The sequence below is a fragment of the Myxine glutinosa genome, chromosome 1 (assembly GCF_964187855.1).
Source record: "Myxine glutinosa chromosome 1, kmMyxGlut1.1, whole genome shotgun sequence".
In the NCBI taxonomy this organism is placed as follows: Eukaryota; Metazoa; Chordata; class Myxini; order Myxiniformes; family Myxinidae; genus Myxine; species Myxine glutinosa.
The window spans coordinates 251,499,418-251,571,506 of NC_136261.1; the positions used below are offsets into that span (position 1 = coordinate 251,499,418).

Here is a 72,089-nt window from a genome sequence, read left to right on the forward strand (position 1 = left end):
CAAAGTATTGACATGGGCATTGAGGAAGTTAGGAGTGGAGGAATGGTTGATCAGAGTAGTGATGGCAATGTACAAAAGACCGTGCACAGCTGTAAGGACGAAGGACGGGAACAGTGGTGAGTTTGAGGTGAAGGTGGGAGTGCATCAGGGGTCGGTACTAAGTCCACTACTATTTGTAGCTGTGATGCAGGTGCTGGCTCAGAACGTAAAGGAGGGTTTACCGTGGCAGTTGTTGTATGCAGATGATCTGGTGTTGATTGCGGAAAGTATGGATGGACTGAAGGAAAAGATGAACAAGTGGAAGGAATGTATGGAGACAAAAGGTCTGAAGGTGAATATCGGAAAGACGAAAGTGATGGCAAGTGGTAAAGCATGTGGTGAGGTGGAAAGAACTGGGAAGTGGCCCTGTGCTGTGTGTAGGAAGGGTGTCGGAGTGAACTCCATTCAATGTACAATGTGCGCTGAGTGGGTTCATCAAAAATGTAGTTGTCTGAGAGGGTCATTAACCAGTGTGCCAGCCACATTCAAATGTAAGGTGTGCACAGAGGGAGCTGCAGATGGAGGAAATGTTGAGTTGGATCTTGGAGACGGCGTGAATCTGGAAGGTGTGAAAACATTTTGCTACCTTGGAGACATGCTGAATGGAGAAGGTGGATCAGACTCGGCAACGGTTGTTGGAGTGAGATGTGCCTGGAAGACGTTTCGGGAAATGAGTGGCGTGCTGATGAGGAGGGGAGTGTCGTTGAAGCTGAAGGGAAAGGTGTATGTTGCATGTGTGAGAAGTGTTATGATTTATGGGAGCGAGACATGGGTAATGAACGTAGAGCAGCAACGAAGGCTGGAAAGGGTGGAAATGCGAATGGTTCGATGGATGTGTGGAGTATCGTTGAGAGAGAGGAAGACAAATGATGAATTGCGAAAGATGATGGGAATAGAGCCTGTGATGGATGCTGTGAAGAGGAACAGGTTGAGATGGTTTGGTCATGTGTTGAGGAAGGATGAAAGTGAGTAGAAGACGGGGAAGACCGAGAAAGACTTGGCTGAAGATGGTGGAAGAAAAAATGCGGGCAAGGGGGTTAACAAGGAGAGATGCAGAAAATAGGGCAAAATGGAGAAGATTGTCATGGGGACCGCAAGGCTAACCCCCGCTCTAGCAGGGAAAATGGCCTTTAAAATGCATGTTGTTGTTGTGTTGTCATGCACCACTATCTCTTGTCAACAAGCAAGCAGTGCACCACCATCTCTTGTCAACAAGCAAGCAGTGCACCACCATCTCTTGTCAACAAGCAAGCAGAGCACCACCATCTCTTGTGTTCAAGCAAGTAGTGCACCACCATCTCTTGTGTTCAAGCAAGCAGTGCACCACCATCTCTTGTCAACAAACAAGCAGTGCACCACCATCTCTTGTCATCAAGCAAGCAGTGCACCACCATCTCTTGTCATCAAGCAAGCAGTGCACCACCATCTCTTCTGTTCAACCAAGCAGTGCACCACCATCTCTTGTGTTCAAGCAAGTAGTGCACCACCATCTCTTGTCAACAAACAAGCAGTGCACCACCATCTCTTGTCATCAAGCAAGCAGTGCACCACCATCTCTTGTCTTGAAGCAAGAAGTGCCCCACCATCTCTTGTCTTGAAGCAAGCAGTGCACCACCATCTCTTGTCTTGAAGCAAGCAGTGCACCACCATCTCTTGAATTCAAGCAAGCAGTGCACCACCATCTCTTGTCATCAAGCAAGCAGTGCACCACCATCTCTTGTCATCAAGCAGGCAGTGCACCACCATCTCTTGTCATCAAGCAAGCAGTGCACCACCATCTCTTGTCATCAAGCAAGCAGTGCACCACCATCTCTTGTCATCAAGCAAGCAGTGCACCACCATCTCTTGTCTTGAAGCAAGCAGTGCACCACCATCTCTTGAATTCAAGCAGGCAGTGCACCACCATCTCTTGTCATCAAGCAAGCAGTGCACCACCATCTCTTGTCATCAAGCAAGCAGTGCACCACCATTTCTTGTCATCAAGCAAGCAGTGCACCACCATCTCTTGTCATCAAGCAGGCAGTGCCCACCATCTCTTGTCATCAAGCAGGCAGTGCAACACCATCTCTTGTCATCAAGCAAGCAGTGCACCACCATTTCTTGTCATCAAGCAAGCAGTGCACCACCATCTCTTGTCATCAAGCAGGCAGTGCCCACCATCTCTTGTCATCAAGCAGGCAGTGCAACACCATCTCTTGTCATCAAGCAGGCAGTGCCCACCATCTCTTGTCATCAAGCAGGCAGTGCAACACCATCTCTTGTCATCAAGCAAGCAGTGCACCACCATCTCTTGTCATCAAGCAGGCAGTGCCCACCATCTCTTGTCATCAAGCAGGCAGTGCAACACCATCTCTTGTCATCAAGCAGGCAGTGCCCACCATCTCTTGTCATCAAGCAGGCAGTGCAACACCATCTCTTGTCATCAAGCAAGCAGTGCACCACCATCTCTTGTCTTGAAGCAAGAAGTGCCCCACCATCTCTTGTCTTGAAGCAAGCAGTGCACCACCATCTCTTGTCTTGAAGCAAGCAGTGCACCACCATCTCTTGAATTCAAGCAAGCAGTGCACCACCATCTCTTGTCATCAAGCAAGCAGTGCACCACCATCTCTTGTCATCAAGCAGGCAGTGCACCACCATCTCTTGTCATCAAGCAAGCAGTGCACCACCATCTCTTGTCATCAAGCAAGCAGTGCACCACCATCTCTTGTCATCAAGCAAGCAGTGCACCACCATCTCTTGTCTTGAAGCAAGCAGTGCACCACCATCTCTTGAATTCAAGCAGGCAGTGCACCACCATCTCTTGTCATCAAGCAAGCAGTGCACCACCATCTCTTGTCATCAAGCAAGCAGTGCACCACCATTTCTTGTCATCAAGCAAGCAGTGCACCACCATCTCTTGTCATCAAGCAGGCAGTGCCCACCATCTCTTGTCATCAGGCAGGCAGTGCAACACCATCTCTTGTCATCAAGCAGGCAGTGCCCACCATCTCTTGTCATCAAGCAGGCAGTGCAACACCATCTCTTGTCATCAAGCAAGCAGTGCACCACCATCTCTTGTCATCAAGCAGGCAGTGCAACACCATCTCTTGTCATCAAGCAGGCAGTGCCCACCATCTCTTGTCATCAAGCAGGCAGTGCAACACCATCTCTTGTCATCAAGCAGGCAGTGCAACACCATCTCTTGTCATCAAGCAGGCAGTGCACCACCATCTCTTGTCATCAAGCAAGCAGTGCACCACCATCTCTTGTCATCAAGCAAGCAGTGCACCACCATTTCTTGTCTTGAAGCAAGCAGTGCACCACCATCTTTTGAATTCAAGCAGGCAGTGCACCACCATTTCTTGTCATCAAGCAGGCAGTGCAACACCATCTCTTGTCATCAAGCAAGCAGTGCACCACCATCTCTTGTCAATCCCAATTCTGACCCATGATCATGATTTCCCCCATTACCCTTTACTAACCCAAACGTCCTCCTTGCAGGTCACTGTGTTTCCTCCCCTTGTCTCTCTCTTTTCCTATTCCCATCACCTAGTTCTTCCATGAGCCGCGATCTTGCAAAGAAGTACAAAACACATTTGTCGCTTAATATTATTAACAACACAATTGCACTTCATAGCAGCATCGGCCAAGAATAGCTTTCTCAAGGGGATGTCCCAATGAACCCGTTTCCCCAATATCTTTTCCGTTTCGTGGAAATTTGTTGTTGGATAAAGTACAAGTACGTCATGATCTCACTGGACATTAACCAGCGGATTCCTATCGCCATTTCACTTTCAAAGGAACGTGACGGAGCCCCGCCCACAGCATCAATTTCCAACCGAATGCTCCTCGAGGGATGGAAAAAGTAGCGACTCCTACGTCCACGGTCCATGTGTGACGTCACGATAATATTTTATTATACTCGCGTTCTTTATATCTCTAGGTGATGGCAATTGAGAAGTTCATTTGCACGACTGAGTTCACGAGGTGCCGTGGCCGGAGATTACTCCGAAGCAAATACGTATGTTTTGTCTCATTCTCCTTTTCATATTTGACCGTTAGATTTGCGCAGATGACTTGCGCACATATATATATATATATATATAAATATGTCAAGATGATTTCCTTTCAAATATGTTAGGATGATTTTTTGCTACAACCGCATCGAATTTCAATTGTTCGTTTATCGATACACTGAACTTTTTTGGCTTTGTGAGCTGTGAAACGTCCTCTCCTCACTCTCTCTCTTTTTCTCTGTTCCCTCACTCTCCCTCTCCCTTCCTCCCTACCTCTCCCTCCTACTCTCCTTCCCTCTCCCTCTCCTTCCCTTTCCCTCACTCTCCTACTCTCCATCCATCCCACTCTCCTTCCCTTTCCCTCTCTCCCCTCTCCTTCCCTCTCCATCTCCCTTTCCTTCCCTTATCCTCACTCCCCACTCTCCATCCCTCCCTACCTCTCCATCTCACTCTCCTTCCCTCTCCTTCCCTTTCCCTCACTCCTCACTCTCCATCCCTCCCTACCTCTCCCTCCCACTCTCCTTCCTTTTCCCTTTCTTTCCCTCCTTCTCCTTCTCTCTCCCTCTCACTCCATCCCTTTCCCTCACTCTCCCTATCCCTTCCTCCTTACCTCTCCCTACTACTCTCCTTCCCTCTCCCTCTCCTTCCCTTTCCCTCACTCTCCCACTCCCCATTCCTCCCACTCTCCTTCCCTTTCCCTCTCTCCCCTCTCCCCTATCTCCCCTTCTCCCACTTTCGTCCTCTCTCTTCCTCCCACTTCCTCTTCCCCTCATTTCCTCCTTCTCCTTCCCATTTATTGTCTCCCGTCCCTCTCCCTACCTCTCCACTCTCTCCCTCCCTTCCCCCCCATCGCTCCCCCTCCTCTCTCCCCCATCTCTCCCTACCTCTTCCCCTCTTTCGCTACCTCTCCTTCCCTCTTCCTCTCTCCCCCCACTCTCCCTCTGCCCCTGCCTCTCCTTCCCTCCCCCACCCTCTCCTTTCCTCGCTTTCCCTCTCTCTTCGTTCTCTCTCTACCTCTCCTTCCCTCTTCCTCTCTCCCCCCACTCTCCCTCTGCCCCTGCCTCTCCTTCCCTCCCCCACCCTCTCCTTTCCTCGCTTTCCCTCTCTCTTCGTTCTCTCTCTACCTCTCCTTACCTCTCCCTCCCTCATCCTCCCACTTCCCCCTTCCTCCCTTTCCCTCTCTCTCCCTCCTTTCCTCTCTCTCCCTCCTTCGCTCTCTCTCTCTCCAAACGTTTGATAGTTATTGTGCACGTGGTACAGCAGAACTTAGTTTCCTTCTGGAGGTTTATAAGTCTACTACAAGCAGGCAGTGCAGAATGCGGCTTGCCTCGGGTGGCGTTGGTTTCTGAAGCGGAAATCGTGGTGTGATGCGGGAAGTTTTAACGAGAGATACGCATTATTAGAGTGTGACATTTTGGCTGAAAAACAAAATTGCACGAACTAAAGATCTGCAGGACAAAGTCCGGTGAGATTTTAAGGACATTGCAATTGACATAACGAGCAGCAGTCGAGGATGCAAAAAGTATTTGCTGTTATTTGATTTCCTAATCTGTCTCGTTGGGTGTTTTGACGTCACAGTTCAACCGCATGGAGCAGCGGGAGCCCATCGTTTCCACTCCAGTCTCTCCGGGAAACATCCGTCGGTTCGACAAGACGCCTGTAAGTTCAATGGGAAAATACTCCATTTGGAAAGCCCTGCAGAATGGACGATTACGTTTATTTTTATTTTTACCACAACACCTTTGGAAACTTTGTGCTTTGACTTTAACTCGTGACATTATAATTTTAAAAATCATTTAACCAGCATTCATCCTGCAAACCCACACATTGTAGGAACAATTGGGGAAGCGTGGGAGGCAGAGGTTGATTCCCAAAACTTTTGAAGGACCACCTTCTTTGTGACGTCAAATTTGAAAATTATACAACTTGTCAATCAATTTATATATAACTGATATGACATTTTAAGTGAAAGGTCGATTATGTTTGTATGATGAATGCACCTGCGGAGGTGTGATTAACTTAAAAAATGCTGCCCTATTATATTATATGAACCATATGTGAGGCTTGATATGCATTTTTATAATATCATTGATTTAAATTATATGGTAAATAAAACCACTGGGGACGTGGGATTTCGATATTATGCCCTATTACCGGTACCTGGGGTTTGCAGCTCAATAAAGGATGCACGATTAGTCATATTTTTACACGAACCAGTTAGATATTCATGAAGATAGCTCATACATGCACTACTCACAATACAACAACAACAACATGCATTTTGAGGCCATTTCCCCTGCTAGAGCGGGGGTTAGCCTTGCGGTCCCCATGACAATCTTCTCCATTTTGCCCTATTTTCTGCATCTCTCCTTGTTAACCCCCTTGCCCGCATTTCTTCTTCCACCATCTTTAGCAAAGTCTTTCTCGGTCTTCCCCGTCCTCCACTTCCTTCTACATTCATTTCCATCACTCCTCTCAACCAGTCACTTTCATCCTTCCTCAACACATGACCAAACCATCTCAACCTGTTCCTCTTCACAGCATCAATCACAGGCTCTATTCCCATCATCTTTCGCAATTCATCATTTGTCTTCCTCTCTCTCAACGATACTCCGCACATCCACCGAACCATTCGCATTTCCACTCTTTCCAGCCTTCGTTGCTGCTCTACGTTCATTACCCATGTCTCGCTCCCATAAATCATAACACTTCTCACACATGCAGCACACACCTTTCCCTTCAGCTTCAACGACACTCCCCTCCTCATCAGCACGCCACTCAGTCCTCGAAGTTTCCGAAGAAACATGGAAGAAGTTTCGGGAACACTACTCACAATAAGTTAGGGATATTGTGGGAGTGAGTTTATTTTTTTTATAGGGGTTAGGGTTACGGTATTGAAATCAAGAATGCTGTTTTGTCACACTCATTAATAACCATAGAATTAGGACCAACAATTTTTTTCAACATAATTAATACACAAAATCAACCACACCGAAGAACCTGCCAATATCCCTAACTTATTGTGGGTCGTGTAAGTTTTATTGGAGATTATTTTATTCTACTTCTTGATTCTTCTTAGTTGATTTTTTTAAAGAGAATTATTTTTAGAATCATTTACAAAGATAATTTTAAAGGTATTATTTGTTAACTAGCCGAAACCCGTGGAACATCCACGGAAGGGAGGATGTGGTGTATGGATAGAGTGTACCATTATGGATGGCATAGGGGATTTGCTTGTCCGAGTAAGAGTTAGGAAGAAAGATGAGAATGAAGAGTGCGTATATGAACAACGTATTTATTGCAATCTACTTAAATGACAACGCTATGATATACTTTTGAAAAATGAATGGATTCGTAAAAGGAATCGGCATAGCACCACTCTGGCCACACTGGCGCAGTGGTATGTGTCAATGGAAAGGAACAGCAGTAGAACCATAGACTTAAAAAAATGAACGGTTTAGTAAATCGAGTGGAATTAGCCCCATACTGGCGCATTGGGTAAGCGTCAATGTGAAGGCAGAGCAGTAGGAATCTATCTATAATTCCAGTAATCTCTGTCTGTACGTTTGTACGTTTGTCTGTGACCGCTGTTTCTCGACAACCACGGGTCCGATATACTTTTAACTTGCCAGGTATATTGCTGGGGACCCGAGGATGTGCCTTTTCAAGGTTTCATATTAATCGGACAATTACTTACCGAGCTATGTCCAAAAAACGATTCAACCAATCAGAGAGCTTGCAGAGGGCTTTGCGAATGGACCAAACCATTCATGTAAATAGAGGGGGGGGGGGGTTCTGTGGTCGTTGCGAATGGACCAAACCATTCACATCGAATCATCGAATCACATCGAATGGACCAAACCGTTCGCTTTGGACCAAACCATTGCATGTAAATAGAGGGGGGGGGGGTTCTGTGGTCGTTGCGAATGGACCAAACCATTCATGTAAATAGAGGGGGGGGGGGGGGGTTCTGTGGTCGTTACTGCCACGTGGTTTCAAAGTTTTTTTTTGTTGTTGTTGTTTGCACGCATGTTTTTTTGCACCCACGTACGGGCACGCCCTAGGATGTTTACACACACACACCCCTACACAAATTTTTTTTTTTTTTTTTTTTTTGGCAAGGAACGGGCACCCACGTACGGGCACGTCCTAGCTTATATATAGTACGGGCATGCCCTAGTATAATACAATGAACGCAGTATCAGAGGTTGAAATTATTTTAAAACTTCTGGATAAACAATGTTTGGGGTAATAGTCAAGCCTCTGACGACTCCTTCCGTACTCGTATTATCAACCTTGATATACACATCTTTGAACGACCGTGGTCTTGAACATGCCACATATAACTGGCCGTGGGGAGAAGACAGGAGCAGGCAAATAGATACCCAGTTTACGGAATGTTTGGCCGTCACTCGGCGAAGTACACTTTGTTTTAAGCTTTCAGAAGCTGAAGCCTTGGTATTTATTGCTTTATATGATACTGATGGGCTGCTGATCGGTTTCACTTCGTCGTAATCACAGTATATGGAAGAAATTATGGTAAACCCACCTGATGAGGTTAGCGTACACCGCGATCGACGACACCGGCACAAATGCATGCTCTGGATTGTCCACTCAGTGGACGGCTTGCTGTCGCCTTCGACTGTCCAATCAGCGGACGGCTTGCTTCGCCTTCACACAGCAGACGCCAATAACATGGTGTCGTATCGGCAGTTAATCGGATGCTTTTGGGCCCCAACGTCGGCTAATTCAGATTTTTCGAGTATGTCTGTACGTGATAAACAAAGAGCGCGGTTTGTAGATCGTAAATCCATTAGTGCTGTGGGCATCGGGTCACTGGGTGCGGCGTAAAAGGGATAACAAAGTCGAGTCCTTACGCTATTATTATATAGATTGTCTGTTCGTTTTTTCTTGAATGATGGATGATTCCAATGTCCCAAATGTAATGCCACACATGAGATACATGCATATTGTTACGTTTATAGGGGGGTAGGCAATACCTTATTCCAGGTAGGGTGTATAGATTAGTGTGCTCCGACTGTCGTGAAGAAGAAGAAACCTCGATGTATCATAAGTAGGAAATTTGTGCAGACCGTATTTCGTCGAAGAGCTTGTATCATCGTCCCCATGAGAGGGGTGGGGTTTGTTAATTAGCGAGGGATTATGGGTAAATTTATCCCCTGTATGTAATTGCCTCTGTAAACTTTTCATGTGTTCCTGATGACACCGCACTACACACCATAGCCAAACCAAGCAATCAACACCATAATTAATAACACGAAATAAAACCAACCGGAAACCAGGCATAGAACACGACCGCTGGTGCCGGCGCCACTACATCACCACCTCAATCAGGCAGGGCCGTGGAGCCACGCTTAGAAGAGCAGTGATTGGTCCGGGATTCGATTGGCACAGGACTGGTAAGATGGGACTCGCTGATAGGAGCGGACACGGAAACGTCATAGGATGACGTCAGAGCCTCAAGTACAAAATAATTGAAACGTTGGACATTTTTGGCTTCTCGATCTGGATCCCATAGTGAACGGTCGCTATTGCTCTTGCACAAGGAATATTCATCACGAACGGTCGTGTTCTGACATCTTCATAGTGATCGTGAGGAGGAGGAACTGCGGACCGAGATCTGCGGGTTTCCCAAGCCCAAGCCCGGTTTTCCCAAGCAAGAACGACGAGTGGACAGGCGCTGACTGCTCGCTGAGATCTCGACGAAGCCAGGAGTGAGCGGATGTGCAGCGAGGCCTAGTTTGAGGCCTAGTTCATGCCAATGAGTGCATTTTCCCACCAAAGACGCGAGGGGGTTTTGACAATTCCTGACGAGATTCAAGAGCCGATTCGAGCTAAGTGCCACAAACTACACAAATTTGTTTTTCAGTTATATTTTCCTTTGTCTGTATTCGGGTCTGTGTTGGAGCGCTCCAGTGAGGAATATAGTTTTATTGTGCATTTCTTTGTTACCGGCATTTTGGTTAATAAAGCTGGCATTTTCTTGTACATTGTAAATCCTGTGTCGGTTGAATTAATTATTAACCATGAACGGGGGTTATGTTAATGAAGACTGTCGGTGGGATCCGTGAAGGTAAGCGCTTATGGCTTCTCCCCACTTGCTTCCCTCGCGTGTAACGAAGGCCCCCATTGAATTCAATGCCTCGGAGTTGAAGCTCGCTTGGTCCTCCGTGTCACCCTGCAGTGTTCACCAGAGGTAGTCACACGACAATATATGTATGTATGTATATATATATATATATATATATATATATATATATATATATATATATATATATATATATATATATATATAGTCACGTGAAAAAGTAAGTACACCCCGTGTAAAGTTTTGACTTTTTCAACATATTTCAACATGCAGCTATTTGATCTTCATTTCAACAATATTGATATATAAAGGTGATATAATAAAACAAATATCATGAAACATTTACATTTTGTAGTCCATTGTATAATTTAAATAAACATAAATGCAAATTTCGCATGTGGAAAAAGTAAGTACACCCTTGGCTCTAATAGGTGGTATTGCCCCCTTTGGCAGAAACAACCTCAAGTAGGCGTTTCTTATAACTGTCTACCAGTCTCTGACATCGACTGGGAAAAATTTTGCCCACTCCTCCATGCAGAATTCTTTCAGCTGTGCGATGTTTGAGGGGTTTCTTGCATGCACAGCTCGTTTCAAATCCCCCCACAACATCTCGATGGGATTTAGATCCGGGCTTTGACTTGGCCATTCCTGAACCCTCCATTTCTTTCTTTTCAGCCATTCCTTGGTGGATTTACTGGTATGTTTAGGGTTATTGTCATGTTGCAAGGTCCACCTTCTGTTGAGCTTCAACTTGCCGACAGATGGCCTCACATTATCCTCAAGCACCCTCTTGTACAATGAATAATTCATAGTGGATTCTATGATGGTGAGCTGCCTGGGCCCTGATGCAGCAAAGCTGCCCCAAACCATAATATTTTCACCAGCATGCTTTACAGTTGGTATCACGTTCTTGTGGTCAAATGCTGTCTCTGGTTTTCGCCAAACATGTCTTCTGGTACTGTGGCCAAATAGCTCTACCTTTGACTCATCTGTCCAGAGCACATTGTTCCAGAAGTGCTGGTCTTTGCTGAGGTGTTCATTGGCAAACTTTAGTCTTGCCCTGATGTTCTTTCTGGACGGCAAAGGTTTCCTCCTGGCACACCTCCCATGTAGATCAAATTTGTCAGCCTCTTTCTAATGGTAGACTCATGCACTTTGACATCAACAGTGGCAAGAGCTACCTGTTGGTCCCGTGATGACATTCTGGGGTTCTTGGAGACTTCTTTCAGCATCTTGCTGTCTGCTCTCGGGCTGAACTTGCTGGGGCGGACTGGCCTGAACAAGTTGGCAGTTGTTTGGAATCTTCTCCACTTGTAGATGATCTTCCGCACAGTCGAATGATTGATTTCAATTTGTTTGGATATCTTTTTAAAATCCCTTCCCAGACTCGTGGGCACCCATAACTTTCGTTTTGAAGGCCTCAGAGAGCTCTTTTGATCTAGGCATGGTGATGCCGCACACTTCAACAACAAAGAGCAAACCAAACGAAATGTCTGAGGTTTAAATAAGACAGGTTCCTCCAAGATCCTCTCTAACGATGTTCTAACCATTTGCACCTGAGCTGATGCACCTGATTCTAATTTTAGGTATTTGAAGTCGTGATAAATGTAGGGGTGTCCTTACTTTTTCCACATGCGAAATTTGCACTTATGTTTATTTAAATTACTAGGGCATGCCCGTACTATATATATATCTAAAATTATATCCCCCCCCTCTATTTACATGAAATGGTTTGGTCCATTCGCAAAGCCAAAGCGAACGGCTTGCGAGTACGGTGACAATCCCCCCCCTCTATGTACATGAAATGGTTTGGTCCATTCACAAAGCCAAAGCGAACGGCTTGCGAGTACGGTGACAATCCCCCCCTCTATTTACATGAAATGGTTTGGTCCAAAGCGAACGGCTTGCGAGTACGGTGACAATCCCCCCCCCCCCCCCCTCTATTTACATGAAATGGTTTGGTCCAAAGCGAACGGCTTGCGGAGTTTGGTAAAGAAATCGCCATAGCTCGGTAACTACTTCTCCGATTAATATGAAACCTTGAAAAGGCACATCCTCGGGTCCCCAGCAATATACCTGGCAAGTTTCAAGTATATCGGACCCGTGGTTGTCGAGAAACAGCGGTCACAGACAAACGACAAACACACAGACAAACACACAGACATACAGAGATTACTGGAATTATAGATAGATACAATGAACTACAAAATGTAAATGTTTCATGATATTTGTTATATTATATCACCTTTATCTATCAATATTGTTGAAATGAAGATCAAAGAGCTGTATGTTGAAAATATGTTGAAAAAGTCATTTCACGTGACTGTATATATATATATATATATATATATATATATATATATATATATATATATATATATATATATATATATATATATATATATATATATATATATATACATATATATATATACATATATATATATATATATATATACATATATATATATATATATATACATATATATATATATATATATATATATATATATATATATATATATATATATATATATATATATATATATATATATATATATATATATTGTTACAGACCGCGGATAAGATGTCAATTTGCCGAGCGGATGGCGCCGTGGCCCGAACCGTTAACAATGACTGAGACCCGATTCCTCAAACGTGGGCCAAATCGTGCCACAGATATTCAATGGGGAAAAGACAAAGGCGACACGGATGTGAAGAAGAGGAAGACAGAAGTAGGGAATACGAATATAATTTATTTGCTATTTACAACCAAAAGTAACCAAGGAGAAGGAAGGATAATAAAATAATTTACAGAAGAAATCAAGGAGACACAGTGAAATGCTAGCTTAACCATGCTAGCTCTATTACAGTCTTAATTAACCCAGGGACAGAACAAACAAAACAAACTCACGTACACAAAAGGATGGAAGGACTGGAATCGTTTGGAGGGATGAGCAGGTGGAATCACAGGGCACAGCGAGCAGGTCCACTCCAGGCGGGAAGCGAGGAGACGGCAGCTCCTTGTATTCGGCTTTAGCCTTTACACCGCACACCGGCAGGGTCACTCGCTGCCCCGTCAGGGCTTCACGCGGCTGGTTGAAGCGGCTCTCTGCAGAACTCTTTCTTTGCACTTCTGGACTTGGACTCCTCTGCCGTCTCTGGCGCACTTCTGGTTTCGCACTTCTCACAACCCTTTCTTTGCCCTTCTCAATTGGCCTCCTTCTCATCACTTCTATCAAAGGCTTCCGCGCGCGCTTTTTATAACGCCCGCGGGCGATCAAGCCGCCGGCCTCTAGAACACACCCATCGGTGAGCTCACCTTGGCCCTGATTGGTCGGCACGGGCCCTCTGGCTCCACCCTTGATGACGATGGGCGGCACGCCCAGGATTCGGCAGCTCCTCCCCCTTCTTCTCCAAGCCTACCTCGTGGCTAATGGAGTCGCGGTGAATGCAGTTGGCAATTGAGGCTTTGTGAAATGAAAATGAAAGTTGAATTCGGTGCAATGGAGTGTCAATTAATGGAAGACAAATCCTTAGCCTAATACACAGAATAAGGAAATAACTCCCAACAAGCAGGAAATCTATTATTGGCTAACCGTGATTGTATATGACCTAACTACGGGACGCCCTTTGACCTTTATACACAACTGGAGGCAGGAGGGTCCACAATAAAGCAATAAAAAAACACAATAAAAAAAACACAATCCTTATATCCACAACACTGCACCCTCCTCCTCTTAGGCACGTCCCGGGCCTCTTACCTTTACTTTTAGTGTGGCACGTAGGTGTAGTTCCCTCTACATTTAACCTGACCCTGAGTGTGACAGTTTTAAAACATAAATAAATATGTCCCGCTGCTCCATTGCACCCTACCTAACAGACTTACGTCCACAGCTAACCGAATTGCGGAATTGTCTTCAAACTATACATTTACGATGGGGGAGTATTATTTAGTTGACGCTACTTTTATTTACAATACGCAACCCAGGACCTGTGATCGTTCTTTTGTGGGGGGGGAAGACAGTCTGCCCTGCATCGATGCACCATGAAAGCACCCACACCGCACCAATACACCCTCGAGCACCAATCGGTGCGCAGTTATCACTGTTCAATAAAAACAAAAACAACAAACCCTTGGTGGTGTCTTGCTCTTCGGCTCCCTCTGCTGGCTATTGCTATCTTCCAGGTGTTGTCATCTTCTTTGCTGGCAGCCTATTTGCACATAAAATAAAATGCACCCAACGTGTCCATTTTTACTTATTTATGGCCCACAGGGCCGACTAGTGTGGTTCACCTGTGGGGCATAGGTGCCCTGTGACCAAGGTCCGCCAGCAAGATCTCGGGCCTTCATGGCCGGTCCCAGCAGAGGGGCCATGCCCCAACCCATGGGGTCCATCAGTGGTGCTCAGCCACAGACATGTGGTCCATAAGGTGGTGCATCGATGCAGACAGCTGTGGTTGCGAGAGTTTCAGGCGCACAATGGCGGACTCATGCACGCTCCCCTCGGTGCCCAGTGGCGCACAGTCCTCATGTGGGAGACAAAGGGGGGAAAAGACAGATGAGCGAGGGGTAAGGTCACAAGGGTACACATCAATAAAGGTAATGCAAGGCGAGGTGCGTATGGAGACGGAGCGGAGAAAAGCTCGTCCCTACCGTACGTCACCCCCCCTGTCACCTACTCTACCCTTGCCCTTACCCCATATTTACAACAATCTACACATTTCCAAATTCGTCACTAATGTCACGTCTTCCCCACATTTCCCCTATACCAAATTCGTCTTTACTCCCACTACTTCAAAATTTGCCATCACCAATTTATCATCAATCCTCATAAGGAGGGAGAGATGGAACATCAGCACAATGTCACACCCACGTCATGATGCGTCTCACATTCCAAACATTTGCATCAAAATAATAAAAACCAACAAACCACGGCATGGTGTGGAGCTTTGTCACCTCAGGTGAGTGGATGCAGATGGTGCGAGGAGATCTCCATCCTAACTATCCTCTAAATGACATTAACACACTTTACACTACCCGGGGTCTTTCCCTGCCAAACCATTGGCCATCTTACTCGATGCGGTTTTAAGAACCAAATTCCCATTGACCAAACTGTGGTGCTTCATCAATTTGGGGTCTCACTCCCCCGATGCAACTCCCTGTGCCCTTGCACAATTTCAGGGCTGAGTCGTGTAGCTCTCCCAGCAGGTCTACCCACCTGCACACCTCCACCACTGTAGTTGCCACCCGAGCTTACCTAGCTCCTTACCTTACCTATCTAATTGGGGAAGGCCCCTCCTGGCTCTGTCACCCCTTGGTGCCCTCTGGCACTGGGCTACCCGGGTCCATCCTCCGGATCCTCGGGCCCCATCCACAACAACTCTACCGGCTCCCAGATCCCACCTGCGGCCTCACCTGGCCGACATCCTCACAGTGGTGGAGTGCCCAACCAACTACACACACTAACAGGCTACACGCCCAGCCATTTCCACAACACTAATGCACCCATTCAATGACCATTCTTCCACCACGCACCACAGATGCTAATATCCAACCACAATTTACCTGTACCCTCTACCTAACACTTACACTACCCTCCCCGGGTATTCGTGATGGGGTCCATCCACCTTTCCCCCATCCACACCTTCGCACCATCCACTCCACTCCACAGTTTCCACCATACTCACTCCACGACCATCCATTCCATACTCCATATACTCCAGACCATTTATTCCATACAACCATTCTCCATTCACCTGTAGTTGCACACCTGTGCAATCACTCCTCCTGGTGCTTCCTGCACCCTCCTTCCTCCCTGGACCATTTGGTCAACACAGCACACATCACCATCACTCCCTCATACACTGCTCCATCCACCTGTTCAGTTGCACACCTGTGCAATCTCAATACAACTCACAATCACAATCATTTACTCATACCCTGCTCATACACCTGTCCAGTTGCACACCTGTGCAATCACACCTTTTAACCATACACACGGCATCATCTGAACTACCTGTTGCCCTGCTAACTTAGTGCTCCCCGTCTTCCCTTTAAACTAAGCACATACCACGTCATTATAATCCAAACTAATCTACCTCCGTCCCCACTACAGGTATCATTGTCACTACCTAAACCTTACCGTTACCTATTGTCAATCTCTAGGTCCCTACACACTATATCCTAACCCTCCCGGGCTAGTTTTCACTGCCATAAACCCCATAACTAGTGCTCCTTTGCCCCCGCTGTGAGAGATGGCAGAGTTGCCATCCCACCACATCGGGTATCTCTCACTACCAATTTTGCACACCAAATTCCAGCTAATTAAAAATTTGCCAATCACTACCAATCATCTGCCAATCATCACTCTGCCAATCCTTGCCAATCATCAAAAAAAAAAATCTTTTCAATTTCGGGTCCAAAACACTATCCTCATCACACGTCTACGCATTTGAGCCTCTCGGTGCGCCAAGTCATCTCTAAAGCTCGGCTTCGTAAAGCCGAGCAATGAATGCGGGTTGCTTGGTGCCGGCGGCTGGATCCGTCCGGCCTTCGGTGCTGGGAAGGAGGTTTACCCGGGCCGAGATCCCACGCACCATCTCGGCACAGAGCCGTCCAATGGCCCGATCTCGCCCTGCCGGAACGCCTCAACAAAAAGGGGTCGCCATGACGACCCTTCCTACCGGGCCGCCCGCTCCGCATAGCGGAGCACGGACGCGGCCGGTCAGAGCACGGCCCGGCGTGGATCCCGCACGGCGGTTCTTTCGAAACCGCTGCGGCTCTCCGCGGCACGCAAAGCTGCCCGGCACGCCCCGAGGGCCCGCTTCGGCTATAAGTCGGTCTAACCGCTAATCCGGTTAGCGTCGATGCTCCACTCGCATGCTTACACCCCGCAGCCCGTTCCTTGCTCACACATCCAGCTGTCTCCATGCCTCTCGTCATTGCACCTTCTCTTACACACCCAGGAACACTCATTCCGCTCCCAGACTTGGTCACACACCTGACCACCACACACCTTTGCACACACTCGTCGTTCGCACACCTCACCAACACACCTCTTCGCGCTCCCTCCTCGGTCACCTCCTCTGTGACAACCACAGGTGTGCACTCGCTTGCACACCCAACCACGTGCCTCACTACCAACGCCAGCGTGCATTCCCATACGCGCTCTACCATTCCAGGTGTACATCCTTCCATTCCAGGTGTACATCCTCTCTCACCTGCCACAACCAACTCACACTCCATGTCACTCTCACTACTCTCACCTCCACACTCGGTCGCGCACTCACCCTTACTCTCGCCAGCGCACTCTTTCCTCATGCACCCGTCCGTTACACACCTTTCTCGCGCATCCTCTTGCGCACACTCTCCCGTTACACCCTCCGTAACACTCACCACAGGTGTGCATTCTCTCGTTACATCCTCTGTAACACTCCCCACTCCGCGCTTCCATGTGCCCCCCCCGCACACGCGCTACGACCAACTCACTCTCAACAGCACACTCACTCCTTGGCGCGCACTTTTTCCTCACACACCCCAGAGTCGGACGTTCTCGCACACCTCCTCTCTTGTACGCCGTACCTGTCGCACACTTCACCAACGGCCTCTCACGAACACCCGGGTCCAAACCAACCACCAAGCCGACTGAATCTCCTCACACCATATACATTTCCGCGTATATCGCCACTCCCCTTGGCACCTCGTCTCCGCACCTCCTTCGCCACCTGCAACTCTTTATTTGGTTAGCAAGCACACCATCACGATTTGAGCACCGACCTTGCACATATTCCATCACCTCCTCCTGTATTTCTTTCTTAGTTTCCCTCCGTCTCTTCTTAATTTCACTCACCCCCTCTTCCACTTCCTCTAACTTTTGCTTCACCTCTTTTATTTCCCGGTGCGTCTCCTCAATCTCTTCCTCTAACGCCACCTTAACCGTTTCACGTTTCTATGTGCGTCCTCACCTCCGGGTCCTTCGTCTCCATTACTTCTGTCACCTCGTCCAACCTCGTTGTCAGTCCCTCACGTACCATCTGACATTCCCTGTTCGTCGCTATCAAGTCGTTTTTTAGTTATTTTTGTGTCGCCTTTAACCCTCCTAGTACCGCAGTGTTCCTTTGTACCTGCTCCACTAACTCCGTCTGTCCCACCGTCAGCTGTTCCACCTCCTGCGTCAGGTCCTCTATGCCCCCTTGTAACTTTGCCGTCCCATTTCTCACCTGTTTCTCCATACGCTTCTCACCTCGCTTTACCTCCTCGCGTACCCCCGAGACCTCCTCGCTTACACCTCGTCTTATTTCCTCCTTCATTTCTCCCATCTCTTTGGTAGATGCCACCCTCATCTGTTCCAACTCATCCCTCTGGGCATCCAATTTGGTTTCTAACCCGATTTTCACCTCCTTTATCTGGTTCCCCATCCGTTTGATTTCCCGGGCGGATTGCTCCCCTATCTCCCGCAATTTACCTTCCATCCTATCTTCTAGCCCCGTTAACTCATTCTTTACCTCTTTTATCCCGTTGTCTAACTCCTCAAATTTATTTCCCATATTGTTTAACCCGTCTCTTAATTGCTCACTAGTACCCCTTGCTTCGTCCCTCATTGCCCCCATTTGGCCCTCCAATCGCTCACTCATTTTGTCCATAACGGCCCCCATTTGTAGCAAAAAAAGGTTCGAATCCACCAGTGCTGCGGGCGCGGCTGCCGCAACCTCGTGTGAGGTGCCATTTTGCGCCTCTCCAGCCACATGTGCGAGGGCGCCATTTTGCGCACCTGATACCCCCTCAACCACCTCCTCATTGTTCTCCTCCCTCTGATCCTGGGTTACCCCTAACCCCTCTTCTAGTTCCCCCACTGGCATCCCGCCGCCTTGACTAGCCATGGCACGATTTCCAAATTTAAGTTTTTAAATAAAACAAAATTTTGGGCCACCCGTAATTTTGTGCGCGCTATTCGCACTTCAGGTCCGAATCTCACTCCCAGGCACCAATTGTTACGGACCGCGGGTAAGATGTCAATTTGCCGAGCGGATGGCGCCGCGGCCTGAACCGTTAACGATGACTAAAACCCGATTCCTTAAACGTGGGCCAAATCGTGCCACAGATATTCAATGGGGAAAAGACAAAGGCGACACGGATGTGAAGAAGAGGAAGACAGGAGTAGGAAATACGAATATAATTTGTTATTTACAACCAAAAGTAACCAAGGAGAAGGAAGGATAATAAAATAATTTACAGAAGAAATCAAGGAGACACAGTGAAATGCTAGCTTATCTACACAGGCTTAACTTTTACCCTGGACAGAACAAACAAAACAAACTCACGTACACAAAAGGATGGAAGGACGAATCGTTTGGAGGGATGAGCAGGTGGAATCACAGGGCACAGCGAGCAGGTCCACTCGGGCGGGAAGCGAGGAGCCGGCAGCTCCTTGTATTCGGCTTTACACCGCACACTGGCAGGGTCACTCGCTGCCCCGTCAGGGCTTCACGCGGCTGGTTGAAGCATCTCTCTGCAGAACTCTTTCTTTGCACTTCTTGACTTGGACTCCTCTGCCATCTCTGGCGCACTTCTCCTTTCGCACTTGTGGACTTGGACTCCTCTGGCGTCTCTGGCGCACTTTCTGGCAACCCTTTCTTTGCGCTTCTCACTTGGCCTCCTTCTCATCACTTCTATCAAAGGCTTCCGCGCGCGCTTTTTATAACGCCCGCGGGCGATCAAGCCGCCGGCCTCTAGAACACACCCATCGGTGAGCTCGCCTCGGCCCTGATTGGTCGGCACGGGCCCTCTGGCTCCACCCTTGATGACGATGGGCGGCACGCCCAGGATTCGGCAGCTCCTCCCCCTTCTTCTCCAAGCCTACCTCGTGGCTAATGGAGTCGCGGTGAATGCAGTTGGCAATTGAGGCTTTGTGAAATGAAAATGAAAGGGGATCTATCTATTTGAATTCGGTGCAATGGAGTGTCAATTAATGGAAGACAAATCCTAAGCCTAATACACAGAATAAGGAAATAACTACCAACAAGCAGGAAATCTATTATTGGCTAACCGTGATTGTATATGACCTAACTACGGGACGCCCTTTGACCTTTATACACAACTGGAGGCAGGAGGGTCCACAATAAAGCAATAAAAAAAAAACACCATCCTCATATCCACAACAATATATATATATATATATATATATATATATATATATATATATATATATATATATATATATATATATATATATATATATATATATAATAGCCGGCGAAGCCGGTGTTGTGAATGAACGCGTACGTATTATGTTGAAAAGCCAGATTTTGCTGGATCCCTTGAGAATTTTGAAGCTTTGACGCACCAAATCGCTCAATGGAGGCCGCCATCTTACGGATGCGGAAGTATGCATGACAAATTGAACAAAGTTCAATAGGAGTTTGTTTCACCCGTCTTTGTTTGATTCACAATCTCATGCACCTCTAATTTGTAATTAAAATACTTTAAGACCAACCTCGTTCCCCGGGCCCATACGGGCCCTGGTTATCTTCAACGAAAATCGTCACCAATTACCGGAACCAATGAGATTCGAGCATTTGAAAAAATATTTCAAAAAAGCTTTTTACCACATTTCGGACGCTGAAAACGGCGTCAAATATTCTAAAATTGACGAAGAATTATTTTTTAGAAATCTTGCGGCCGGAGGGGATAGTTTTTCACGGCCGGAAATATCCGAAGTTGAGACGGAATTCACCGAATGAATCAAGAAGGAAATTTTATAAATTTTAATCTCATCGGGAATGCAAATGGTGTCATTTTGAACTCGGTACGGCATCTACTACACCTACCTACTACCAACTACCTAACCTACTGATGCCATAGTGATGGGTAAAATACTGGCAAGAGGCTTTGGCTTTGCCGGCTCATTGCGGCTTTGCAGTCGGGTACTAGTATATATATAATAATAATAAAAGGCAGTGTCCATCCGTCCAGTCTGTCCATCTGTCTTCTCCATAACTCCAAAACAATGAAACCTTTCAGCCACAAAATTTGCATGCATACACCTGGACCTCCAACAGATTGCAATGATGAAAACTGGGAGTTTGGGTGTGTTATAAGTTATAACACCCTTTTTGAAGATGATTAACGAGGTACTCATAAGAAAAAAAACTCGAAAAGGGTTAACCAATATGGCGTCCCGCCATCTTGGTCAGACAACTGCACCTCGTTGGGTTCTGCACCTCCTTGAGCACCTCGTTAAGCCGCCATTTTGTTTCGGCCTACTCGAACGTGCCTTGCCTTGGAAAGACGGTCGATTATTATCATTACATAATTGAAGCATACTAGTACCCTACTGCAAAGCCGCAATGAGCCGGCGAAGCCAAAGCCTCTTGCCACTATTTTACCCATCACTATGGCATCAGTAGGTTAGGTAGTTGGTAGTAGGTAGGTGTAGTAGGTACCGTACCCAGTTCAAAATGACACCATTTGCATTCTGGATGAGATTAAAATTTATAAAATTTCCTTCTTGATTAATTCCGTCTCAACTACGGATATTTCCAGCCGTGAAAAACGATCCCCTAAGGCCGCGAGATTTCTAAAAAATAGTTCTTCGTCAATTTTACAATATTTGACGCCGTTTTCAGCCTCTGAAACGTATAAGCTTTTTGAAATATTTTTTCAAATGCTCGAATCTCATTGGTTCCGGTGTTTGGTGACGATTTTCGTTGAAGATAACCAGGGCCCTTGTGGGCCCGGGGAAGGAGGTTGGTCTTAAAGTATTTTAATTACAAATTAGAGGTGCATAAGATTGTGAATCAATCAAAGACGGGTGAAACAACTCCTATTGAACTTTTTCGCAATTGTTTATGCATACTTCCGCATCCGCAAGATGGCGGCCTCCATTGAGCGATTTGGTGCGTCAAAGCTTGGAATTCTCAAAGGATCCAGCAACATCTGGCTTTTCAACATAATACGTAGTTGTACGCGTTCATTCACAACACCGGCTTCACCGGCTATCATTAAAATCTTGATTCTGATATGAGGATTGGATGCTGAAGAGTGTAAACTAAATAAATGTCCAAATCTGGAGTGAAATCTGAAAATTTACCATCTCAAGCGATTGGTGAAAGCTATTCAGGCTGCTTTTGCAAGCCATGGCGTTAAAGTAGACAGAGCTGCCTTTTTGTTTTTATTCAGGTTGCTTTTGCAAGCCATAGTGTTATAGTAGACAACACTCACATTTTTGTGCGATATACTTTCATTGTATTAATAGAAGTTATATTGATGTACCCCCAAAAATATACTTATTAAAAAACAAACAAATCAAACATCGTGTTTGGAACTCAAATCAAACTTTCGCCATGTCGAACTATTTCATTGCATATGTAAAGTCGATATTTTGTCTGCTCTCACTGGTTTCCACATTTCGTTGATTTTCTGCTTGATTTTTACATTAATAGAAGACTATTTAAAGGTAAATATTTGTGTTGCCGTTTTTGTGTACTTCATCTGTGCTGTCCACAAATTAATTGACCCAATATGCAAATTTTTTAAATTTCAGGTCTATCGCATGAAAATTGATGATTTTATGTGACGCTGACCTTTGACCTTTTTGAAAAAATTATTAATTTGCCTTCTCCATATTCTCATAATAAAGCTTTTGTGAAAATTTGATGACAAAACCCAAATGATAAAAAGGTTACAGCCGTGACATGGACACTGCACACACACACGGACACACACACACACACACACACACACACACACACACACACACACACACACACACACACACAGACACACACACACACATAGACACACACACACACACACACACACAGACACACACACACACACATCTCGTTTTTTCATTTCTGTTCCTCACAATTATATCTCTCTTTTATTCACAGACACACACAAACACACACACACACACACGGACACACACACACGGACACACACACACACACACACACACACACACGGACACACACGGGCACACAAACACACACACACACACACACACATACATACAGACACACACACACACACACACAGACACACACACACACACACACGGACACACACAGAGAGAGACACACACACACACACACACACACCCCTTATGGGAAGTTACGAGGGTGCGGCAATTTGACATCTCGCCACGAGCGTTATTTTTATCTCACCTGGAACGAAGTTCAGGGGAGCTTGCTATTTCGATGAAACTTGACCACAACTTTCATCACCCATGATGTCATGGTATTACAGTAGACAGAGCTCCCTTTTTGTTTTTACGTTCCCATTTTTTTATTGACTAACATTTTTGTGCGATATACTAACCCTCCCCTTAATCGCCCCTCGCTAGTATATATATTTAATTTACAGTCACGTGAAAAAGTAAGTACACCCCATGTAAAGTTTTGAATTTTTCAACATATTTCAACATACAGCTATTTGATCTTCATTTCAACAATATTGATAGATGAAGGTGATATAATATAACAAATATCATGAAACATTTACATTTTGTAGTCCATTGTATAATTTAAATAAACATAAATGAAAATTTCGCATGTGGAAAAAGTAAGTACACCCTTGGTTCTAATAGGTGGTATTGCCCCCTTTGGCAGAAACAACCTCAAGTAGGTGTTTCTTATAACTGTCTACCAGTCTATGACATCGACTGGGAGAAATTTTTGCCCACTCCTCCATGCAGAATTCTTTCAGCTGTGCGATGTTTGAGGGGTTTCTTGCATGCACAGCTCGTTTCAAATCCCCCCACAACATCTCGATGGGATTCAGATCCGGGCTTTGACTTGGCCATTCCAGATCCCTCCATTTCTTTCTTTTCAGCCATTCCTTGGTGGATTTACTGGTATGTTGCGGTCTGGAGCAGACCGCAACAGCTACTTGCGGTCTGGAGCAAACGTTGGCGAGCAAGAGTCGCTAGCGAACTTTCAGGTTTCCGGGAAAGGGATTCCTGCGACAGAGTTGTCATCGCTGTGACCGATCAACCTGCGTGTCACGTTTTTGGCGGTGGATTCCGAGGGGAATTATCGCCGGGCCGTTACGTCTCAAGAACAGGTCGTCAGCCATTTTGACCCACGCACTTCGCGCGTCGAGCAAGGTCTTTGCTTCGTCAGCCGTTTTCACCACTTTCAGACGTATCTGGCGTGTGTGTGTGCACCGTGGCTTGAAGATTAATTTGCGGTTCGCCGACTGTGAGCCGTGAAAGTCCATACCCGAGGGTGTGATTTCCCAGTCGCCTGGAGGGCCTTTGGATTTCCCAGTCACCTTGAGGGCACCTTTGTGCAGCTGGGGCTGTGTGACTGTACTTGCCATCCAAATGGGATTTTCTGGTCTCGATCGGACATTGTTCTGTCGATCGCTGGAGCGAATCAACTTTGGCTTGAAGCCGGGAATAAGAGACATTGGGGATGTTCTTGTTTCACTCACTTGGAGCACAGTGAGTTATATATTACAAAACTGATGGTACCATCATAGGACATATTGATTGTACTATTGAATACTATTATTGTTGTGCTGTTATTCTTGTGTGATCTTAATACAATATTTGTTTGTGAGTATCAATTGGGGTGGCTTCTCAATTGATCTTTGACATACAGAATAACACATTTTCCTGCCGTGACTCCTCTCGGGGCTCCGAGGTACACCGTGTCCAGGGGGTCTGGGAGGAGCATGTAACAACATTGTCATAGAGTACAAGGAGAGGATGAGGGACAGGTATGAAGAACTTAGCGAAGAAGCTGAAGATTTGGAGGAGTTGAAGAAGTACTGAGAGGCATTTAGTGGAAATGCACAATTTTTGTACGAATGGACATCAGGAAAGGGTACATCATCGAGGGACAGAAACCAAGTATGGTGGACGGAGGAAGTAGCGAAGTTGGTGAAAATAAGGAGGTGTGGAAGAGAACAAAGAAGATCAAGGACAGAGAGGGTTGACAACCGGATGCAAAGTTGTAGCACCTGTATGCAGGGGTGGTCTTAGCTATGGGGCAATCTGGGCAATTGGCCACGGCCCAGGATGAAGGGGGGCACGGGGGACGGTGGGGCGACGGCTGGTGGGATCTATATATTTTATGATTTGCTGAATAAAATCCATCAATTACATAATCTAGTGTACAGAATTAAAAATCTGGTAATGTTTTCATCTGCTGTATTTCAATATGCTCTGATAGCAAAACAATTCCAACAACAACTACTTCCAGATATCTACTGTTCCTTCACAAATATGAGCTATTCCACTTGCGTTAATAGATAGAATTTTTTTTAAAAATCATTCCCACACCTTGACACGTGATCGATCTAGCTTGCGCTATTCATCGGTTGTAATTCTTTTTCAAAAATGATGCACACGTCATCAATTTAGTTGACGTTATTTTACGGCTCAATTATTATTTTATTATTATTAATGATTTTTAGGTAAAGTTAGCCAGAAGCAATGAAACTAAATAATACAAGTGGGGCAGAAAATTGAAAAAAACAAACAGAGAATTACATGAAAGTTTACAAAAAGTTACTAATTTCTTCAAAAGTAAAACGGAGAATGAAGCAGCAGCGCAGGCAGCAGCGTTAATGGTAGGGCATCCAGGTAAAAACATTTCTACTTTTCTAACCTAATTTTTCCTAGTTATCGCTAGAGTATGTTGTTTTTCGAGCCCAACACAATACACGCTCACTGAGATGTCAACTTAATCTCGAGTCATTACATTCCTATTACAATATTAAATGTATTTTTAATAGTAATAGCTCTACATTTTCTGTATTATTTTGATGAATGTTGGAGAATAAAGTAAAGTCAAATCGCAAACTGTGGTGCATTAATGAAGGGACATGCATTGTGAAAATTGGGCCCTTTATTTGGGTTCAGAGTGGATTGTGGGAGAATAAATGGAGTGTCGTTCCCCCCATCCTTGATTTTAACCCAGCGCCCCTGAATCACTTAGACCTCCCCTGCCCGTAAGGGTAAAAGAAGAAAGGAGCAAGGAAAGAGGTGGATAAGGTGAGGTGTCCAACAAGTTGGAAGAGGATGATGGGAAGAAGATGATCTATAAATTGGATCGTGACAGGGATGGGGGTAGTAAGGACATGAAGGAAGGGATTGGGGGTGGGGATGGTGGTTTCTGGTGGTGGTGCAAGACTATAGTGACAAATAGGGTCAGTATTGAATGAGAGAGATGGCTATTTAAAAATTTCAATAATGAGCTGAGTGTTTTCGCTCTTGCAATCCAAATGGCTATTTTACTTTTGTGGTATTACCCACTGACTACCTCTGGGAGCTAGAGGATTTGTTTTCAGAAATGGCATTTCATCCTCACCCTCAATACTTCCTCTCTCCAGCAGGGGTCAGTAAACCACTTGCACAATTCCTTGTTTACAAGTAAAAATCGCAAGTTATCCCCCCACACTCGCATGGAGAGTGGGGGAGAAAGTTATTTAATGACCATGACCTGGCCCTGCATACCCCGAGCACTTTTACAAAGTTTTTTTGGCGATTAGCCACGCCTTTTTCGATACACCACTCCCAATGGGAATGGGTATGGCCCTTAGGTAGGGTGCGGATGTGGGGCAAAAAGTGCCACTTGCACAATCCCATGTGTACAGGCAAAAATTGTCAGTCGTCTCCCCACCCTCGTGTCTCCCCACCCTCGTGGTGATAGGGGTATTGTTTTGTGCCCCTGCCCTGACCCTGGGTACCCCAAGCACATATGCAAAATTTGGTGAAGATTGACGAAGTCGTTTTTTATTCTATAATTATCAAATGTACATATACACAAGTAATTGCCTAATTTTATATAGTAGGATGAAATTCAACCTCACACCTTCGGGTTGCAGAGAAGAAAGATTGAGCTCAGGATGATGAGAACAAACCAAAGCTTTTTGCTACTGGACATTTATTTACCAATTAGTCATTCCCATGTAATAACATTCAATTATATTCACCTAAACTTTAAACAGTCGAGTCGAATCTAATACATGCAAACTAACACTGATTATTTGTTTACACAGGTGTGGATATCTAATATATAAAGCTCATTCTAACCACTGATTGACTCACTCACTTACTGATATTAATGTTTTTTACCTTCCGGGTGACGTAGAATGCTAAAATATGGCATGCCGACGGACATAGAAACCGGTACATTGGGAAAATCACAGAACTTTTGGAAAGCATCCGTACATGAAAATTTGTGTAAAAAACTGTTAAAGCGTCCATTAAAAAAAACCTTTATCGATATCTAGAATTTTAAAATTGTTATTTCTATAGCTTTAAACTGTGAAATAAGTAGAGCAATGCGACGGTCGCCAATATGCCCCCGCATTGTCTCACAATGGGTAGATGCCCTCGTTCACTGTCCTAAAATTAAACAAGTTTGATTTAAATTCCTTCAGCAGTTTTCAAGTATCACATTTTCTCCAGCCATGACAGGTTTCACATCGATCGGTGAAGCAGTATCAGAGCATTGATTTTTTTTTAATCATCAGCTTTCAAGCTAATATGGCTGCCACACCACGTGACATATGACCTTAAAAATGTACACTCTGCATATGTATGGGTAGGGGATCATGTTTGTGAAGTTTCGTGTTGATTGGGTAAGGTTCGTTTTTCTATCCAATATGGCTGCCAAATCACGTGACATATGACATCATCATTTTCATACCATATGCAACAATGGTGTTAGATACAACAACAACCACATGCATTTTAAGGCCATTTTCCCTGCTAGAGCGGGGGTTAGCTTTGCGGTCCCCATGACAATTTTCTCCATCTTGCCCTATTTTCTGCATCTCTCCTTGTTAACCCCCTTGCCCGCATTTCTTCTTCCACCATCTTTGGCCAAGTCTTTCTCGGTCTTCCCCGTCCTCTACTTCCTTCTACATTCATTTCCATCACTCTTCTCAACCAGTCACTTTCATCCTTCCTCAACACATGACCAAACCATCTCAACCTGTTCCTCTTCACAACATCAATCACAGGCTCTATTCCCATCATTTTTCGCAATTCATCATTTGTCTTCCTCTCTCTCAACGATACTCTGCACATCCATCGAACCATTCACATTTCCACCCTTTCCAACCTTCGTTGCTGCTCTACGTTCATTACCAATGTCTCGCTCCCATAAATCATAACACTTCTCACACATGCAGCATACACCTTTCCCTTCAGCTTCAACGACACTCCCCTCCTCATCAGCACGCCACTCAGTTCCCGAAACTTCTTCCATGCACATCTCACTCTTGCAACCATTGCCGAGTCTGATCCATCTTCTCCATTCAGCATGTCTCCGAGGTAGCAAAATGTTTTCACACCTTCCAGCTTCACGCCGTCTCCAAGATCCAACTCAACATTTCCATCCATCTGCAGCTCCCTCTGTGCACACCTTACATTTGAATGTAGCTGCCACACTGGTTAATGACCCTCTCAGACCACTACATTTTTGATGAACCCACTCAGCGCACATTGTAGATTGAATGGAGTTCACTCCGACACCCTTCCTGCACACAGCACAGGGCCACTTCCCAGTTCTTTCCACCTCACCACATGCTTTACCACTTGCCATCACCTTCGTCTTTCCGATATTCACCTTCAGACCTTTTGTCTCCATACATTCCTTCCACTTGTTCATCTTTTCCTTCAGTCCATCCATACTTTCCGCAATCAACACCAGATCATCTGCATACAACAACTCCCATGGTAAACCCTCCTTTACGTTTTGAGCCAGCACCTCCATCACAGCTACAAATAGTAGCGGACTTAGTACCGACCTCTGATGCACTCCCACCTTCACCTCAAACTCACCACTGTTCCCGTCCTTCGTCCTTACAGCTGTGCGTGCTCTTTTGTACATTGCCATCACTATTCTGATCAACCATTCCTCCACTCCTAACTTCCTCATTGCCCATGTCAATACTTTGCGTGGAACCCCATCGAATGCTTTCTCCAGATCAACAAACCCAAGAAACAACTTCTTCCTCTTCTCCATGTACTTCTCCTGCAACTGCCTCACAATAAAAAGCGCGTCTGTCGTTTCTCTTCCTGGCATAAATCCAAACTGCATTTCATCGATCTTCACTTTCTTCCTTATCCTCCTCTCCAACACCCTTTCCAATACCTTCATTCCATGCTCCAATAATTTTATCGCTCGGTACGAGCCACACTCCAGAGGGTCACCTTTCCCCTTGTATAGAGGGACGAGGGTACTCAGTTCCCAAACCACTGGAATGCGGCCTTCTTTCACCACCAGATTACAGATCTCTGTCATTCTCTTCACACCCCAACTTCCTGCTGCCTTCAACATATCTCCCACAACTCCCGTCGGCCCTCCCGCTTTTCTACTCTTCATTGCTTTTATGTCTTCCTCAACTTCCTTCTCAGTTATCTTCTCTGCCGGTCCTAAAACTGGGTTACTCTCTATGTTGCATCCCATTCATTCTCTGTATTCAACAGCATTTCCATATATATTTTCCATCTTCCTTTAATTCCATCTGGGTCCACAACGATTTGTCCCACTTCATCCTTCAAGCAACTCACCCCCATCACATCACACCTCTCTTTCGCTATCTGCTTTGCAATCCTGAATACTGCTCTCTGACCCTCTTCCGAATCCAAGCGTTCTCCGATCATTTTCCTACATGCCTCCTGCGCCTTTGCTACCTCTTTCTTTGCAGCCTTCTTGCCTGACTTATAACTTTCATGCTCTGCTGTTTCTGCTCCCGTACCCTTCGCCTTCTGCCACTCCTTGAACCTCTTACTCTTCTCGTCAATCCTCTTTCCAACTTCATCATCCCACCACCATGTTTCCGAGTTCCTCGGTGGTCCTTTTGTCCATCCACATACCTCACCAACGGCTCCCAACAGACTAGCTTTCATTGACATCCAACCACTTTCAAGCTCAACCACATCATCCTCTACCCTACTCACCCTCTCTTTTAATGCCTCCCTTACTGTCACCTCTTTCAACCTCCACACCTTCATTCTCGGTTGGTACTTCACCCGCCGAGCTCTCCTCGCAACTTTCACCCTTATGCCGCAGACAACCAAGTGGTGCTGTAAAACAGCCTCCTCCCCCGGGATCACCTTTGTGTCCCGGAGGTGCCCCCTATCTCGCCTATGCACCATCAGGTAGTCAACGGTTGTCGTCGACCTACCTGACGTGTATGTAACAAGCTTATTATCCTCTTTCTGGAACTGAGTATTACAAATCAACAAATCAGCTCAATCAGCAAACTCCAAAATCCTTTCACCTTCTCCATTTCTCACACCATATCCGTAACCCCCATGAACTTCCTCAAAACCATCCATACTCCTTCCCACATGTCCATTTAGGTCTCCTCCTACCACAATAACTTCCTCATCTTTCACGTTTTCCATCAGCTTCTCCATCGCACACCAGAACTTGTCCTTCTCTTCATCGCTCCGACCAACCTGCGGAGCATATCCCGAGATGACGTTCACCAAGAGCTTTCCAATCATCATTTTCACCATCATCAACCTATCACTCACTCTCGTCACACTCACCACACCGTCTACAAACTCCTCAGAAAACAGGACACCAACACCATTCACGCCCTCCAGGCACCCTTGCCACACAAACTTGTATTTCTGTCCCTGCCTACCCTTCACCATTCTCACACCACTTCCCTTCCATCTCGTCTCTTGCACACAACATATGTCCACTCTTCTTCTGACCAATACTTCCACCACTTCTCCTGATCTCCCTGTCATTGTCCCTACATTCCATGTCCCAAACCTCAGAAACCGATCTCCACTTCGGGCTGTACCCTGCGCATATGTAGTTGTAATTGTCATGGTTCTCTTTTTGAGGCAATGTTTTTATGGCCAGATGCCCTTCCTGACGCCAACCCTCTTAGTCGTCTCTTATGACACGCAGGGATACGGTGTACCTATTCTAATCCAGGGTACACACTGGGAAACGTTTAAAACATGGAAATTGTGGGGGGGGGGGGGGAGGGGTGGGGGGGGTTGGGGGGTTGGGAGGAGTGGCATCACGGCTGCGGGAGCCCCGTCAGCACCACGCCACGTTTGCCCGGTCAGCACCACGGCGGTTCGGTCAGCACCACACCCTTGGAAAGGACTTCGATGCACGTCGGCCCGGTCGGCCCAGAGCCTGGCGCCTCTGTGCTCTAGGTGGCCCCCTCCCGGTCTCCCTTTGTGCTCTAGGTGGCCCCCTCGGTGTCTCAACGACCCATTCTGGGTGACCAGGAATCAGCGGTTTGGCACGTTCAGGAGCAGGGAATGAAACAGGGTTCATGATCGGCCCCGTGAGCAGGGGAATATTTGGGGAAAAAATGAGCGGGGGGAAAAAAATGTAATATTTCGCATCGATAGGGTAAGCGGTTTCAGAGATATAATTATTTAATATTTTCTTTCAATCCAATATGGCTGCCACATCATGTGACCAATGAGGTTTTCGTGATCAACTTTTAATCGCCATGCCTAGTCAATGACACACGTAAAGTTTTGAGTCAACCTATTTGGTGGTTTGGGAGGTTGTTTTTTTTAGGGTTTAGGTTAAATCCAAAATGGCTGCCAAACCTTGTGACATATGATGTCATAAATGTAATATTTCAATCCAAATGGGTCATAGATCATGTGCATGCAATTTCAGACTTTTAGGATAAGGAATTCGATGAAAACATTTTTGGCTGGTATACCACTTCACATATGATGTCATCATTATAATGCTTTTGTTCCCCATTGGGAGTACTTGACAATGTGCCAAGTTAAAAAAATTATATTCAGCGGTTTCCGAGAAATAATTTTTTTAATTATTTGCTTTTAATCCAAGATGGCTGCCATACCACGTGACCTATGATGTCAAAATTATCATAAAGACATTCTGCATGGGTGGCACCCCTACCCTGAATGTTTCGTCTCAATCGGACATATGGCTGCTGAGAATAACGAGTTTTAGCCCGTACGGATGGACGGACAACCCGAGAACATAATGTGTCCGGCCACCTTCGGGGGCGGAGGCATAAAAACCTCAATTGATATTTAGCAGCAGGTGGTTGGTGCTTGCCTAAGTGCAGTGTTGGTGATTTGTATTTTTCCTATCATGCTCGACAAGCACAGGAGAGTAGATTTTAAAATGCAATGGTTCCTGTGTATGGTATCGCGTGCGTTGTTTTATTCAGCTGAGCACAGAAGAAGAGGATCGCTTGCGGCGCAGGCGAGAGCGAAACAAAATCGCTGCGGAGAAGTGCAGAAACAAGAAGAAACAACGAACCGAGAGCTTACTGCAGGTGAGGTGTGACTGATGTTTTTACACGATAGGTGGTGCCATCGCATCACCTGGGAACCGGGCTCCCTATCTGCACTTGTGCGCACCACAGACAGGAAGGCATGCGGCGGACACGTCCTGTTGGTCAGGATGAATGTGCCAATAACCGGTGTGACATGTGCTTCCTGGTCCTGCAACAGAGAAAGAATCTTGTGTTGAATCTAATGCCACAATTAGACAGTAATGGACCGTCGTGTTGCTCAATTGGTACTGATCTCGCCTCTGATCTGTCTGGTCCTGGTTTCGATCACCGCCAAGCTGCCATCCTGTGCAGTGTCAAAAGTGAGCACTGCATTAAAGAACACACCACCCCTCGAGGTGATGTTCCGCCTGCTGTTCCGTTTGTTTTGAACTTCCTTGTGGACGGTGTTGTCTCATTGGCCTTCCCATCGTCATCCCTCTCTTGTCCCTTCAAGTTGGAGGTGCACACTATTCTATCAACCCTCCATACCTATATGTAGGTTGGCTCAACTGGTTGAGCTGTATTCACTTCCCATTACTACCGAGTTGTTAGTGGTAAAAAAAACACTCAGTGCATTCCATGAAAAGGTACTGCTTTGGAAGCCACCTGTTAGGGAGTAGTATCCTTCCCATCGTCAGCTGTACACAGACTCATGACTTGTACTGTGTACCCAAGTACCTCATAAAGGGCCTGGGATACTTGGATGGATATCTATCTACAATGTTTTCTCCTCTCACTGACCGAACCTCCCTGTACATCTTATACGCATATTCCATCACTCTTCTGTCTGTTCAGCTTCTTCTTCATCACTTTAAACTCAAAGGTTTTCCACTTTAAACTGGGAATAATATTAATTAATATAATATTAATATTAGTTTTAGCTCTTACACGAGCCTCGATCTGGTATACCAAAAAAAATATAAAAAATTGTGCTTTTATATTGGATTATTATCCCACGCACGCGAAGTTGTTTGTTTGAACAAGTTTTTAATTTGAATGTTGTTTTTTGACCCCGAATCAGAACATGAACCAGAAAACAAACCTGGAGTTTAGCAGTCGTTTGGCTCTGAACTTATCCCGATTGTCCATGCACACAGAGGAGTGAGATCATTTTTAAGCGGTGAAGCCGTTTAAATATTTGGCCGTGTCCTTCCTTCCATGCGTTCATCCATCCGTCAAAAATGTAGAAGAAGAACCTTTCTAACCCACCGTGTTTAATTCGATAACGTTATTTCGTATAATTATAGGGGGTTCTAAAGGGTATGTGGGAAATAATAATGGGTAATTCTGAATGCTTCTAAAGGGTCATTCTAATTAATTTCATTTGTTTCTAGGCTTTGCCTATTTCATATGAAAAATGCCTAACAAAAGCGCTTCCTTCGGACATGGGTGCGATTTTTGAACTCCTCTGTCTGCCTGTCTGGCAGTCAAAAAAAATAGAAAATTATTCCAAACAGGAAACATTGTTTTTAAGGACGCAATGAAGGAAACAAACAACAGGCACAAATAACATGTTAGACGAGGTGATGTAATAGACACTGCATCAATAGAAAACTTCCAGAATAAATTTTTTGTGAGACTTTACAATCTTTCTTTTATTTCAATTTAATTATATACTTGAACACTGCAGAGCACAAATCACCGTTTTGACAATTTCAAAAATCTCCAGTTTGTCCAAGGAAGGAAAACCACTTGGTTGAGGGAATGGGGAGGGGTGTGGGCGATATTATTAGTATTATATTGTTTTGTAGACGGAGAGCAAACCTTTAGACCCCTCGGGGTAGGGGACTAATAGTGTTGTATAAGACTGCATCAATAGCACTAGACTTCTGGAATTTTTTTACATGACCTAAAATCATTATTTTATTTCAATTTAATGATTTACTTAAACACTGTATCGGGTAAGGTATTCTATAAACTCTCTTGTTTTGCATCTGAAATACAGCCAACCACTTGAAGGAAGTTTTGCTTTGTCAAAAGTTTTTTATCAAAGCAAAACTTCCTTTCAAGATTATTTTTTACACAAAATAAGTTAAATGAATACAATCAATCATAATCCAACATGAACATTGTGAAATCATGCAAAAATAAGCAATTTGGTATCTGTCTGTCTGACTATGATACACTCAGTCGTCTCTTATGGAATCTCAACCAAACTTGGCAGGGGGACTAAAGGTCACATGGTGGTGGTTGTAGCGACTTCATTTGCTCCCATCCCCAAGAGGGGTTTTTCACCTTTGGCAAAATCCATGTTAAGATGTATAGATAGTGTTATGAATTTGGGTAGTGATATACAGTCACGTGAAAAAGTAAGGACACCCCATGTAAAGTTTTGACTTTTTCAACATATTTCAACATACAGCTATTTGATCTTCATTTCAACAATATTGATAGATAAAGGTGATATAATATAACAAATATCATGAAACATTTACATTTTGTAGTCCATTGTATAATTTAAATAAACATAAATGCAAATTTCGCATGTGGAAAAAGTAAGTACACCCCTCCATTTATCACTACTTCAAATACCTAAAATTTGAAGCAAGTGCACCAGCTCAGGTGCAAATGATTAGAACATCGTTAGAGAGGATCTTGGAGGAACCTGTCTTATTTAAACCTCAGACATTTAGTTTGGTTTGCTCTTTGTTGTTGAAGTGTGCAGCGTCACCATGCCTAGATCAAAAGAGCTCTCTGAGGCCTTCAGAAAGACGGTTATAGATGCCTACGAGTCTGCGAAGGGATTTAAAAAGATCTCGAAACAATTTGAAATCAATCATTCGACTGTCCGGAAGATCATCTACAAGTGGAGAAGATTCCAAACAACTGCCAACATGTTCAGGCCAGGCCGCCCCTGCAAGTTCAGCCCAAGAGCAGACAGCAAGATGCTGAAATAAGTCTTTAAAAAACCCCAGAATGTCATCACGGGACCTACAGGTAGCTCTTGTCACTGTTGATATCAAAGTGCACGAGTCTACCATTAGAAAGAGGCTGCACAAATTTGATCTGCATGGGAGGTGTGCCAGGAGGAAACCTTTGCTTTCCAGAAAGAACATCAGGGCAACACTAAAATTTGCCAATGAACACCGAGGCAAAGACCAGCACTTCTGGAACAATGTGCTCTGGACAGATGAGTCAAAGGTAGAGCTATTTGGCCACAGTACCAGAAGACATGTTTGGCAAAAACCAAAGACAGCATTTGACCACAAGAACCTGATACCAACTGTAAAGCATGGTGGTGGAAATATTATGGTTTGGGGCAGCTTTGCTGCATCAGGGCCTGGGCAGCTCACCATCATAGAATCCACTATGAATTCTTCATTGTAGCAGAGGGTGCTTGAGGATAATGTGAGGCCATCTGTCGGAAAGTTGAAGCTCAACTGAAGGTGGACCTTCCAACATGACAATGACCCTAAACATACCAGTAAATCCACCAAGGAATGGCTGAAAAGAAAGAAATGGAGGGTTCTGGAATGGCCAAGTCAAAGCCCGGATCTAAATCCCATCGAGATGTTGTGGGGGGATTTGAAACAAGCTGTGTATGCAAGAAACCCCTCAAACATCGCAAAGCTGAAAGAATTCTGCATGGAGGAGTGGGCAAAAATTTCTCCCAGTCGATGTCAGAGACTGGTAGACAGTTATAAGAAACGCCTACTTCAGGTTATTTCTGCCAAAGGGGGCAATATCACCTATTAGAGCCAAGGGTGTACTTACTTTTTCCACATGCGAAATTTGCATTTATGTTTGTTTAAATTATACAATGGACTACAAAATGTAAATGTTTCATGATACTTGTTATATTATATCACCTTTATCTATAAATATTGTTGAAATGAAGATCAAATAGCTGTATGTTGAAATATCTTGAAAAAGTCAAAACTTTACATGGGGTGTACTTACTTTTTCACGTGACTGTATGTAGAGCAGAGTAGGTCTGAGTAGGTACTGCATGGGTGTCACCATGACCTTCCCTAAACTTCGGGATGTCGCAGTAAGGAACACTTCCTTTGATAAGTTCTTCATGTGTAGGCATTTTGTCGGCTGAGATGTATGATTGTGAATCTACCAGGAGATTCGTGTGTTAAGTAGTGTAGGGATTAATGAGTAGAGCCCTTGTATGTCTCACCTGGTTAGCCAAACCTTTGTCCCTTTTGGCACTGCAGACCACATAGACACTTAGTTAGGATCCCTTAGTACAACACTAATAACGCCCTCCCCCTGAGATGACCTATGAAGAAATCAGGCAAGGACACCGCCGATAATGGCCGCCACCATTTACACCTCCAAGAGGCCTATCCACCTCGCATAGCACGTGCTACTAGTACCCGACTGCAAAGCCGCAATGAGCCGGCGAAGCCAAACCTCTTGCCAATATTTTGCCCATCACTATGGCATCAGTAGGTTAAGTAGTTGGTAGTAGGTAGGTGTAGAAGGTACCGTACCTAGTTCAAAATGACACCATTTGCATTCTGGATGAGATTAAAATTTATAAAATTTCCTTCTTGATTCATTCGGTGAATTCCGTCACAACTTCGGATATTTCCGGCCGTGAAAAACTATCCCCTACGGCCGCGAGATTTCTTTAAAATAATTCTTCGTCAATTTTAGAATATTTGACGCCGTTTTCAGCGTCCAAAATGTGGTAAAAAGCTTTTTTGAAATATTTTTTCAAATTCTCGAATCTCATTGGTTCCGATAATTGGTGACGATTTTCGTTGAAGATAACCAGGGCCCGTGTGGGCCCGGGGAACGAGGTTGGTCTTAAAGTATTTTAATTACAAATTAGAGGTGCATAAGATTGTGAATCAATCAAAGACGGGTGAAACAAACTCCTATTGAACTTTTTCGCAATTTTTTGTGCATACTTCCACATCCGGAAGATGGCGGCCTCCATTGAGTGATTTGGTTTTTGAAATATTTTTTCAAATGCTCGAATCTCATTGGTTCCGGTGTTTGGTGACGATTTTCGTTGAAGATAACCAGGCTCGTGTGGGCCGAGGTTGGCCTTAAAGTATTTTAATTACAAATTAGAGGTGCATAAGATTGTGAATCAAAAAAAGACGGGTGAAACAAACTCCTCTTGAACTTTTTTCAATTTGTTATGCATACTTCCGCATCCGCAAGATGGCGGCCTCCATTGAGCGATTTGGTGCGTCAAAGCTTCGAAATTCTCAAGGGATCCAGCAAAATCTGGCTTTTCAACATAATACGTACGCGTCCATTCACAACACCGGCTTCGCCGGCTATGACCACGTAGTAAGGGACGGGAGTGAGAGTGATGCAGTGGGCGTGCACCAGGGTGAGCTGGCGAGTCGGGGGAGGCTCTGATTGTTTGGGAGTGCGCCAATGCTGACGTCACCGGCCGGGGATATTAATCCAGGCCGGACGCCATTTCGGGCAGATAGAGTAGGACTGGCAGTTGAGTGATATTCCTGGCAGTGAGAAGTTCGAGTCACGAGTGGAGAGTTGTGAGTTGGATCCCGAGAAGAGTTGCAATTGTCGAGTTGGGCAGTTCGAGTTCAGAACGAAGGAGTTCGTTTGAGGTGCGCACGAGGAGAGTTGGCAGATCCCGAGTGCAGAGAGAGAGCCCGGGTTGCATTGGCAGTTTGCAGTGCGCAGTTCTCAGAGTTGGCAGTTGAGCCATAGGGAGTTGTTTTGAGCAGCCCGGTCGGGTCGTTCAGAGATCCCGACCCGAGTGGGGCTGAAGTGTAGCCCGAGTGGAGCTCGCTGTCCTGCTGTCGACCTCGTGGTGATCGGTGCTTGGTGCGTGGTGCTCGGTGCTGAGAGGCCTTGTGGGACTTGGAGCGAGGGACCTCGTGGTGTGCGATCGGGCCGGACGGAGCGGTGTTGGACGGCAACCACCAAGACGACAAAGACAAGATAAGGCCGCATCCGCGAATACACTTGACATAAAAGACGTGTTTCTTTCGTATTTGATCCCCCTCGTCTTGTGTTTGAGGTCTGGTGTGCGGGATCCCGATTTAGGCATTAGATTTATTGGCGCGTGCTTTTCCTGTCCCTTCCTGTTATTCAATAAACCCTTGTATTATTTTGCATCCCCATTCAAACCTGTGCCGCTTGAGTTAATTTCCTCTCATATGACCGGAGTTACGCCGGCGTGCTGCAGTTAAGTGCTTCCGCCGCAGCCTCCATTTTCCTTCTTCCTCCCACGCGGCCATAGCCGAATCCGTGTTTGGGTAGTTGCCTCCGAATAAGACCGTTTAGGCTATCCGCAACTCTGGTGTTAATCGGAGTTGCGCGACAATAGCTTACCGTGGATTTTTTTCAAGGCCACTTCTAATATCAAAAGTAATAACAACAATAATGTTATTAATAAAACAATATTTATACTAATAATATCTCCCTCCCCCTCCTCCCACCCCAAACCAAGGGATTTTCCCTCCTTGGACAAATGGCATGTCAACGTGTATAAAAATAGCTTATCTTGGCGTTTTGTGAGGCACCCCTACTGGTATTAAAAATATTTTAAATCACAACCACGTATGGATTACCTTTTATAACAGTTGCTACTGTTGTTTAACACTAAACTGAAAGTGGGGAAACCAGACGTTCTTGAGGCATTATATGCTTATCATGGCCCCCACAGACTAATGGACACGAGCTGACTCGACTTGCTAGTCCTCTAGGTAGGCCACGAGGTAGGCTGCAATGATCTTTAACTAATAAAGGTCTTTAGCAAGTGTGACATGGTGATATTGTCCCCAACACCATGCCGACCCAATTGTGACGTTTATTCGGTGCATAACCCTGTTCCTACCAGTTGGAATTTTTTTTTTCTGCATGTTGAGACACTCCAAATCCACCCCGACAATGACCAAATCACCTGGTGTTGGTTTAGCAGCTAAGGTGGCTGGCTTGAGATCTTAGGGTCCCCTGTCATGCCGTTTTGAGCCCATGTGAAGCCGTTCATTCAACAACATGTGGGTTGATTCAGCCTGTCATTCTTCTGAGGTCAGCAAAATGAGTACCAGCTGACTGGTAATCGGGGAGCCTTGCATCAGCGGCACAGCCAGCAGCGCACCACAGGCTGCATACAAACCACCAATGACCAAAGTGGTGTTCTATGATCGCATTCAAGTGCGAGAGGTGGCTGCACGTTTGAACCCTTCAGGAGCGGGTGTACTAATTATAAAAATGCGTAAAAATTAAGGCACATTTTGCTTTCTCTTCTTCCTCTTAATTTTCTTTCTCTTAACAACCAGAGAGTTCCTAGGACACCGTACCCCACACAGTCCTGAAAAAAAGACCATGGCACTTTATTGGAAACATTTTATTTGACAGTTGAAGAGGAAGAATCTTGTAGGTTTCCCAACCTAGAGTGGCAAATTTGATTGCTCGAGATGGCAAACAATTTTACCCAAGTACTGTTAAACTGAAGGTTCTTGGAAGGGCAAACAAGGGGATTTGTGTTCTACAGTGTTCAACTATATTTAATTCAATTGAAATGAGATAAAAGTTTTAAAGGTTGTAGAAAAAAAACAAAAAACACACTATCCGACGTTTACTGCATTTGATGCACTCTCTTTTCCACTAACTTATTTAACACGTATTAGTTATTCATGCTTGGTGTTTGTGTCCTCCATGACATCCCCAAAAACAGTACGTTTCCTGTTTGGAATGATTTTCAATTTAGATTGACAGACAAACAGGCAGATAGACAGATAGATTGAAGCAATTGCTTCACCGCACTGTGTGCATGCTGACTCGGGATGAGATGTCGTACCTTTCGCCAAATGCAGAGCAAAAGTACTGCTAAACTGCCAGTCCACGTTTGATTCATGTTCCGATTCGTGCTCTAGAGTGTTCAAAATATATAATTAAATTGACATGAAGTAGTTCCTTGATCACAAACTGACAGATAAACTGAACCAATTGCTTAACCCATCTTTGCACGGCATGTGGGGTAAAATTAATGAGTTCCCTTTCAATGATCTTTGATCCAGGAGGAGGGCATTGGGTCCATCAAAGCCTGTGCTATTATTAGCAACTAATGGTTGTTTGTAATTCTCTATCCTTTTTCATGCTTAGTGTCAAGAAAGGAAGTAGCATTACCATTTTAAAGTCTTGGAATGACTCTGCTGTGGTTCGAACTGCCAACCTCTCAGACTCAGAGTGGACACTTTTGCCATTATTCCACAGAGGCTGGTTCCTTCTTCTATTTTTCTTCTTGTCTTTTTTTATCTTCTTTCTTTTCTTATCCTTACTCCACTTATCCTTCTAAATGAGCAGTTTAAGACCAATATTGTAGGGGATATATATATATATATATATATATATATATATATATATATATTAATAATAATAATAATGCATTTATTTTATACTAGGGCATTGCCCGTACGTGGGTGCCCGTTCCTTGCCAAAAAAAAAAAAAAACGCTACCCGTACGCTCTACCCCGCCCGTACGCCCGTAAACAAAAAATAACAACGCTCTTCGCTTCCGCCCTTCGCTCTGACTGAATTGGGAGAAATAATGCGCATAAGAAATCGAATTACGTACCGTAATGGCGGTCAGCTCGTAACGCGCACACTGTCCGGAAGTTCGCATATCGCATATCTATCTATCTATCTATTAATGCCCATTTATTCAATTATCGCCAACGTATTTTGGCTTTTTGCAATTTAATCGCAAGGAAAAGTAGAAAGAGAAGAGGGAAAAAAAGAAAAGCCTTGCCTTGCTGCAAACAGCTGCTGCAAACAACAACAACATGGAAGGCTGCACTGTCCGGAAGTTGGCATATCGCAGTTACGATTATTTTAGTGTTAATGGCCAATTATTCAATTAGCGCCAACGTATTTTGGCTGTTTGCAATTTAATCGCAAGGAAAAGTAGAAAGAGAAGAGGGAAAAAAAGAAAAGCCTTGCATTAACGCATTAACGCTTGCATTGCATTAACGGTTCGGCACACGTGATAGCTCGCTGCTCTCTGATTGGTTGAAGCGTTTTTTGGACATAGCTCGGTAGGTACTTGTCCGATTAATTACAAACCTTGAAAAGGCACATCCTCGGGTCCCCAGCAATATACCTGGCAAGTTTCAAGTATATCGGACCCGTGGTTGTCGAGAAACAGCGGTCACAGACACACAGACACACAGACAGACACACAGAGATTGCTGGAATTATAGATAGATAGCGCTTTTCAGGAAGCCCAAAGACGCTTTGACAGAGTGCAAAACATAATGCATAGCAAAACATAAAGACAATTGCAAAAAAAAAAGAAGAATCAATAGGGAAATATTCAAAGCACAAAGGAGGGAGAAGGAGAGGAGATAGTCAGGGGTTAGATGCTGTGGGTTAAATGTTGAATGCAGTGTTGAACAGGTGGGTCTTGAGTGATGTTTTGAATGTGGTGAGTGAGGAGGAGTCTCTGATGGTGTGAGGTAGCGAGTTCCAGAGGGTGGGAGCAGCGATGGAGAAGGCCCTGTCCCCCCAGGATCTAAATTTGGTCCGGATGGGGGGGGGGGGGTCAGGAGGTTGGTACCAGCAGAGCGGAGGTTGTGGGTGGGAGTGTGTCTGGAGAGGAGGTCAGCCAGGTAGGATGGGGCCAGGTTATGGAGGGCTTTGTAGGTCAAGAGGAGAATTTTGTACTGGATTCTCTGGGAGATGGGGAGCCAGTGAAGCTTGTAAAGGACGGGGGTGATGTGGTCACGGGTCCTGGAATGGGTGAGTAGACGGGCAGCGGAGTTCTGAATGTATTGGAGTTTATTGGTGATTGTTGAGGGTGAACCATAAAGGAGGCTATTGCAGTAGTCCAGACGGGAAGTGATGAAGGCGTGGATGAGGGTTTCTGCAGCCACGGAGGAGAGGGATGGACGGAGACGGGCGATGTTTTTCAGGTGAAAGAAGGCTGTCTTTGTGATCTGTTTAGTGTATTTGTCGAAGGAGAGGGTTTGGTCAAAGATGATGCCAAGATTCCGGATGTGAGGGGAGGTGGATACTGGGAAACCGTCGATGTTGAGGGCAAAGTTATGGGTGGACTTGGTGAGCGTTTTTGGGCCAATGATGATTATTTCAGATTTATCACAGTTAAGTTTGAGGAAGTTGATTTGAAGCCAGGATTTTATTTCAGTGATGCAGTTTGTCAGGATAGAGTGGGTGGCGGTGGAGATGGACTTGGTGGAGATGAAAAGCTGGATGTCATCGGCGAAGCAGTGGAATTGGAGACCATGACGGCGGATTAAGTGACCGAGGGGGGACAGGTAAAGGATGAAGAGGAGGGGGCCAAGAACTGAACCTTGGGGGACACCTTGGGGGAGGGGAGCAGTGGGGGATTTGCAGTTATTGATGGAGATGAACTGACGTCTGTCAGAGAGGTATGATTTAATCCAAGAGAGGGCAGTGCCGGTAATGTTAAAGGTGGTTTCAAGTCGGGTGAGGAGGATGGTGTGATCGATGGTGTCAAAGGCGGCGCTGAGGTCGAGGAGGATGAGAATGTTGAGGTTGCCAGCGTCAGAGGAGAGGAGAAGGTCGTTGGTGATTTTGAGGAGAGCAGTTTCAGTACTGTGGTTGGAGCGGAATCCGGATTGGAATGTTTCATACAGGTTATTGGCAGAGAGGTGATGTTTGAGTTGAGTGGCTACAGCGCGTTCCAAAACCTTTGACAGAAAGGGTAGGTTGGAGATGGGTCTGAAGTTATTTAGGGTGTCAGGGTTTAGTCCAGGTTTTTTCAGAATGGGGGTAACAGCAGCAATTTTGAGGGATGGTGGGACGATGCCTGTAGACAGGGAGGAGTTTATTGTTGCAATGATAAGTGGAGAGAGAGCAGGAAGGGAGGCCTTGACAAAGCTGGAGGGGATGGGGTCAAGAGTGCAGGTGGCAGTTTTCATTCCGATGAGGAGTTCAGAGAGGTCAGTAGGGGAGACTGGGGAGAATTGAGACAGGGGATGGCAGGATAAGGGGGGGCAGGTGGTTTGAGGGGGAGCGGGTGCGGCGGTGGTCAAGCTGTTGTAGATGTTTTCAATTTTGCGTTGGAAGAATGAAAGGAAGGAGATGCAGTTGTCTATTGTGAATGACTGGGTGGTGGTGTTCAGGGGGCTGAGGAGTTTGTTTATTGTAGAGAAGAGTGCTTTTGGGTTTCCGGAGCCAGAGTGGATAATTTGAGAGTAGTAGGCGGAGCGGGCGCGGGAGAGGGCATCTTTATAGTGTTGTATGTGGTCCTTGTAGGCCTGGGAGTGAACTGTGAGACCTGTTTTATTGCGGAGTCTTTCAAGTTGGCGAGCACGAGTTTTCATCAGGCGGAGTTCAGGGGTAAACCAGGGAGCAGAATGGGTGAAAGAAACTGTTTTGGTTTTTATAGGCGCAAGTTGGTCAAGGCAGGAGGAGAGAGTGTGGTTGTAGTAGTCAGTGAGGTCAGAAGGGGTGTGGAGGTCAACGAAGGGAGAAGTGGACATTTTTTCAGAGAGGGTCGATGAGAATGAGGCAGGTGAAAGAGCGTTTAGCTTACGGAAGTTGATAGTGCGATAATGCCTTGGTGCTGGGGTGGGGATGTTGATGGTCAGAGTGATGGCTAGGTGGTCAGAGAGAGTGAGGTCGGAGCCAGAGAGATGGTGCAAAATTAGTCCAGTAGAGCAGACAAGGTCCAAAATGTGACCACGGTTATGGGTAGGAAAGTTGACATGTTGAGTGAGGTTAAAGCAGGTGAGTAAATCAGTGAAGTCAGTGGTTAGCGTGGAGTCAGTGGAGTCCATGTGGATATTGAAATCACCAAGGAGGAGGATTGAGGGGGAGAGGGAACATAGCTGGGTCAGAAAGTAGGAGAAGTCAGACAGGAATGATGGGTGTGGTTTGGGAGGGCGGTAGACAACAGCCATGACTGACTGTGTGTGACCAGAGAGTTTAAAAGCCAGGTGTTCAAATGATGGAGCAGATGAGATGGAGATGAGGTTGGTCTTGATGTCTTGTCGGTGAATAACGGCAATTCCACCACCTCGGCCCTCCGAGCGTGGTTTATTGATGTAAGAATATCCATTGGGTGTGGTGAGGTTGAGCGTGTAGTAGTCCAGTGGTTGTTGCCAGGTCTCAGTGAGACAGAGAAAGTCCAGTTTATTTTCCAGGATGTAGTCGTTCAGGATGATGCATTTGTTGTTGAGGGACCGGGTATTGAACAGGGTGAGCTTGATGTTGTTTTGTACGGCGGGTATGAATCCAGGTGATTTGGCCAGGGTTCGCAGACAGGAGGTGCGATTTTGTGCGTTGTTGTGACCAGGTGTGTTGGGACGATGAGTGGGAGTGCGCTGTGGGAGTGGGAGATATATATATCCACACACACTACATGACCAAAAGTATGTGGACGCCAGAACATCGAACATCTCATTCCAGAATCATGGGCATTAATATGGAGTTGGTACCCCCCCCCCCCCCCCTCCTTTGCTGCCATAACAGCCTCCACTCTTCCGGGAAGGATTTATAATAGATGTTGGAACATTGCTGTGGGGATTTGCTTTCATTCAGCCACAAGAACATTCGTGAAGTTGGGCACTGATGTTGGGCGATTAGGCCTGGCTCACAGTCGGCGTTCAATTCATCCCAAAGGTGTTCGATGGGGTTGAGATCAGGGCTCTGTGCAGGCCAGTCAAGTTCTTCCACACCAATCTCGACAAACCATTTCTGTATGGACCTCGCTTTGTGCATGGGCCCATTGTCATGCTGAAACAGGAAAGGACCTTCCCTAAACTGTTGCCACAAAGTTGGAAGCACCCAATCATCTAGAATGTCATTGTATGCTGTAGCGTTAATATTTCCCTTTACTTGAACTAAGTGGCTGAGCTCGAACCATGAAAAACAGCCCCAGACCATTATTCCTCCTCTACCAAACTTTACAGTTGGCACTATGCATCCGGGCATATAGCGTTCTCCTGGCATCCGCCAAACCCAGTTTCGTTTGTCGGACTGCCAGATGGTGAAGCGTGATTCATCACTCCAGAGAATGCATTTCCATTGCCCCAGAGTCCAATGGCGGCGAGCTTTACACCACTTCAGCCGATGCTTGGCATTATGCAAGGTGATCTTAGGCTTGTGTGTGGCTGCTCAGCCATGGAAACCCATTTCATGAAGCTCCGACGAACAGTTGTTGTGCTGACGCTGCTTCCAGAGGCAGTTTGGAACTCGGTAGTGAGTGTTGCAACCGAGGACAGATGATTTTTACGTGCTACGGGCTTCAGCTCTCGGTGGTCCCTTTCTGTGAGCTTGTGTGACCTACCGTTTTGCGGCTGAGCTATTGTTGCTCCTAGACGTTTCCACTTCACAATAACAGCACTTACAGTTTTCCGGGGCAGCTCTAGCAGGGCAGAAATTTGACGAACTGACTTGTTGGAAAGGTGGTATCCTATGATGGTGCCATGTTGAAAGTCACTGAGCTCTTCAGTACAGTCCATTCTACTGCCAATGTTTGTCTATAGAGATTGCATGGCTGTGTGCTTGATTATATATACCTGTCAGCAATGGTTGTGGTGGAAACAACCGAATCCAATAATTAGAAGGGGTGTCCGCATACTTTTGGTCATGTAGTGTATATTACATGAACAATGAGGTAAGGAATAGATCGAGTGATAAATAAATATATTTGAGAAAATAAGGGAAAAGGGGGAGTAGATGAAAGAAAACAGATGTTTTGACAAGTGGACGAAAGGAAGGAAAAAGCATGAGACATAATGGGGTAGGGTGTCAAACCACCATTTTTACATTTATAATATCCCAGCCGAAAGCACCCGGCGCTGCCCGGGTTCTTTTTGAATGAATTTACTACTATAATTCAGCTTTTACCCACGGCCGTAGAAGATTGACTTCTATAATTCAGCTCAGCTTTTAATTGCGAAATGGGCCCAGCCCGGCCGAGGTGGGCCTCGACCGGCCTCACCACCTCGCCTATAACCTTCCCGAGGCCCGTCCCGACATTTTTTGTATTAGATAATTAGAGGTTTCCTCCTATCTTTCACCGTTCAGGAGATTCGCGCGTGCAGACAAACACACAAACAAACAAACAAACAAACAAACAAAAACTTTCTTTTATATATATAGATGTTAATGTCGATTAAGCACAGAAACAGAAATGATCAACACAGAAATGATCAAGCGAACTCAAACTCAATTCTAAAGTATCTACCACTAGATAAGGAACTGAAAACCGGCCGACAAAGTGTACTGCCATCAAAAAGTGAGCTTCATAAGAGGATGGAAATCCAAAGTTTCAACGCCCACTGAGTACAGTGGTTTTTCATTGGCACGCACTGAGTTTCAGATTTACTTGTCTTTCATCAGGAAAGTGTTTCATCACAGAATATCCTGTGAAATAAACTCGGCTGTTGCCACTGTTTTGGAACGTCTTTCTCATGGGAGATTCCTGTTCCAACCTCCCTCATGAGCATTAACAGGGATCAAGCGAACCATTTGCACTTCAGAAATTGACTGCACAGTGCAGAATTGCAGCAAACAAAGTGGAAGGTTAACACCACAGACCACGATAGGGGCTCAAGGGTAGGTGCTAGAATGCTCCCACCGGCGGAGTTTAGGGGGTGAGGAGGAGGGGGGGGGCAATGCCCCCACCTATATTTTTTCAGTAGTTTACAATGAAGATAAAAACATCCCATATTTAAACGTGTCTATAAAGGGCCTATCTCATTAGCGGAGACGTCGCCGTGACTGCCGCGACTGATCAGTTGCGGCAACTCGGGCAACTCGGGCAACTCGGGCGACTCGGGAGACCAAAAAATGGCTTGCGCTCTCACCAAGGCGACGCCAGGGCGACGTCTACGCCAGGGCGATGATATTCATCACTACTCCTTTCGCTTCATTTTTTACATATTTTTGCATGTATTTATTTGAATGCAATTAAATGTAAATTCAATGCAATTTAAATATACACTCACATGTAGGTAGGGGCTTCTTGATCTCCTCGAAGATGTTCTGCATGTCAACAAGGAAGGTTTCAACCGTTGCTTTCTTGTTTTGGTTATCTTTGTATCTTGCATACGATTTATCGTAAAATTCCGGATGATCCTCCCAGAAGTCAGCCATTGCCTCTTGATGCCCCTCTTTCCAATCGTATTGTTTTCTAGTCGGATCGCCGCTGGAACCATGTTCCTCATCTTCTCTAGCATCAACTGCTGCCTCAGCATCCACAAACTGCACTGAAGCTGCCACAACTGCTTCATCCTCCTTCTTCTTGCCCTTCCGGCCCCCACTGCCCTTGGGTGGCATGGTGGAAGGACAGTACTACTCTGGAGTTGGAGCTGTCCCCTGGCAAGACAAGATGGTGGGGCCTCTTCCAAGGCAGTACAAGGAGCAGCAGCAGTAGCAGGAACAAGTACCAAATGATGAAGACCTTGACTGGATCCTGTACCTGACTTGGACCAGGAGTGAAGGCGTCTCGATGATGCCAGCACGCGCTCAGTCACGTGGTCTCTAAAGTGGGTCAAGCAGCGTCAAGCAGCGTCGCGGAGATGTCGCCGCATCGTCGCCACAACGTCGCCGCCACAACGTCGCCGCAACGTCTCCTCAGTCTCCTTGGTCTCCAGCAGGTCGCGGAGACGTCGCGGAGACGTCGCGGAGACATCTCCCCAGTCGCGGACAAAATTAGTCTCCGCGACGTCGCCGAAAAATCGAACATGTTTGAATTTCCCGCGACTTCCCGGAGACCCGGCTAGTCTCCAGGAGACGTCGCGGAGACGTCTCCGCAACCAGCGGAGACTCGAGTCGCCACCAGGTCGCCACCTAGTCTCCAGGCCAATGAGATAGGCCCTTAACAAAGCGAATCGGAACCCAAGTGCGTGGATTTGTTCTCCCAGCCACGGCAGATGTCGCGGTATTTGCATAGAGTGACGTGATTGGCTGCATCTAGTCAGGTTCACTATGTTAACAAATATAATTTCTTTCAAAATTTTGGGATTAGCAAACCTGTACATTTTTGGAATCTTCAGAGCATGGAGAATCTGAAAATCAATGTTGGCATTTGCACAGACACCTGCATGGCCGCCATTTTGGATTTTGAAAATGGCCGCCATAAAATACATATTTTGCGCGATCTCGGCTTCTAGTCAACCTAGAGACTTAATTAAATATGCTAATCCTATGTTTTCTGGGTCAAGGAATCCAATAAAGGCCTCAAAATAGTTCTCAGGATTATAGAAAAGCAACAAACAAAGGTAATTGAAAACCATTGTCTTTATATTTGTGATATAACTGTATTACATAATACATGATATTGCAAGTCCTTTGAAGTTATAGGTTGTTATAGGAAGTTATAGGTTGTATCAGATTGAACTACAAGTCCTATACACAGGATCTACGAGGTCCATACCGTTCAGGAATATGCTTTTACAGATCTTCATCACTGTCCTGAGTGTCATTTTCGCAAAGGTGTCTACGCAAATGTAAACATTAATTTTTGGATTCCTCATGCTCTGAATATTCCAAAAATGTATAGTTTTGCTAATCTACCAAAATTTTGAACGAAAAAACATAGTGAACCTGACTAATCCTGTTTCAAATCAGATTAACAACTTTGAAATTTGTGATTTTTCACAAATGAAAGGTTTTCACAAATGAAGCCACTTCAGAAGGAAGCTTTTCTGCAATGAGACGGATTAGAAACTGTTTGTGCTCAACCATGGCTGGAGAAAGATTTTCTTCACTGACTCTTCTTCACATAGTAGGCGATTTTACTGTGAAGCTCATTCCAGAGGACATTGTGGATGTTTACGTTAACCGAAGGGAAAAACGATTGTACCTACTTTAGTCACTAAGGTAAGAACAGTATTTATATTTAGACAATGTTTATATACAGTGCATTCAGAAAGTATTCAGACCCCTTCACTTTTTCACATTTTGTTATGGTGCAGCCTTATGCTGAAATCGCTTAAATTCATTTTTTCCCTCATCAATCTACACTCAATACCCCATAATGACAAAGAGAAAACAGGATGTTAGAAAGTTTTGCAAATTTATTAAAAAGAAAAAACTGAAATATCACATTTACATAAGTATTCAGACCCCTTGCAATGACACTTGAAATGTAGCTCAGGTGCCTCCCATTTCTCTTGATCATCTTTGAGATGTTTCTACACCTTGATTGGAGTCCACCTGTGGTAAATTCAATTGATTGGACATGATTTGGAAAGGCACACACCTGTCTATACAAGGTCTCACAGAGTGGCCAGACAGAAGCCTCTCCTCAGTGAAAGACACATGAAAGCCCGCATGGAGTTTACAAAAAAGCACCTAAAGGACTCTCAGACTGTGAGAAACAAGATTCTGTGGTCTGATGAAACCAAGATTGAACTGTTTGGCTTCCGTCTGGCCACTCTGCCATGAACCCCAGATCGGTGGAGTGTTGCAGTGATGGTTGTCCTTCTGGAAGTTTCTCCCATCTCCACACAGGATCTCTGGAGCTCAGCCTGAGTGACCATCGGGTTCTTGGTCACCTCTCTTACCAAGGCCCTTCTCCCCCGATTGCTCAGTTTGGCCGGGCGGCCAGCTCTAGGAAGAGTCCTGGTTGTTCCAAACTTCTTCCATTTAAGAATTATGGAGGACACTGTGCTTTTGGGAACCTTCAATGCAGCAGAATTTTTTTTGTAGGCTTCCCCAAATCTATGCTTCGACACAATCCTGTCTCTGAGCTCTGCAGGCAGTTCCTTCGACCTCATGGCTTGGTTTTTGCTCTGATATGCATCGTCAACTGTGAGACCTTATACAGACAGGTGTGTGCCTTTCCAAATCATGTCCAATCAATTGAATTTACCACAGGTGGACTCCAATCAAGGTGTAGAAACATCTCAAAGATGATCAAGAGAAATGGGAGGCACCTGAGCTAAATTTCAAGTGTCATAGCAAAGGGTATGAATACTTATGTCAATGTGATCTTTCAGTTTTTTCTTTTTAATAAATTTGCAAAACTTTCTAAAATCCTGTTTTCTCTTTGTCATTATGGGGTATTGAGTGTAGATTGATGAGGGAAAAAATGAATTTAAACGATTTCAGCATAAGGCTGCAACATAACAAAATGTGAGAAAAGTGAAGGGGTCTGAATACTTTCTGAATGCACTGTATGTGTATCACTGGGAAGACATGATTCATAAAGTACTCTATTTCTTTTTTTATTCAATAATTTGTTGTTATGCTATAAGTAATATTGGCCGGGTAGCTGGTAAACATGTCAAACTAGAAAGCATCTGAAAATGCAAAGCCCGTCCACATCCGTTTGTATTCAGACGTCGTCCTCTTCTTCTTCTGCCTGCTCAAAATAATGAAAACAGTTTTTAACCCTTCAATGCATTCGTGGGTCCTTTTTGTATGGCATGATTTTGTTTTATAATAACTTTGTTATAAAAACGTTTTTACCCATGATCTTTCAGATTTCCTTCATAGAAAGACCAATGCATATATCTGTGTGTGTATTGTTTTTCTTTGTTCAGGACTTTGGGGAGGGTGGGTGTGGGGGGGGAGGGGGAGGGTTGTTTTAAAAATTTAACCCCTATAATGCAATTGTGGGTCTTTTATGACCTCAGGCTATGTCTCCATAACTTTGTTATAAAAACGATTTTACCCATTATCTTTCATATACACTTTGAATGAAGGTTAATATATATTCCTGTATGTGTGTTTTGAGGGTTTTTTCTTTCAGGATCGGGGGAATTTATTTTTTAAATTCCCCCTCACGAATGCAGTCGTGGGTCTTTTTGGACCAGTTTAGCATTTAGATTATTGTGAAAAATCAAATAAAATGTAATTTTCTTTACTATTGTATTCTTTTAGATGTATTATTTAAATATTTATTATTATTATTGAATTATTGTATTCCCACCCCCACCCCTCACCCCTTTATAAAGCGGTGCTGCATGCGTGTGTGTGGTGTGTTCCGATGTACCTTCCACACCCTTTGACCCACAAGGCTCAAACTTGGCATGAAGATTGTTTGCTCCCCCAGAATAGTTTTGCACGATTACATGCCCCCACTCATGAATGTGTGTGTGAGGGGGAGAGGGAGGGGTGTGTGTGAGGGGGAGAGGGGGAGGTGTAAAAAAACAAACAGATGAATTCCAATGGCATGTACGAGTATTTACAAATAAACACAACACAATAGATCCATTCACTTATAAATTAGTGTATTACTCATTGCTAACCCCTGTATAATAGATAAATTCACTTGTAAATTAGAGTATAGGGGTTATCTTGAGAAATTGTATCCTCCGGTTTAAAAAATACAAAATGAAAATTGATGATTGTATGCAGCCTTGAACTTTCATCTTTAGATCAAATAAGAATCCGTTTCTCGCTTTCGATTGGTGAACCAATTATGTGACCCAATATGCAAATCCTTAAAATTTCAGGTCAATCAGATGAAAATTGACAATTTGATGTGATGCTGACCTTTGACCTTTTGACCAAAATTATTAATTTGCCTTCTCCATATTCTCATAATAAAGCTTTGTTGAAAATTTGATCACAAAACTCAAATGGTAAAAAAGTTACGTCACATACACACACACACACACACACACACACACACACACACACACACAAACACACAAACACATACATACATACACATACACACATACATACACAATACACATACACACACATTAATACACATACACAAGCACATATATACACACACATATATACACACACATATACACACAGACATATACACACATATACACACATATACACACACACATATACACACACACATATATACACACACACACACACACACACACATATACACACACATATATATACACACACACACACACACACACACACGCACATGCTGTGCAGGGGACGGGCTAAAAATTAGGCTACAACAAAAAACAAGGATGATTAAATAATGAACATGAACTGTATTTGTGATTTCACGTTCACTGTAACTACACTAACAAGTCGGTAATTTTGGAAGTCAGACCCATTATTAATATCCCCCCCCCCCTCCCCCCAAATAGAGAAGTCAAACTACTCCTATGAATGCACCCGAGGGAGGTTCTGACTGGACTCACACCGTTATGTTTGTCTTCTTCCCCACCCTCCTCCAAAGATAAGGAGACAAGGCTAAAGTTAGGGTGTATACTAATACTTGTTTAGCTTTGTTGATACCTGTTAAAGAACTATGACTTTTCTGCTTGACTGTGATCTCATTTACTCTTGAGTTTGACTTTCTATCCCTGGTTAGTGTCAGCTGTTTCTGCTCTTTGGTCACGGCTGCTGTTGATGTTTAGAGATCGTTAGATCTGTGACAGTTGCTTCTCCCTCTCAGCTCTACTCTCTTGAGCTCTTTGTGCTTTCTTACTTTTGAAGTACTTCCTGTTTCTGCTAGGCATGTGAGTATTGCGATAAACACATCTGTGTTTTTGTCGGCAGAATAACCTGACAATATGAGCAACTACAATCGCCAAGCTTGGAACAGAGCTTCATGTTGTACACAGGCTCTATTTTGAAAAAAGTGTTCCCTGGTTATGGGAATATTGTGCTGTTAGATCAGACGCGTGACTTTATTGTCTCCGTTTTGAGCATCTTAAAGGTCTCAATCATGTCTCTGTATGCCCGCCACTAAAGGAGGAATATTCAGGTATATTTCCCAGGAGGAATTTCCCAGGAGGAATTTCCCAGGAGGAATCCCAGGAGGAGGAATAGATTTCCTTCAGGTAAAGGAGGTATGTCTTTCCCTAGGTATATTTCCCGAGCCATCAACATCTTTAACTTGTACGGGTTCTACACAGAGTGAACATCTACCAAATGAGGCCGAACGAAGGCTTTGTAGAGTCTTAAAAACATGTCCTCATCGAGGTACATGAAGTTCCTTCTGACTAGGCCTGCCATTTTGTTTGCCCTGGATATTTTGTGCTGGAAACGTGTTTCAAAAGAACCTTAAATAAACTAGTGAAGCTGGCAGCCAATAAGAATGTACAGAATAACTTATTTAAGCTGAGGATTATAAACTTGTGGAATAGTCTGTGAGATGCTGTAGTAGAAGGAAGCCTGGTGTTGGCTTAGCGGTTAGGGTGCAGCTTGGGATCCTAGGATCCTGGGTTTGAATCCCGGTCGATCGCTAAATTAACACCAGGGGGGTTGACTCAGCCTGTCATCCTTCCGAGGTCGGCAAATTGAGTACCAGCTTGCTGGGATGAATGATCCCTGTGTGTACCCCGATTTAGAATAGGTACACCGTATCCCTGCGCATCGTAAGAGGCGACCAAGGGTTGGCGTCAGGAAGGGCATCCGGCCATAAAAACATTGCCTCAAACAGGGAACCATGATTGTCATGGGGCCCGCAAGGCTAACCCCCGCTCTAGCGGAGAAAAATGGCCTTAAAACGATCATTCATTAATTCGTGCTGTAGTAGTAGAAGAAGATAGTGTGCTGCAATTTGCATAAAGACTGGACCTGAGTTGCTACAATGCAGAGTTCCAGTTCCAGTATAGAACTTCTCCTCTGAACATGCACACTTTAGGGACAATATGCCACTCCACCAGGATCTGAAGATAGAGGACTGAAGAGATAAGCATCCAGAAAGATGCCTTCAATAATATTCAGGTGCCAGCTTATGACTGTGGCATGAGTAAATATAATCCTGTACTAAATTTCATTTTATAATTTTCTGATGAGCGCAAAGCTGAACTTTTCTGAGAAATTCCCAATATGAAGCTCTGTGTGAAGTTTGGCGATTGTATCTGCTCTTGCTGTCCAGTTTTTCTGCCGACAAACAGAGAAACACACAGACGGGATCATCAAAATACTCAATCAGGACACAACGTAAGTAGAGGAACAGCAGAAAGAGAAGGAAGAAACGAGAGTGGAGAAAGTCCTGAAGCCTTGTGTGGAGTTGGACTTGGATTCCATTGGCAGACAGTTTGGAGAGCAAGACAGGATGCCGGACTATATCGAAAGCTCGAGATATGTCCAGGCCCTGATCTCATGTCTGATATTGAGGGCCTCCATCCAATGTTGGGAGAGTAGAAGCAGCAAGCCAAAGGTAGCGTGACCAGATCTGAATTTCAATTAATAATCTGAGATGAGGTCATTGGAGGAAAGGAATGCTTTTATGTCTGCTGTGATGATGAATTCATTTATTTATTTATTTAATCATTTAACTCGTCAAAATCTTTATTTTCTCTACTCTTCTCCCCAACCCCCACCCCAACTACATGCACTCCCTTCTCGCAAATGTTTAACATGTAGATGTCTCTAAAGTCTAAAAGCTACAGAATGGGATATTTCAAATTAAGTGCAGAATGGTTACTGCACACCTCAACTCCTTTATTATCGACTTCTCCCATCTATGGAACCGCCTTCCAGAGGCCTTCTGTCTCATTCTGTGCATCAGGGCTTTAAGCAGGCGCAGTACATCACCACCTCGAGTCATCCCCCATCCTGATCCTGATCTTTATTAACACCCACCCTCCCCCATTAGCCCTTCCTGAACCAACCAACCGTCTTACCTGCTGATTTCACTGTCCACAACTCACAAATAAACAGACAGAGAGGGGTGAAAACATAAACTAATAAAACATAAAAACAAAAACCTGAGATCATATCATATCATATCATCTATCTCTCTCTCTCCCTCTCTCTCTCTGTCTCTGTCTCTCTCATTCCTTTGCCAGTTGTGCCTAATTGTTGCCCCACTTCCCCACCGTCAATATAACTTTACTCTTCCATGAGCCTTGCTCTGATAAAGAAAAACATCAAGCAAAAAAAATTATTTTTGCAGCCATCAGTACACTAATCTACTCACACAAACCTTATCCAGTAATCGATTTCCCACAGCGATGCTATTATTAGCCCCCGTTGGACTTAGTACGACCCAATCCATAAGCTCCGACACGGAGCTTATGGATTGGGTCTCGTCTGTCCGTCCGTCCGTGCGCTCGCAACCATATCTCGGAGTTGTTTGTACCAATTTTGTTCATAATTGGCACAAAAACAATACATGATGGTACACATACGCACATAATTCTGTTTCGCGATGCGGTCAAAGATGGCCGACTGGCGGCCATTTTAGTTGTAAAAAAAAAACCGATGTTGAACACGTCCTTATCCATTTCTCGGACATGCATTTACCGATGTTGTTTAAACTTGGCAGACAGATCAGCAATGATTGCTTGCATATGCACCTCATTTTTGTTTCAAGATCAGATACAAGCTGGCTGACTGGTGGCCATCTTGTTACTTAAACATGTCCCCAACAATTTATCGGTCATGCATGGTCCGACTTTTTTCAAACTTGGCACAAGTACAGGACCTGATGGCATACACGTGCACCTCACTTTATTTCGCTATCTGACCAAAGATGGCCGACTAGTACACTGGCGGCCATTTTAGTTGGAAAAAAAACAGATACTGAGCACTTCCTCAACCATTTCTCAGACATGCATTTACCGATCTTATTCAAACTTGGCACACAAATAATGAATGATGGGTTACATATGTACGGTATTTTTTTCCCTGAGATCAGATCCAATATGGCCGACCATTTTGTTACTTAAACATGTCCCCAACCATTTCTCAGACATACATGGCCCGATTTTGTTCAAAGGTGGCACAAAGACAATATATGAGAGTATACACATGCCGAATCCAACGAAAATTGACCGACTGGTGGACTTTAACTCCAAGGAGCAAAATTAGTAGAATCACGGGGGCTATGACATTTTGTCTTTTTCTCCTTGGTCCTTGTGAGACATCCAAAAGGTTGCATCGGTATATTTGTGTGCAGGAATCAGAAATGCTGGAAGCAGAAAACACTCAGCTCAAGTCGCAGATTGAGCGGTTGCGGAGCGAAATGCAGAACCTGTTGTTTGCTCTGAACGTTCACCGCCCAGCGTGCATCGTGCTCGCCCATGGATTTGAGGAGGCAGAAGAGTCGCGATTCTTCTAAAGGCTGCGCCTGCACATAGTGCCAAGTCTTACATTTTGTAATTCTGTTTTTTATTTTTCTGACATATTTAGAATTATTTCATCACAACATTCATGGCCAATAACACAGAAAAAAACAGAAATCGTATATTTGAGCACCTGTCAGCCTCAACAAGCCACCCCAGTTTGTACTTGAATTAATTCTGTCTGACAATGACCTTTCTTTCATTTGTGTACATAATTATTTGGATGTTTACAATAGTTTGGACATTGCACTGTACTGTACATATGAAAACTTCCCCAGTTAAAACGATATTTAAACAAAATTGTTGCACATTTCAATTTCATTTTTATACAGAATGGACAAACGGACTTTTCTTGATGTTGTTTCTTCGAACTTTATCTGAAATGGGCAGCACAAGTGAAAAGTAAACAACTTTAGCCATCGTCATGTTATTCCAACAATTATAGTTGAAGTCATGTCGGACGGTGGTTAAAAAACAACAAAATCAACAATTTCAACAACAGCACGCAGACAATTCAAACGACAGCACAAAATTCCTTTTATCGTTTGGATATTTCGAGATATATAAATATCTATATCTATATATATATATACAGTATATATATATATATATATATATATATATATATATATATATATATATATATATTCATATACATATATTTATATATATATATATATATATATATATATATATATATATATATATTCATATACATATATTTATATATATATATATATATATATATATACATATATATATATATACATATGTCTGTGTCAGACATATGTATATGTTTGTACACACGTGTGTATATATATATATATATATATATATATATATATATATATATATATATATATATATATATATATATATATATATATACATATATTTATACATATATATCCATATATATATATGCCCATATATATATATTATACATATACTGTATATCCATATATATATATATATATATATATATATATATATATATATATATATATATATATATATATATATATATATATATATATATATATATATATACATAGATATATATATATATATATATATATATATATATATATATATATATATATATATACATACGTATATATATACATACGTATATATATATTATACATATATATATGCCCATAGCCCATATATATATTGGTTGTTGCACACTTCATCATTACCCGTACAATAAATGCATTTATTTATATAAGTTTTGTAATCATACTCAAGTCAGTCCGACAGGATCAGTGCATCGGTTTACTCATTTGCCTTTTAGCTGTCTATTCTGGGTTCTATTCACGACCCAACTATAAAATGGTGGATTGGTACTTAACAGGCCGGGTATTGTATAACAAACGTGTGCCGTCCCCCGGATGGATGTGAAGCCGGGTGTACCTTCTGGTAACGTTCGTCGGTGGGCTTTAAAGATCCCGTGCTATCTTTCGCAAAGAGTAAGCGAGTTTTCGCCAGCACTCTGAAGAAATTCCTGCCACCCGCAGTCGAACGACAGGCCTGGCCAGCCAGATCGTGAAAGACTTGCCCGGAAAACCTCCCCGGCAGACCCCACAAGAATGTGAGAATAATTCGAGCCGTTAAGGAGGTAGCATAGATGTTCAATAATATCATGTACATAAGTGACATCACGATACAGTCCCGATTGCATTAGGCTTCTACAATACATAAATATTAAATAATCGTACATTTTTGATTTTTCAACAATACAGCTCATAACAGAGACATTGTAATTACGTTGTTTATCATGAACTGTCTCGAATAATCTTCCACATTGTATGAATGCAAATAATTGTTCTAAACCTGTTTGTACATATTGGTAAACAAAAAGAGGACAAATCACAGCCTTGCATGTCATTGTGTAGATAATTCTTCCGCACGTCCACATTGGTTCTGGTGCTTCTGCAAACTTTTACAGAGTCGGTTCGCAAGTTTTGAGCAACGGATCTTTCTCCGAACTGTTCAATCCACAGGTGCTTCGGATTCGACGTCGGCACACGGCAATGACCGTCGCAGGTAACCTTAACTGAAAGGCACGTCGGCGTAAGCGTCCGTGTTGATGAAGGCGTTCACCACCAGATTCTGCGCGCTCTCAGCTCCGCAGCCATGATGGTGGGGGGGCACGAAGCCGGATTGTGCCCCCCAGGCGGGCGTCGGTGCCGTGGAAAGCGCCCCGCAGGCCACGGTAGCGACGCGATGGAACGAGCACGTGGTCTCGTGCTGCGCCAGGGACGTCGACAGGTGCTGCACGTCGCGGTGCAACCGCTTGATCTCCTTCCGAAGTGCGACGTTCTCTCTCTCCAACTGCTCGGTCTCCTGCGGGTGGTTTTTGCGAGAGTTTAAAATCAAGAAGAAACTTCGCGATGATCCCGCATTAACTCCTTGGAGTTTATGACTTTATGGTAAACAATGTACAAGAAGCTCAATGGAAGTTTTCTTTCGTTGGTTATTTTATTTATTTATTTATTTTCTCCGAGCTTTAATCACCTGGTGCAGCTTGTCCGCGCGCTGGGTTTGCTTTTGGCGGCTTTTCTGAGCTGCTACGCGGTTCTTCTCCCTCCTGGTGACCTTTCGCGGCTCCGGCTTGCTGCAGGTAGCGCTCATGCTGCTCGCCTTTACTCGGCACGACGCTGCACCTTGTCTCGGCACCGGAGTGTGAAGGTTGCGGCTACTGCGGCGGGACCACCGACCCGACGCTCCCCGGGCCACTTCCCAATGACGCGAGGTGTCCTGCTGTGACACAGTCCGCCGCCTCCACCACCCACCCCGAAACCCCCCCTCCCTCGAGGCGCAGCCACGCGAGGAAGCAAAAGGAAGAAGCACGTCCCGCATCCCGCAAACACGCAATGCGGGGTGGAGGGAATCTTTCGGGGAAGTGAGTAGGATGGGGGAGGGGGTTGAGTGGTTGGGGATATTGTAAAACTCCCAAAAAAGTTTGTTTCAAATCTGTGCAAATATTGTTAATATTTTGAGAAAGTCCTAAATTATATATCTGCCCAACATTAACGATAAAATTAAAACATTTTCGAATAACTTTCGTTGTTTTGTTATACAAGGTTCTCATGGAATATGGGTAGAGGAATAACTTTCTTTGTTTTGTTGTACAACTACAAGGTTCTCATGGAATATGGGTGGAAGAATAACTTTCTTTGTTTTGTTATACAAGATTCTCATGGAATATGGGTAGAGGAATAACTTTCTTTGTTTTGTTGTACAACTACAAGATTCTCATGGAATATGGGTAGAGGAATAACTTTCTTTGTTTTGTTATACAAAGTTCTCAGGGAATATGGGTAGAGGAATAACTTTCTTTGTTTTGTTATACAAAGTTCTCAGGGAATATGGGTAGAGGAATAACTTTCGTTGTTTTGTTATACAAGGTTCTCATGGAATATGGGTAGAGGAATAACTTTCTTTGTTTTGTTGTACAACTACAAGATTCTCATGGAATATGGGTAGAGGAATAACTTTGTTTGTTTTGTTATACAAAGTTCTCAGGGAATATGGGTAGAGGAATAACTTTCTTTGTTTTGTTATACAAAGTTCTCAGGGAATATGGTTAGAGGAATAACTTTGTTTGTTTTGTTATACAAAGTTCTCAGGGAATATGGGTAGAGGAATAACTTTCTTTGTTTTGTTATACAAGATTCTCATGGAATATGGGTAGAGGAATAACTTTATTTGTTTTGTTATACAAGGTTCTCATGGAATATGGGTAGAGGAATAACTTTCTTTGTTTTGTTGTACAAGGTTCTCATGGAATATGGGTAGAGGAATAACTTTATTTGTTTTGTTATACAAGGTTCTCATGGAATATGGGTAGAGGAATAACTTTCTTTGTTTTGTTGTACAAGGTTCTCATGGATTATGGGTGGAAGAATAACTTTCTTTGTTTTGTTATACAAGAATCTCATGGAATATAGGTAGAGGAATAATTTTCTTTGTTTTGTTATACAAGGTTCTCATGGAATATGGGTAGAGGAATAACTTTCTTTGTTTTGTTGTACAAAGTTCTCATGGAATATGGGTGGAAGAATAACTTTCTTTGTTTTGTTATACAAGATTCTCATGGAATATGGGTAAAGGAATAACTTTCTTTGTTTTGTTATACAAGGTTCTCATGGAATATGGGTAGAGGAATAACTTTCTTTGTTTTGTTATACAAGGGTCTCATGGAATATGGGTAGAGGAATAACTTTCTTTGTTTTGTTATACAAGGTTCTCATGGAATATTGGTCGAGGAATAACTTTCGTTGTTTTGTTATACAAGGTTCTCATGGAATATTGGTAGAGGAATAACTTTCTTTGTTTTGTTATACAAGGTTCTCATGGAATATGGTTAGAGGAATAACTTTCTTTGTTTTGTTATGCAAGGTTCTCATGGAATATGGGTAGAGGAATAACTTTCTTTGTTTTGTTATGCAAGGTTCTCATGGAATATGGGTAGAGGAATAACTTTCTTTGTTTGTTATACAAGGTTCTCATGGAATATGGGTAGCGGAATAGCTTTCTTTGTTTTCTTTTACAAGGTTCTCATGGATTATAGGTAGGGGAATAACTTTATTTGTTTTGTTTTACAAGGTTCTCATGGAATATGGGTGGAGGAATAACTTTATTTGTTTTGTTTTACAAGGTTCTCATGGATTATAGGTAGGGGAATAACTTTATTTGTTTTGTTTTACAAGGTTCTCATGGAATATGGGTGGAGGAATAACTTCCTTTGTTTTGTTATACAAGGTTCTCATGGAATATGGGTAGAGGAATAACTTTCGTTGTTTTGTTATACAAGGTTCTCATGGAATATGGGTAGAGGAATAACTTTCTTTGTTTTGGTATACAAGGTTCTCATGGAATATAGGTAGCGGAATATCTTTATTTGTTTTGTTTTACAAGGTTCTCATGGAATATAGGTAGAGGAATAACTTTCTTTGTTTTGTTACACAAGGTTCTCATGGAATATGGGTAGAGGAATAACTTTCTTTGTTTTGTTATACAAGGTTCTCAGGGAATATGGGTAGAGGAATAACTTTCGTTGTTTTGTAATACAAGGTTCTCATGGAATATGGGTAGAGGAATAACTTTATTTGTTTTGGTATACAAGGTTCTCATGGAATATGGGTAGCGGAATATCTTTATTTGTTTTGTTTTACAAGGTTCTCAGGGAATATAGGTAGAGGAATAACTTTCTTTGTTTTGTTACACAAGGTTCTCATGGAATATGGGTAGAGGAATAACTTTCTTTGTTTTGTTATACAAGGTTCTCAGGGAATATGCGAGATCTTGCGAGATCTCGCGAGATCTTGGAGACGGCGGCAGGGATTTTCGAAGCTCCACACGGTCTCCACGTTTTTCGAAGTTAAGTCTGTTCACAATTGTATTTTGTCGAAACTGTATTTATCTTTCGGTGTGTGAAGTTATTGTGTGCAACTTTGGTTGTTTCTCGGTGTTTATCTTTCATAAATTGATCGTCTGTTTGCCGTGTCGCGAGCAAGGCCTTGTACAGTGTGCACTGTACAACCTTGAGGCTTTGTTTTTCTCTCAGTGGTCCGTCGTTTGTGATCCAATAACTTTCGTTCTCTGTATTCCCAGTCTTTTCACCCATAGCCTACTTCCTTGTGTAAATCTCAACTCAAAAAAACAAAACAAAAAACAAACAAAAAAAACAAACAAACAACATTTCCTTCTCTGTTCTCATTCGTTTATTCATTCTTATTCGTTCGTTCGTTCTTCGACCACGTGTTTCTCCCCCATTTCCCCAGATAGTTTTCACTCATTAACCTTCAATGTTTACACTTTCCCCTCAAGTTATGTATTCCGTCATATTTTATAACACCTTTATCTTCTTCTTTAAAAGGCTGCTTTCGACTTGCTCACCAAATCAATTCATCCCAAAAAAAATATCCATCTCCTATAGTGCCTTTGTTCTACATTCCCTAAACTCTCCTGCACTCCATCCTCCATCCAGCGTCCTTAAACGTATTTTTAACTCGAAGGTCACAAGAAACTCATTTTGCAATAAATGTTCGTTTCCCATAAATCGTACACTTTCAAAAATCCAATCTCACCCCTCCCCTCCAAATCTTCCCCATAACCCCTCCCCTCCAAATCTTCCCCATCACCCCTCCCCTCCAAATCTTCCCCATCACCCATCCCTTTCAAATCTCCCCCCTTGCCCCCTCCCTCCTAAACTACTCCCTCACCCCTCCCCGCCAAGACGCCCCCTCGCCCCTCCCCTCCTAGACTCCTGCCTCACCCCTCCCCTCCAAATCTCCCCCATATCCCATCCCTTTCAAATCCCTCCCCTTGTCCCTTCCCTCCCAAACTCCCCCCTCACCCCTCCCCTTCAAATCTCCCCACCCTCATTGCTTCTCAATTTCCCCCCGCTCACTCCCCCTCCTCAAAGCGTCCTCCCCGCTTCTTCCCCCTTCAAACTCTCACCTCCATCTCCCCCAACCTTCTGCCTCGCTCTTCCCCCTCCTCAAATAACACCTCATTGTGGCTCACCCAATCACCATCAAACCTTTTGTCTGCCCCATCCTTCCCTTTCTCCGAGCTATTCTGAAATCTCTGACACACCTTCAACAGCTCTCCCTACCTCTTCCACCTCTTCCACATCTTACCCTACCCCTCCTCCCCCCTGTTCTGTATCTGATGCTCCCCCTTCCTCTTCATTAACGGTATGGACCTCAAACATCCGGGGCCTTCGTTCAAACTTAACTGATCTCTCCATACAGGTTGCTTCTGTCAAACCAGACGTGATCTGCTTAACAGAAACTTTCCTCCTTTATGATGTCTCTGATTCCATAGTATCTCTCCCGGGCTACTCCCTCCTCCGGTATGATAGACCTGAGCCTCGTCCTGGAGGCGGGGTTGCTATCTTTATCAAAAACTCTCTTCCTCACTCGCCCTGCACTGCACTCTCTCCACCTCACCCCCAGGAATACCTCTGGCTACGGCTTCCCCTTCGCTCCCACCTCTTGTTCATATGTGTGTTGTACCGTCCACCAAACAGTGATGACTCCATCTACATCTCGCTGTCTGATGATATGGACCAACTTCTATCTACTCATCCCAACTCTCTCTTCCTCATATGTGGTGATTTCAACTGTCATCATGCCAGTTGGCTGGGTGTGGGTACCTCTCTCACCAGCCATGGCTCCTCAGCAAAGGACTTCTGCGACTCACTGGGACTGACACAATCTGTCAATTTCCCGACCCGGATCTCAGTCAACGGAACATCTTCTCTTCTGGACTTGGTTATGACTAACTTCCCTGAAAATGTCTGCTGCTCTTCTTCTGCTCCGATCGGATCATCTGATCATGTCCTTGTTAAAGTGGACATCTCTCTGACCATCCTCAGGGAGCCTGCTCAGCGTCGACGAGTCTGGCATTTCACTCAGGCCAACTGGCACGGTCTTCAAGCAGCCATCAATCATCTGGACTGGTCTCCCATCTCTACCACCTCTGACATCAACTCATCCTGGGAATTCTTCCAAAGTAAATTGCTCTCTCTCATGCACAGATTTATCCCATCTCGTCTTCAGTTGTCATACCCTTCCTCCCGTCCATGGTACACGGAATCTTGTGGTGAGGCTGTTGCCCAGAAACAACTTGCCTTCGTCTCCTGGAAAGCAAATCCAACGGAAGGAAATCTCATTTCCTTTCACAAAGCCCGAAACAAGTGTGTGTCCACCCTCAGGAGAGCCAGGAAACAATATCTCTCCGTTCTCAAGACCGAACTCTCTTATCTGTCTCCCTCTTCCAAATCCTGGTGGCGTCTGGTCAAATCCGTTTCTGGTGTTTGTTCCCCCTCCATCCCCTCCCTTACCTCAAACGGCTACACAGCTGACTCCGCACGTGAAAAAGCTGAATGCCTCAACTCTGTGTTTGCCTCTAAATCTTGTGTCCCAAACCCATCCCTCTCTGTACCCACCATACCCAGTCGTACCCTGCTGCTCCTGGACTCCGTGTCCTTTCCTCCTGACAAGGTGGAAAAGTTTCTGTCAACCCTCGACTCTGATTCTGCAACTGGACCCGACGGCATCAGCCCACGGGTCCTAAAATCCTGCTCTGCTGCTCTATCTCACCCTCTCTCTGTTCTCTTCACCCTCTCTTTTGCTCAAGGTCAACTGCCATCTGCTTGGAAATCAGCCAACATCACCGCTTTGCACAAAAAAGGTGCAAAAACAGATCCTAGCAACTACAGACCAATCAGCCTTCTCCCAATTATCAGCAAAGTCGTGGAATCCATCATTGCTTCTGATATGAAATCTTTCCTCTTCTCCAATGGCTTGATCTCTGATCATCAATTTGGTTTCAGACCAGGTCACTCTACTCTGGACATGCTGCTTCTGCTGTCTCAACAATGGATGGAGGTCCTCAATGCCAAACAGGAAATTAGAGCTGTCTCCCTCGACATATCACGTGCCTTCGACACGGTCTGGCACCCCGCTCTGCTCACCAAACTCTCCTCCTTTGGTATCCATGGAAATCTCCACGCATGGCTGGCGGACTTCCTCTCTAGTCGTCGTCAACGTGTGGCCCTGAATGGGTTTCTCTCATCTCCTCTTCCTGTTCAGGCTGGAGTTCCCCAAGGCAGTGTTCTGGGCCCCGTGCTTTTTCTGGTCTTCATCAATGATCTCTCTGACTCTCTCGAAAATCCTCTCTATCTCTTTGCTGATGACTCCACTCTCTGCCGCTCCATTCCTCTTCCCTCAGATCGGCAGTCTGCTGCCTCCTCACTCTCTGAAGACCTGGACAAAATCACAGACTGGTCAAACAAGTGGAACATGTCTTTCAATCCTGACAAATCTCACACTCTTACTATGTCTCTCCGAAAAGATCGACTGGACAACCCTCCCATCTACTTTCTCAACAATCCTCTCCAAGAAGTTCTGTCGCTCAAGATTTTGGGTCTCACTATCTGCCATGATCTTTCTTGGGAAAACCACATTTCCAAGCTGGCCTCCAAAGCCAGTCGCCGACTGGGCATCCTCCGTCGTGCGAAGTCCTTCCTCGGCACACCTGAGCTGCTCACCACATACAAGGCTTTCATCCGCAGCTCAATGGAATACTGTTCTCCCCTATGGGCCGGTGCTCCTGCCTCACACCTAGCTCGGCTTCACGCTGTTGAAACCAAAGCTTTCAGAATTATTGGAATCTCCCGCGATGAAGCTATCTCTGAGGGCCTTTCACTCACTCACCGCAGGCAGGTAGGTGGTCTTTCTGTCTTCTACCGACTCCTCTCCGGCCTTGCACCCCCAGCTCTCTCTGTGCTCTGTCCCCCAAATATTCCTACAGGTCGCACAAGATCTGCCAGCAACCCTCTGATGGTTAAACTGCCGAAATCTCGGCTCTCCGCTCACCTTCACTCTTTCATTCCTCTTTTCTCCCGCCTCTGGAACAAACTCCCTCACTCCCTTCAATCCCACTCCTCCCTCCAGGTCTTTAAAACAGCTGTTCACCACCATCTCTTATCTTCCCCCATCCAAAACCTTGATCTTTTCTACCCCCGCTAATTCACCCCAGATCCACCTTGTTTGAAATTCCAACTTCTTTCCTGGAAGTCCTGGCAGTGTCCATATGTTTTATACCTCTCCCACTGCCCCCTTCCCACGCCCCCCCCCCCCCCAAAGCCCTCGCCCTCTCTCAGATCTCTCGATGTCTCCATGTCTCTCGGTCCCTGCTCTCAAATGTTGTGTTTGTGTCCTTCCCCCTCTCTCCCCATCTTGTCTACCGCTCCCTATGTTATATGTTTTATGTGTCGGTTTGTCTTTCTGTGTGATTAATGTTCGCTCTTTCACGAGCCTCGATATTGTATACAAAAAAAAAAAAAAAAAAAAAATATGGGTAGAGGAATAACTTTATTTGTTTTGTTATACAACGTTCTCATGGAATATAGGTAGAGGAATAATTTTCTTTTTTTTGTTATACAAGGTTCTCATGGAATATGGGTGGAAGAATAACTTTCTTTGTTTTGTTATACAAGATTCTCATGGAATATAGGTAGAGGAATAACTTTCTTTGTTTTGTTATACAATGTTCTCATGGAATATGGGTAGAGGAATAACTTTCTTTGTTTTGTTGTACAAGGTTCTCATGGAATATGGGTGGAAGAATAACTTTCTTTGTTTTGTTATACAAGATTCTCATGGAATATGGGTAGAGGAATAACTTTCTTTGTTTTGTTATACAAGGTTCTCAGGGAATATGGGTAGAGGAATAACTTTCTTTGTTTTGTTCTACAAGGTTCTCATGGAATATGGGTAGAGGAATAACTTTCTTTGTTTGTTATACAAGGTTCTCATGGAATATGGGTAGCAGAATAGCTTTCTTTGTTTTGTTGTACAAGGTTCTCATGGAATATGGGTGGAAGAATAACTTTCTTTGTTTTGTTATGCAAGGTTCTCATGGAATATGGGTAGAGGAATAACTTTCTTTGTTTTGATATACAACATTCTCATGGAATATGGGTAGAGGAATAACTTTCTTTGTTTTGTTTTACAAGGTTCTCATGGATTATAGGTAGAGGAATAATTTTATTTGTTTTGTTTTACAAGGTTCTCATGAAATATAGGTAGATGAATAAATTTCTTTGTTTTGTTATACAAGGTTCTCATGGAATATTGGTAGAGGAATAACTTTCTTTGTTTTGTTTTACAAGGTTCTCATGGAATATAGGTAGAGGAATAACTTTATTTGTTTTGTTTTACAAGGTTCTCATGAAATATAGGGAGAAGAATAAATTTCTTTGTTTTGTTATACAAGGTTCTCATGGAATATGGGGAGTGGAATTACTTTCCTTGTTTTGTTATGCAAGGTTCTCAGGGAATATGGGTAGAGGAATAACTTTCTTTGTTTTGGTATACAAGGTTGTCATGGAATATGGGTAGCGGAATATCTTTATTTGTTTTGTTATACAACGTTCTCATGGAATATGGGTAGCAGAATAGTTTTCTTTGTTTTGTTGTACAAGGTTCTCATGGATTATGGGTGGAAGAATAACTTTCTTTGTTTTGTTATGCAAGGTTCTCATGGAATATATGGGTAGACGAATAACTTTCTTTGTTTTTATATACAAGATTCTCATGGAATATGGGTAGAGGAATAACTTTCTTTGTTTTGTTTTACAAGGTTTTCATGGATTATAGGTAGAGGAATAACTTTCTTTGTTTTGTTTTACAAGGTTCTCATGGATTATAGGTAGGGGAATAACTTTATTTGTTTTGTTTTACAAGGTTCTCATGAAATATAGGTGGATGAATAAATTTCTTTGTTTTGTTCTACAAGGTTCTCATGGAATATTGGTAGAGGAATAACTTTCTTTGTTTTGTTTTACAAGGTTCTCATGGAATATAGGTAGAGGAATAACTTTATTTGTTTTGTTTTACAAGGTTCTCATGAAATATAGGGAGAGGAATAAATTTCTTTGTTTTGTTATACAAGGTTCTCATGGAATATGGGGAGCGGAATTACTTTCCTTGTTTTGTTATGCAAGGTTCTCAGGGAATATGGGTAGAGGAATAACTTTCTTTGTTTTGGTATACAAGGTTCTCATGGAATATGGGTAGCGGAATATCTTTATTTGTTTTGTTTTACAAGGTTCTCATGGAATATAGGTAGAGGAATAACTTTCTTTGTTTTGTTACACAAGGTTCTCATGGAATATGGGTAGAGGAATAACTTTATTTGTTTTGTTATATAACGTTCTCATGGAATATAGGTAGAGGAATAACTTTCTTTGTTTTGTTATACAAGATTCTCATGGAATATAGGTAGAGGAATAACTTTCTTTGTTTTGTTATACAATGTTCTCATGGAATATGGGTAGAGGAATAACTTTCTTTGTTTTGTTGTACAAGGTTCTCATGGAATATGGGTGGAAGAATAACTTTCTTTGTTTTGTTATACAAGATTCTCATGGAATATGGGTAGAGGAATAACTTTATTTGTTTTGTTATACAAGGTTCTCAGGGAATATGGGTAGGGGAATAACTTTCTTTGTTTTGTTCTACAAGGTTCTCATGGAATATGGGTAGAGGAATAACTTTCTTTGTTTGTTATACAAGGTTCTCATGGAATATGGGTAGCAGAATAGCTTTCTTTGTTTTGTTGTACAAGGTTCTCATGGAATATGGGTGAAAGAATAACTTTCTTTGTTTTGTTAAGCAAGGTTCTCATGGAATATGGGTAGAGGAATAACTTTCTTTGTTTTGATATTCAAGATTCTCATGGAATATGGGTAGAGGAATAACTTTAATTGTTTTGTTTTACAAGGTTTTCATGGATTATAGGTAGAGGAATAACTTTCTTTGTTTTGTTTTACAAGGTTCTCATGGATTATAGGTAGAGGAATAACTTTATTTGTTTTGTTTAACAAGGTTCTCATGAAATATAGGTAGAGGAATAAATTTTTGTTTTGTTATAGAAGGTTCTCATGGAATATTGGTAGTGGAATAACTTTATTTGTTTTGTTTTACAAGGTTCTCATGAAATATAGGGAGAGGAATAAATTTCTTTGTTTTGTTATACAAGGTTCTCGTGGAATATGGGGAGCGGAATTACTTTCCTTGTTTTGTTATGCAAGGTTCTCAGGGAATATGGGTAGAGGAATAACTTTCTTTGTTTTGTTGTACAACGTTCTGATTGAATATGGGTAGAGAAATAACTTTATTTGTTTTGTTATACAAGGTTCTCATGGAATATGGGTAGAGAAATAACTTTATTTGTTTTGTTTTTCAAGGTTCTCATGGAATATCGGTGGAGGAATAACTTTCTTTGTTTTGTTATACAAGGTTCTCGTGGAATATGGGTCGAGGAATAACTTTCTTTGTTTTGTTATACAAGGTTCTCATGGAATATGGGTAGAGGAATAACTTTCTTTGTTTTGTTATGCAAGGTTCTCATGGATTATAGGTAGAGGAATAACTTTCTTTGTTTTGTTATACAAGGTTCTCATGGAATATGGGGAGCACAATAACATTATTTGTTTTGTTATACAAGGTTCTCTTGGAATATTGGGAATGGAATAACTTTCTTTGTTTTGTTATACAAGGTTCTCACGGAATATGGGTAGAGGGATAACTTTCTTTGTTTTGTTACACAAGGTTCTCATGGAATATGGGTAGAGGAATAACTTTCTTTGTTTTGTTATACAAGGTTCTCAGGGAATATGGGTAGAGGAATAACTTTATTTGTTTTGTTATACAACGTTCTCATGGAATATAGGTAGTGGAATAACTTTCTTTGTTTTGTTATACAAGATTCTCATGGAATATAGGTAGAGGAATAACTTTCTTTGTTTTGTTATACAATGTTCTCATGGAATATGGGTAGAGGAATAACTTTCTTTGTTTTGTTCTACAAGGTTCTCATGGAATATGGGTGGAAGAATAACTTTCTTTGTTTTGTTATACAAGATTCTCATGGAATATGGGTAGAGGAATAACTTTATTTGTTTTGTTCTACAAGGTTCTCATGGAATATGGGTAGAGGAATAACTTTCTTTGTTTGTTATACAAGGTTCTCATGGAATATGGGTAGCAGAATAGCTTTCTTTGTTTTGTTGTACAAGGTTCTCATGGAATATGGGTGGAAGAATAACTTTCTTTGTTTTGTTAAGCAAGGTTCTCATGGAATATGGGTAGAGGAATAACTTTCTTTGTTTTGATATACAAGATTCTCATGGAATATGGGTAGAGGAATAACTTTATTTGTTTTATTTTACAAGGTTTTCATGGATTATAGGTAGAGGAATAACTTTCTTTGTTTTGTTTTACAAGGTTCTCATGGATTATAGGTAGAGGAATAACTTTATTTGTTTTGTTTTACAAGGTTCTCATGAAATATAGGTAGAGGAATAAATTTCTTTGTTTTGTTATACAAGGTTCTCATGGAATATTGGTAGTGGAATAACTTTATTTGTTTTGTTTTACAAGGTTCTCATGAAATATAGGGAGAGGAATAAATTTCTTTGTTTTGTTATACAAGGTTCTCATGGAATATGGGGAGCGGAATTACTTTCCTTGTTTTGTTATGCAAGGTTCTCAGGGAATATGGGTAGAGGAATAACTTTCTTTGTTTTGTTGTACAACGTTCTTATTGAATATGGGTAGAGAAATAACTTTATTTGTTTTGTTATACAAGGTTCTCATGGAATGTGGGTAGAGAAATAACTTTATTTGTTTTGTTTTTCAAGGTTCTCATGGAATATCGGTGGAGGAATAACTTTCTTTGTTTTGTTATACAAGGTTCTCATGGAATATGGGTCGAGGAATAACTTTCTTTGTTTTGTTATACAAGGTTCTCATGGATTATAGGTAGAGGAATAACTTTCTTTGTTTTGTTATACAAGGTTCTCATGGAATATGGGTAGAGGAATAACTTTCTTTGTTTTGTTATGCAAGGTTCTCATGGATTATAGGTAGAGGAATAACTTTCTTTGTTTTGTTATACAAGGTTCTCATGGAATATGGGGAGCAGAATAACTTTATTTGTTTTGTTATACAAGGTTCTCTTGGAATATCGGGAATGGAATAACTTTCTTTGTTTTGTTATACAAGGGTCTCACGGAATATGGGTAGAGGGATAACTTTCTTTGTTGTGTTATAAAAGGTTCTCATGGAATATGGGTCGAGGAATAACTTTCTTTGTTGTGTTATACAAGGTTCTAATGGAATATGGGTCGAGGAATAACTTTCTTTGTTTTGTTATACAAGGTTCTCATGGATTATAGGTAGAGGAATAACTTTCTTTGTTTTGTTATACAAGGTTCTCATGGAATATGGGTAGAGGAATAACTTTCTTTGTTTTGTTATGCAAGGTTCTCATGGATTATAGGTAGAGGAATAACTTTCTTTGTTTTGTTGTACAAGGTTCTCATGGAATATGGGTGGAAGAATAACTTTCTTTGTTTTGTTATACAAGATTCTCATGGAATATGGGTAGAGGAATAACTTTATTTGTTTTGTTATACAAGGTTCTCATGGAATATGGGTAGAGGAATAACATTATTTGTTTTGTTATACAAGGTTCTCTTGGAATATGGGGAGCGGAATAACTTTCCTTGTTTTGTTATGCAAGGTTCTCAGGGAATATGGGTAGAGGAATACCTTTCTTTTTTGTGTTGTACAACTTGTATAAAACTTTATTTGTTTATAATACTGATGGAGCTGATTTGTTGATTTGTAATGCTCAGTTCCAGAAAGAGGATAATAAGCTTGTTACCTATACGTCAGGTGGGTCGACGACAACCGTTGACTTCCTGAGGGTGCGTAGGCGAGATAGGGGGCACCGCCGGGACACAAAGGTGATCCCGTGGGAGGAGGCTGTTTCACAGCACCACTTGGTTGTCTGCGACATAAGGGTGAAAGTTGCGAGGAGAGCTCGGCGGGTGAAGTACCAACCGAGAATGAAGGTGTGGAGGTTGAAAGAGGTGACAGTGAGGGAGGCATTAAAAGAGAGGGTGAGTAGGGTAGAGGATGATGTGGTTGAGCTTGAAAGTGGTTGGATGTCAATGAAAGATAGTCTGTTGGGAGCCGTTGGTGAAATATGTGGATGGACAAAAGGACCACGAGGCACTCGGAAACATGGTGGTGGGATGATGAAGTTAGAAAGAATATTGATGAGAAGAGGAAGAAGTTCAAGGAGTGGCAGAAGGCGAAGGGTATGGGGGCAGAAAAGGCAGGGCATGAAAGTTATAAGGCAGCCAGGAAGGCTGCAAAGAAAGAGGTAGCAAAGGCACA

At 43.6% G+C, this 72,089-nt stretch overlaps 2 protein-coding genes across 2 annotated transcripts; one reads left to right on the forward strand and one right to left on the reverse strand.

Annotated features, from left to right (window-relative positions):
* The first annotated feature begins 5,618 nt into the window (after positions 1-5,618).
* On the forward strand, positions 5,619-56,613 carry LOC137419390 (cyclic AMP-dependent transcription factor ATF-3-like). The gene is made up of 3 exons (XM_068105465.2): positions 5,619-5,693; positions 32,309-32,416; positions 56,148-56,613. The coding sequence occupies exons 1-3, from the start codon at positions 5,622-5,624 to the stop codon at positions 56,307-56,309; spliced, it is 342 nt and encodes a 113-aa protein (XP_067961566.1). The 5' UTR covers positions 5,619-5,621; the 3' UTR covers positions 56,310-56,613.
* An 898-nt stretch (positions 56,614-57,511) lies between these two features.
* On the reverse strand, positions 57,512-59,090 carry BATF (basic leucine zipper ATF-like transcription factor). Its single transcript, XM_068105464.2, has 2 exons — positions 58,834-59,090; positions 57,512-58,662 (listed from the first exon to the last, which is right to left on the reverse strand). The coding sequence occupies exons 1-2, from the start codon at positions 58,948-58,950 to the stop codon at positions 58,369-58,371; spliced, it is 411 nt and encodes a 136-aa protein (XP_067961565.2). The 5' UTR covers positions 58,951-59,090; the 3' UTR covers positions 57,512-58,368.
* Between the last annotated feature and the right edge of the window lie 12,999 nt (positions 59,091-72,089).

Coding starts and splice junctions, on each gene's coding strand:
- LOC137419390 (XM_068105465.2), top strand. CDS start 5,622: ATGGAGCAGCGGGAGCCCATCGTTTCCACTCCAGTCTCTCCGGGAAAC. Junction 5,694..32,308: donor GTCGGTTCGACAAGACGCCT/GTAAGTTCAATG, acceptor TGTTTTATTCAG/CTGAGCACAGAAGAAGAGGA. Junction 32,417..56,147: donor GAACCGAGAGCTTACTGCAG/GTGAGGTGTGAC, acceptor ATTTGTGTGCAG/GAATCAGAAATGCTGGAAGC.
- BATF (XM_068105464.2), bottom strand. CDS start 58,950: ATGAGCGCTACCTGCAGCAAGCCGGAGCCGCGAAAGGTCACCAGGAGG. Junction 58,663..58,833: donor GCGCGGACAAGCTGCACCAG/GTGATTAAAGCT, acceptor AACCACCCGCAG/GAGACCGAGCAGTTGGAGAG.